The sequence below is a fragment of the Falco cherrug genome, chromosome 13 (genome assembly GCF_023634085.1).
Source record: "Falco cherrug isolate bFalChe1 chromosome 13, bFalChe1.pri, whole genome shotgun sequence".
NCBI lineage: Eukaryota > Metazoa > Chordata > Aves > Falconiformes > Falconidae > Falco > Falco cherrug.
The window spans coordinates 34,318,965-34,379,912 of NC_073709.1; the positions used below are offsets into that span (position 1 = coordinate 34,318,965).

General features: G+C 47.1%; 2 protein-coding genes across 5 annotated transcripts; both read right to left on the reverse strand.

Annotated features, from left to right (window-relative positions):
- Positions 1-8,538: 8,538 nt before the first annotated feature.
- DTD1 (D-aminoacyl-tRNA deacylase 1) lies at positions 8,539-37,657 on the reverse strand. The gene is made up of 6 exons (XM_055725865.1): positions 37,501-37,657; positions 34,346-34,436; positions 31,958-32,193; positions 22,949-23,046; positions 10,917-11,093; positions 8,539-9,153 (listed from the first exon to the last, which is right to left on the reverse strand). The coding sequence occupies exons 1-5, from the start codon at positions 37,541-37,543 to the stop codon at positions 10,938-10,940; spliced, it is 624 nt and encodes a 207-aa protein (XP_055581840.1). The 5' UTR covers positions 37,544-37,657; the 3' UTR covers positions 8,539-9,153; positions 10,917-10,937.
- A 1,313-nt stretch (positions 37,658-38,970) lies between these two features.
- Positions 38,971-60,718, reverse strand: SEC23B (SEC23 homolog B, COPII coat complex component). Of its 4 annotated transcripts, none has more exons than XM_055725708.1 (21): positions 60,577-60,718; positions 57,955-58,190; positions 56,838-56,895; positions 56,118-56,204; positions 55,674-55,910; positions 55,208-55,293; positions 53,643-53,787; positions 52,927-53,085; positions 51,972-52,087; positions 50,664-50,787; positions 50,070-50,150; positions 49,658-49,747; positions 48,755-48,861; positions 48,425-48,578; positions 46,940-47,017; positions 46,489-46,650; positions 45,559-45,645; positions 43,819-43,974; positions 42,922-42,987; positions 40,623-41,761; positions 38,971-39,657 (listed from the first exon to the last, which is right to left on the reverse strand). In XM_055725708.1, the coding sequence occupies exons 2-20, from the start codon at positions 58,173-58,175 to the stop codon at positions 41,672-41,674; spliced, it is 2,304 nt and encodes a 767-aa protein (XP_055581683.1). In that variant the 5' UTR covers positions 58,176-58,190; positions 60,577-60,718; the 3' UTR covers positions 38,971-39,657; positions 40,623-41,671. The 4 variants fall into 4 exon arrangements, with proteins under 4 accessions (XP_055581683.1, XP_055581682.1, XP_055581685.1 ...); XM_055725707.1 differs by having other exon boundaries at positions 57,955-58,246; positions 60,577-60,710; XM_055725710.1 differs by having other exon boundaries at positions 40,581-41,761; positions 57,955-58,246; positions 60,577-60,710.
- Positions 60,719-60,948: the final 230 nt, after the last annotated feature.

Here is a 60,948-nt window from a genome sequence, read left to right on the forward strand (position 1 = left end):
CACCACGCAAGCGCATTTGGGAGGGACTTAGGAAATGACTTCTTGGAACTAATTTTAATATCAAGCGGGGATAGATCATGAAATAGGCGTATTTGGAAACCTTATGTACATGCAACATTTGATTGTATAAATTGAGGCAAGTTGTTGCCCCAGGCGCGTGTGGCTTTGATGGGACTACCCCGGTGCTGCCCACCTACTTTACAATCTGATAGATTGTGGAGTCTTATTCTGCATGTCAATCCTGAAATTACAACTTTTAAAATGTGAATGTATTTTCAGATTAACACAAATGCATTTGCCCTTTATATTTCCATCTTTTATCCTCCTAACCCAAGCAAAGCAAAAAAAAAACACCACCACACAAAAAAAACTTAAGAGAAAACTTCTTCGCAGCTGTCACAAGCCTTTATATCTCTGTACATATACAAATAAAAATCCGTTGCATAGCCAATGGTGTCTGGCTTCTGAATAGTGAGGGCATCTCAAAGGCACAAAGTCTCCAGCCGTAACGAAAGATATGCTCGTAGCCCCATTTAAGCTGGTGTATCTGTGCAAGCAGAGGGAAAACAAAACACCCAAAGACCACCCAGAGCCAGGGCAACCTCCTCCCCTGAACGAGGACTTGGACACATGTATTGGAGCACAGTCTTACTTTGCTCTTGCTCAAAAGGCACGCTCCTGTTCTCACAGGCAGGTGACTTGTCCGTCATGAGGAGCGTTACAGGATTTGTGAGCACTGAACTTATCTCAGGAAAAAGCACCCCTGCCTTTGAGCCCCTGCCATACCCGTTGGCGCTGCCCGAGTCACCGCCATCTACCTTGACCAACGCCACAAGCCAAAGGCTGCCCGAGCCCAAGGCTTCCACCAGGGCAGTGAGAGCACAGCGGCGCCCACACCGCGGCGTACAACGCGCAGCACTGGACACCTCTCCTGCCACCGCTGCTCCTGCCACCGCTGCTCCTGCCACTGCTGCTCCTGCCACCGCTGCTCCTGCCACTGCTGCTCCTGCCACCGCTGCTCCTGCCACCGCAGCTTCTCCACCAGGCCAAGGGGTTGCCCAAACACAACGCTCATCATCGCACGGATATGCAAAAAATTATTATATCCCACAGTTTTTGAACAGAGCGGCTAGGTGGAGGCGGATAGAGATCCCACCTCCCGGCAAGTGCACGCTCTCTACAGAAAACAGCTCTCGGTTCTCACCAGAACAATCGTCTTCCCCGCGGGAAGGAGACGAGGAAGACGCTCAAGGCGCCGCGGCGGCTCGTGCCTGAGGCTCTGCTGACCCCTGGTGGCGCCGGGCAGAGGGGCCGGCACGCACCGAGCAGCCGCCTGCGCCTGCGCCTGCGCCTGCGCCTGCTCCCGCCCCCGCTCCTGCTCCCGCTTCTTCTCCTGCTCCTGCTCCAGCTACCCCCCCTGCTCCCGCTTCTTCTCCCGCTCCTGCTCCGGCTCCGGCTACCCCCCCTGCTCCCGCTCCTGCTTCTTCTCCCGCTCCAGCTCCTGCTCCTGCTCCGGCTACCCCCCCTGCTCCCGCTCCTGCTCCGGCTACCCCCCCTGCTCCCGCTCCTGCTTCTTCTCCCGCTCCTGCTCCGGCTACCCCCCCTGCTCCCGCTCCTGCTTCTTCTCCCGCTCCCGCTCCTGCTCCGGCTACCCCCCCTGCTCCCGCTCCCGCTTCTTCTCCAGCTCCTGCTCCGGCTACCACCCCTGCTCCCGCTCCCGCTCCTGCTTCTTCAGCTCCTGCTCCCGCTCCTGCTCCTGCTCCGGCTCCCACCCCTGCGCCCACGCCGGTGCCTGTTCCTGCTCCCGCTCCCGCGCCTGCTCCTGCTCCTGCTCCCGCTCCCGCTCCTGCTTCTTCTCCAGCTCCTGCTCCTTCTCCTGCTCCGGCTCCCACCCCTGCTCCTGCTCCTGCTCCTGCTCCCGCCACCCCACACCCCAACCCCTCCGAACATGCCTGTCTACTACCGCAAGGCCACGTACTCCAGGTTTTAGGAGAGCTGCCATGGAAGGCTTCTACAAGTTCAGCCTTTATAGTAACATCTACCACATGAACTCTTCGCCCCCAAGAACCTGGGGTTTTGCGTACACTTGCGTTAGTGCAGGAGGATTCATAAAAAGATCTGTATCTGCTCCATAGAGCCATAAGTTTTTCAACCACCTGTGTGAAATGAATCCCAGTTCTTAATAAGACAAAAAAAAGTTTGCTGTCATACCTCAGCTGGCACCAGTTAACATCCCCCAGATACCCTAAACACAAGAGGGAAAAAAACCTAAATAAGCACGGATACCAAAGTACTATATTACGCAAAGAGTAAATCTGTCCTAACACCAAGACTGAGCCACGTTCCCTGTACACCGGCGTTACAGAATGTTCATTGTATCAGTCGGAATATTTTGTTGTTAATGCAATAAACGGAGCAACTCTAAAACATTGCGGGAGTGACATTAGACACACAAAGAACAAAAAGATATTGAGATACTTCAATACTTGCAGTCAGCAGTATTCACTAAGTCAGAGGAGCTCTTTAAAACAAATTAGCATGGAAAAATCAAATATTTGAATATTTTGAGAAAATACTTTACTTGGTACACAAGTGCTTTCAGTAACACTGCAGCGCATCTAGTCAATACATATTTTATAAGTGTATTTGCAGTGTTTTTCTGTGTGGTTCTCAACAATGCATCCCAGACCACAAAACAGATCCGCTCAATTCAGCCACCTCCCTGCGCCTTCAGCGCTCGTGACTCACAAGGCTCGTTCCAAGCACCAATCTCAAATCTACTTGTTCATGTGCACGCTAATTTTTCCACTACTGCATTTCTTGACAGGGCCTCCTGGAACATCCTGATGCATCCTCAGGGGTTTGCTACAAGCAAATGCACTAAGAAACATCTGTGGCGTGGAGGCGAGCGCTGTGCCCACCCACCCACACTGCCCAGACCCCAGCACCCCCCTCGCCCAGACCCCGGCTCCCAGCGCTGGGTGCCCAGCACAGAGATGTGCCACAGCCCGGAAAACCCAACCACGCCCTTTTCCCTTTTTTAATATCTCTTGGCAACCCCAGGACCATTCCCTGGTCCAGCCTGGCCTCTGTAAGCTCTTGGTGTTAATTACCATCACCAAGCATTCCCTTAACGAAGATTAGTAGGTTAACAATAGTGCACATGGAGAGCACACAAATCAGAGCTCAAAAGGCTTCCAAGGATTGTGAAGAACCAGTGTGAGATCGCCCTGGCGGAGGCATCCCGCTCTCCCGATGCCTGCCTCTGCAAGCCCAGCGCAGGGATGGGGGGCATGGAGCGGGCACCGCTGGCACCCCCCATCACCCGAGAGCAGCTCCACTCTGCCCCCCACTCAGAGCCCCGCGGTTGCACTGATGCGCCCTCGCTCCACATCCCGAGGGTCTCCCATCCTACCCCTGCTGAAACGCTGCGAGCGGCTGGTTCGAACAGCGCGTGATAAAACCTGGAAGATTCCGAGGAAGAGTAGGGGCCTGGCAAAAAGGCGCTGGGTACCACAGGCATCCAGCACTGAGAGGAACACAAGCCAGTGGGGGCACAGGCAGGAGTGACACCGAGCTGCTGAACCCCCTCTCAAATTCAGGCATTTGGCAGCACACCCCGCCTCGGGGGGCTGCAGGGAGCTACCAGCCGGCACAGGAGGACTGTAACACGGATGGAGATGTCCTGCCCTCACCCTCCACCCCAGCTGGTGCAAGCAGAGATGCTCAGACCCCACCAAGCCCCTGTCTCCAGCCGCCGGTATCTCTTATTCACCGAGGCTGTGCTGCTCTGGTCTGTCCCATGTACCTCTGTGGCTTCCTAAAACATCCCGTGCCAATATGAATTGCATGAGTAGGAAAAATAGGGAGGTTTTTGGCTGGGTTTATACCTGCTCCATCATCCCTTCCATGCTGGGTGTGGGAACCCAAGGCCAGCCACAGCTCAGCACTGCCATGATCCATTCTGGGGACCGTTGTCGTCAGCCCCTCAAGCTTCAGCCTGACCCCTCATCCCCTTAAGGGATGAGCTATTTATGGTGAAGAGGCCAGTTTTCATAGGAATGACCGGGAAATGGTTAATTCAGCCTAGCAAACCACGGACTGGGGAGGAGACAGGGTGCTCCCCTCTAACGGCATTGGGAATAGCATCACTTGAGATAAAACTGAGATTGACACCAAAATGAATGGGTACTCCAGAATACGGACAGGCGGGCAGCCTCAGGATTTCTGACAACTAGCTTGTATTTTCACACCACCTGCTCCCCTGCCAGGGCTGTTCTGTCCCCTGCCAGGGCCCTGCCACCTCACTTTCACTGCGAATGAGACACAGGCAAAAAGTTTAGGGGGCTCTTTCTAAACTGCCACCAAACCTTTGTTGTCTGCAGAGCCCATAGTTACACGTGAGGTTGAAGCGCAGTCTGCAACGGGCTGAAATTCCCCTGGTCCTGAGGAGGAGCCGCAGGAAGGTGTATTTTATCAAAGCCCAGTAAGTGGTTTTGAGACTGAAGCCTGTCCCCACACAGCCACCAGAGAGGAGCAGAGAGGGAGGTACTGCCAACACCTTGCAACAAGGATTCTCCAGGAATTAGCATCTCTGAATCAGACCGGTTTCAACTCATTGTCCACAGGAGCTTCTACAATTGGAAACTGTGAGCTTATCCGTTAAGTATTTATATCTTTATATATGACTATATATCAATAGTCAGAAGTCACTTTGCCTTTGATTCATTTGTATTTACACACTGAATGAATCCACTCACTTTTCTAAACAGCTTTGTAGGAGCATCACTTACTCTGTTCTGTTCTTAATGTTCCTACTTTCCAAAGCAACGCAGCCCGTAGATCCAGTGTCTGAAGGGAGATGTTTGCAAAACACCTACAAAACAGGTTTTTACTATTACAGTTCTTTTTTTTTTTTTTTTCTGGTTATAGCACTCAATGAAAATTAGCAGTAAATTTTCACAGGAGTCCTAGCATATTTTCTGCTTCCCAGACAGATTTCCTTGGGGAGCCTTCTGTTGAGGAAATAAGGTTGGAACAAAAGCAGGACCTGCAGTGGAGTGCCTGAGCGTGTCTCGATACGGAATGATTCGCAGACACTCCCTTGTTAGCCAGTACTTTCAACAGAAGTTATGGAAAGTATCTGTACTCAGATTTAGCTTGTCTCCCAGATACCTGCTGGGAATTTCAAATGGGAAAACCCAACGTGACTTTCTTGCAGAACTCATATACAAACACGGGGTGTTTGCAGAAATCCTACCAAGAATATTTTCTGTAATTTCATGCGTATGTTTGTTGTAAAGGCAGAACTGTTTGCTGACCGCACCATAGCTGCATAGATGGCAAAACACATGCTGAATTGTGAACAACTGAAGCCACACTGAAACCCAGACTAATGCGGTTTCTTTGCTTGAGGACTGTAATACTGACCCTCACTTGTCACCTTAATTATTTTCATGGCACTCAGATTCCCCAGGCATTTCATTGAGGAGGAGGATTTTTGCTGGAGTTTGAGGCAGCGCGAGACAAAGACACCAGCACAGAAGGATGCAGAAAGGAATGTGACGGACTCAACCAGCATCCTTGAAGCATCATCACAAAGGATAATGGCCACGGGACATTTGACCTTGCGGCGCCCCCCGAAACGCCCACCCTGTAAGTGCTGCCTGCAGGACCTTCAGCCGAGGGCGGGCAGCGTGCAGCAGGACATCGACGTGGCGGGGACTTTGAATCAGGAGCTGCTTTGTTATAGCCAGCAAACATTGTCCACAGCCTGCTTAGGTGGTCGTCTTCTGACTCCGGCCCACAAATCATAAAAGCAAACTCTGGCAAAACACTCCGTGAGCTGGGGCGGGGAAATGGAGAAAAGCCTGTAAGTCTAAATCTGTAGAAAAGGGAATCATGTGCAGCAACTCACCGTTCTTTAATATTGTCCCTGAATATTTTATAGACATATGAAACAAACAGGCTTTTTTGTTAAATAAGGTAATTTTCAGCATTTAGGAAAAAATAAGTAACATTCCATCTAACCAAAAATCTTTTCTGTTTCACAAATAGACCACAAAAGCTCGCTGAGGTGCTAGAAGCTAACCAAGCCTAAGAAATGCCAGACAGAAGAACAGAGATGGGAATTCAAGTCTCCTGGGTTTGACTTAGAAGCAGGAAAAGCCACAGGACAGATACGGAGGTTCTAAGCCACGTAACTGCACTTGGAAAAGCCTTTCCCAAGTTTTGCTGCCAGTAGAACAGGGCAATAACTTTTGTTAGTAAACTGCATTTTTAGCGAAGTGGGTTTGGCTCGTTGGCTTTTTCTTGAGTCCCGAAACAAATCACGGCGCATGAAAACACTCTGGGCACAGGACACCAGGAAGCATCTCTCCGAGCCACACAGCTTTCCTGGGCATTCCCAGCACTGCAGACCACCACCACATCCCAGTTTCTGGTGAGCTCATCCTCACATCTCCCACGTAAGGCAGGAGAATGATATCGATGAGAGGAGACTTGGAAAGACCACATAGTCCGGTCACTCAGCGAAAGCCTGGCTGAGCAGGGAGCCAAGCACAGGGAGCCCCATCGTTGGCCAACAGCCACCACTTTGCCATTTCTCTGCTTAAACACAGCTGGAATATTGCCTCATGCCTCCCCCGAAACGTGTGTATGATACTTCTTTTCAATTTTTACGATTCTTTGTAGTTTAGCTTGTACAGACTTACCTTTCAGGTGGAAAGAGGCCGCGGGACTTTCTTCACGCCCTTATCCCAGCAGGGTGGGGGTGGGCAGTGTCCCCCGGAGCCCCCAGCCCAGCCCTGCTGCAGCAGCTCTCCCAGAGCGGGCTGCACAGAGCCGCCTCCAGGCGCGTTGGGATGGCTCCAGAGAAGGAGACCCCACAGCCCCGCGGGGCAGCCTGTCCCACGGCTCCAGCACCCTCACGGCAGAGAAGTTCTTCCCCGTCTTCAGGCGGAGGTTCCCGTGCTGCAGCCTGAGCCTCATGTGCAGATGCGGCCTCCCCAGGGCAGAGCAGAGGGGGAGATAACCCCCACCCTCCTCCCAGCGCACCCCAGGGTACCGCTGGCCCCTTGGCCACCAGGGCACGCCGCTGGCCCATGGGCAACTGGCTGCCCACCAGAGCTCCCAGGCCCTTCCCCGCAGAGCCGCCCCCCAGCAGGTCAGCCCCAGCCTGTGCTGGTGCGGGGGGGTGTCCCTCCCCCGGGGCAGGACCCTGCACTTGCCCTTATGGCCCTTCATGGGGTCCCTCTGCGCCCAGCGCTGCCCCTGCCCAGGTCTCGCTGCAGGGCAGCGCAGCCCCGGGGGTACCAGCCACCGGTCCCAGCTCCGCACCATCAGCAAAGCTGCTGAGGGCACACCCAGCCCCTTCTTAAGAGCAAGCTGCAAAGCAGAAGACGAGATGTTAAAGGTATTGACGAAAGCAGGACACTTAAGCTACATGAGATAGGCCTGAGGGTTGGCTGATCAACAACAGCCCCATCAACACCGGAGAGGTAGGCACTCACTGTCTTCCCGACTGAATTAGCCCTCTGCAGCCAATTAAGCACCAATCTGACAACAGCCTATCAGGATGTAGTCCCAGGTGAGACAGACTCAGAAAGGACAAGACACAACACGTGTTCCTGGGGGTGACAGAGCAACGCCTGTACAAAGGCTGCCACTTCAAGCAAACTAAATTGCATCTAACAGCCAGATGAAAAAATTATGTCATTATTAAAGGCGAGACTAACTGTAACACTTGAACTTACCCAGACTACGCACCATTCTTGTTTAAATGCTGTGTGTGTAGCTTGCCAAATCTCCATTTAAGCTTCATGCATTTTAAAAAGCTGTATCAGAGTGCAGTTCTGAAACTCCCCTGACTTGGTTTGACCGATACTTTACTAAGCAAGCAGCCTACAAAGAAAAAACCAGAGTGGTTGCACAGTCCGCAGCACTGTAAATATGATACGTTTGGATATCACACCATACCATCACCAAGCTAGCCCTGAACCCAGTTACACAGAGCTGGGCAGCAAGCATCCCAGCTCCGATGGTGGCCACGGCAGATGGCTAGTGAGGACCACAGGGCAAGGCAGGCCTGGAGAACATCCAGTATGAATGGTACCATCACCACCTCTGAAAGAAGTCAAAGGCGTAACTATCTGCAGTCTGCCATTTCCCCCAAAACTTCCTTGGCTTCAGCACCCACAGGACAGCAGTTCTGCAGCTGCTTCTCAGCTCTCATTGTTTGCCAGCACCTTCCAAAGGCTGTTCTGCCTCTGACAAATCTGACAGAACGTCAGCAGGCACGAGACACACTGTGTGGGGCAGCTGCTGTGGCATTTTGATGGCCACCATAAAGTAACAACAGGACTTTAATGTGTTGAAAAGAGCAAAGATTCCAGGCCAGCAACCTGACTTCCAAACGAGAGGTGGGTGAGTTAACATTAGTAGGCGTTCCTTGGCATGTAGCTTTTGCTCCGTGTCACCCACATTGTTACACACGTGGCTGTACCTCAGGGAATGCAATACACAAACACCAACAGGCACTCAGCTAGCATCATTTGTTTAATAAAGTCTTTTCTGTTTTTAAAAAAGTTTACAAGACAGATGTGTTCCACACGATAAATGACTAGCGGCTGATCTTTCCTTTTAATAACTTAACCCATGCAGAAAGATGGACTGCCTAACTCGGTGTTACGTAGCAGCTGAACAATATACCAAAATATACACAGATCTACACGCTGCCATGGAAACAGGTAGCACATGACACCACAGAGTGAGAATCAATATACAAGCCTGCCTGGACAATTTTCAGAATTCAAGTGTAAGTTTAAGGAAAAACCCTGATTTATTTTTGAAATGGAGTCCATGTACTGAGAGTGGATGTTCTGCTACAACCTGCCTACAGTCACCCTTTATTCAGCAGTCATGTGAAAACACATACACAAAAATGTTACAAGTCCTTTTTACTACTGGTACTACACATTAACAACTGAATCTGATAACATTGCTTTGGTTGTTTCAATACAGAATGATATAAGGTTTCTAATGTCTTAGTTCCATTTTCCCATTTTCCATTCTTTTCCAAAGCTGTTGAAGAGTGGTGCGGAGGTGAATGTTGGGTCTCTCTTCAAGAATCCAGTGTAGCTTTTGCATGAGAAACTGTGGAAGGGTAACAAATAGGAAATTACTACAGGTAGAGCAGAAATACAGAATTCCTTCAAATCCCATAGAGAAAAGTATCTTTACTTATTTTCACAGCATGAAAAATCAATGCTAGGTTATCAGTATATCACATTTTAGAAATGTTCCCTAGAATTTCAAATGCTATTAGAAAGGTCACATTGACCAAAGCACTCTAGAAGGCCTGCAAACTCCTGCCCCCTAAAATGTTCTTATTTCAACACACAGCCCAGAAACAGCAGGGGGAACCTTGTATCCCCATAGCATAGCAGCAAAGCCAACAGTTGCTGAGACACAGTACATCCTCACTTTATTTTCTAAGAGCATGCTCTTCCCAATGCACCTGCTCATCTCCAGAATTAAGATCAGGATGATGCACCAAACATAATGCCAAAGAGAGCAGAACTCATGTGATTCCAGCTGCTGTATGATATGACAATCCACTTTTGACTGCAACTCAGTTAATGAGCGGAACCACAGTCTTGAAGCTGCTCTTCATGAGGCCAGGGGAAAAAAGCCTCTGAACTTGAAAGTTTCTTTGATACCTTTTCCAGGTCAATTAAAAAAAAACCCAGCACATTTCCAGAAATCTATTTGATGCCTTATACAAATTCGTTTATATAATGCAAACTTCTATAAAACAGAAATCATCCCCCAGTGTCTGACCACCAGGGAAATCCATCAACTTATTAAAAAAAAAAAGAGAACACCTAATTTTCTGAGCAATGCATGATATTGAATTGTATAAATCACAAGCCAGACTGAATTTTAGGGATGGGAAAATAAAGGTTAGACCTTAACTTTGCAAAGCTGTTAATAATTGAACTACATAGCCAGCTCAGGGCTTCGGTGTGCAGATGAGGGAAATAATACTTTCCTGAGAGCCTGACATGTTTGAAAGTTCAAAATCAGCAATGTAGCTTTTTGGGGCAGGGTGGGCAATGAAAGCTCTGTTCTGAAGACTTAAAACTGATGGGAAGAGTATGATAAATACATATCTACATACGTAGATATGACAAAGGATTAAGGTCTATGTTCAGTCTAATGCCATTCACCCGCGTCCAGGCATATCCTGCAAGTCAAATGCCTGAAGGGAGAGAAAATCCCAGTTCTCATACGGAATTCAAGCAGCAAGTCTGGCTCTCAGTGCCTGGCCTAACGTTCTCATCAGGTGGTGAAGGTACATAAAATGTTATCAAGCCATCCTGGGGCAGAACCAACTGAGGAGGGAGGGGGCAGGAACCACGACAGGAAGTCCCCAAGTTCCGAAATGTTTTCCACTTCCACCGCTGGGGCCTGTGTGTTATTGGGTATCACAGATGGTGGGGGCTGCTCCGAGTGACCTGCCTGCTAGGTAACAACAGAGAGGGAAAGACAACCACGTAGCTCTGCTCTGAAGAACGCAAAGCAGGACTCCGAGTTAAGTCACTGCTGTGCTGTGCTACCAGACCAAATTTTTAGATTTCCTGAGTTAGCCTGCAAACATCGGTGGCTGGGCCAGGCTGACAGACGCACCCCGCCAGCCAAGCACACCGCTGGGATGAGGTTTTCACCCACTTCTGCGTTCTGATGTGCCGCCTGCAGACAGGAGCAGACGTCACCCACCACCAACATTATCAGAATTTCACCTTTCGGCACTTCTAATGCAACCCTCTGCATGTGCTGCTCCAGCAAAGCACCCGGGGTTAGAGGCTGCCAAGCAGGGGGACACACAGCTGTACAGAGGAGTGGAGAAGCCAAACCTGAAGCCTGCTTTGGATGAGCTACGGCTCTCTTTCCGAAGACACATCTCCTTCGGCTCCACTGCTTGCGCTGGGGTCATCCTTGTTACGGGGGGCATTTCTTTCTCTACTTGACTCAGAGGGCACCTTGGTTCTGGTCTTCTCTTTTCTTTGTTGCTGTTTTTCCAGTTTTGTCAGCTATTCACAAAGTAAGAAATACTTCAAGAGCGAGAGAACACTTCATGGAATGAAGTTATTTTAGAACACTATTTCTTAAAAAACAAATGTGAGTATTTGTACAAAAATTGCAACTCAGATTCACAACGTCAATACACATATCAAGAAAACAGAAAAGAAAAAAGAAAGCCCAAGGCTTAGATTTTCAGAAATTTGGAGAAGACAGTGAATTATCATCATATGTAAATACAATCACCCCAAGTATAAAAGCACACTTGTTCAAAGGACTACCCTCAGCTTTCCAGGGTTCCTTCTCCACCCAGTGTGACCTGCAAATGTGGAAAAGAATAAAACACAAGGACCAAAAGGGGGAGCTGGATTCCACCAAACTCCTGTTTTGGGTCTTAAGTGACAGTTTTGTAGTTTCGAAGGTGCTGACAACAGGTGTATCCCCAGTTCAGCCATACAGCACACAACAATAAATTTATTTCATTCTTTATCCAGAGAAATATATATATATATATATATATATATATATATATATATATATATATATATATATAAGCCTTAGCACCACTGAGGAGACAGAATAATCATTTCAAGTCAGCTTGGAAAAACCCCTCAGCTAACACTGCCTTGCCACCTCTCAGCAGAAATGCTTTCAATGCTACCAGGAGTCAGATGGAGTTGCACACAGCTGTCACTTCTACATCTCTTTCCCATTTTTCAGAGAAGCAGGTTGCAGTTAGTTTTGGGGACATTACATATTGATAGCTACTTAAATCACTACACTCTGTGCGGTTTATCCATTTGGATAATCTACTGATTTTCTCTACTGCTTCCACAATTTCCAGGAGATAAAGCATACTAGTCATAAATCATAATTTCATGGCCAGAAGATCTCTTCTGAGGTGAAATCTTCATAGAATAAAATAAGCTAGATTACGTGTGTTGATTATGAATTAGATAGGCTCACGGAAGATGTATACAAAGATGTAAACCTGAGCTCCACGTCAAGAAAAGCTGGGAGTGCAGACTGCAGAGCCTTGGGAGGATGCACAGCATCCCCTTGTACCTTATCCCACATACACCCACCCTCTTTGAACACCTGCACACACGGACTTCTAGCCCAACACAGAACATTCCTAGCTGGCTATTTAAAAAAAAAAAAAAAGTGAAATGTGTGAAATGACAGAGGATGACATGTCTAGCGTGATCCAGTCCTCAAGCCACACACACACAGATGCAACAAACATGTTGGGAATGATACAGGCAGTATTTTAACTCATGTATCTGCTATCATGCACACTCCTCTTCTGCCAACAAGTCTGTACACACAGAATGTTAAAGGTGATCAAGAAAGTGAGTGCATCTGCAGGAAGGGAAACAAAAGTTTGTAAGCCCTCAGTATTAAAGGTACTCAGCCTTCGTTAATGGTACTCCCATGGTCTATATCTAGTTGGGTTTTATTTTTGCAAATGGCATTGGGATCATCCAGCCACCGAAAGCAGAACTGGGGCTTCAATGATCTTCACGGTCCAAAACTGTACCAAAGAGGGAAGGCACACCGCATTAGCTGCGGGCTGCAGAGACCTGCAGTTCAAAGTTTCAAGATACAGATTTGTACACACCTCAATAACCATGTGAGCAGGTAGCACGTACTCATCATTCCTCACCAGCCCTCAACCCAGCAGTCAGTAACTGCAAAGTAACCCCCAGCCAAGCACCCGCAACACCAAGCTGAAGTCACATGTTCCAGCCCATACCCCTCGCTTTGCCGCAGCACCGCAGCTCCTAGCAGCGACCCTTTTCGACAATAACGATGCCAAAAAAAAGTCTCCGTTACCCCATAATTCTGTAACTTTTAATACCATGAAACTTCATTGTTTCTGTAAATAATGTGATTACTGAGCGACACGATACCCTCTCTTCTCTCACTAGTGTTTCTTACTACTTGAAAGAAGAAAAAGCCCAAGACACATAACACCAACGGTTTAAATGGAGTTACCTTTGCCTTTGAGAAGGCTGTAAGCTAACCAAATAAAGCTAACTCTGGGTTTTCAAAACATGAAAAACAGTAGTGTAGTCCTGCTGTGAACCTTGTGTTATGCAGTACAGAATCCACATCCATAATGTATATTTGTTCATACGTAATTTACATATAGAGGCAGAAATGGCTCAATACATAATAGCACGTCACATCACCATTTCAAACATGCCTACACTGGCCCTTCTCCAACATGGGTCTTGGGGGCAAACAGCATTCTCACTAAGACTTCTGAAGTATATATATTTATGTACACAGTTTTATAAATATATCTATAAATGTACATATAGTCTGATGTACAAGGGGCCATATTCTCTATGAAATAGGAGTAGCATTCATATCCTAGAATAAACAGCATGCAACTGATGGTCTCCAAAGTTATAACATATATACTTATCACAAAGGACCTCATAAGTAACCTAATTCTGCAACTAATTAGTTTGCGAACACCACAGTACAGAGGGCAAACAAAACAGCAGATACACAGAGGTAAATGCAAATCCATCATCACACCTAGCTCTGTAGCAGACCCAAAGCTCTACTCATGACTACTCAACTACGTCTCTTCCTCAGAGGCTGACACCTCTAACAGATGGAGAAAAAACAGGAGCAGGAATAACCTTGGAATATTTAGACCAACTCCCTGGTTGGCACGATCTGACAGCAGCATTCACCCAGCTCAAAAATGGCACAAGTTCATTTAGATGAGGTGAGTAGGTAATTTCATAAACTGTGTTAATCCATATCTCATAATTTAAAAAGAAAGTAAATCCTGTTCATATAACAAATAAAAGGTAATGTTCATTTATGAACTGTTTCATCCACCTAAAACTCAAACAATACTGAAACAGATAAGTCTGTGTGTGTACCTGTGGACATAAACACAGACATACACGCTCTCCAATCTGTTCATACACCATGATCAGCCTATAAACCAAAGGTCAGATACAAAGATTAAAATATATTTCTTTGTACTCAGAATATACAGCTCATGGTTATCACTCAGGCAACAAAAGAATTACACATCTCTGAATTTTTCCATTTCTGTGCTTCTAAGGTGTTGAGTAATACAAATGGACGCGTTACAGGTATACGCTCCACCACAAAAGACCTGCCAGTGAGTTGAAAAAGTAACAACAGTTAACTTTATGGTATTACAGTGATTAGAACTTCAGACACCCAAGTCTGGTTCAATGAAACATACCTCTAATGCTTTCCATACAAGCACAGAGTGTGTTCCATAGTCACTGTCTCACCTGCACAAATGCCATGAGCTGTTTGTGACTGCTGCCTTAAGGCGTTTGCTGGCTAGCTGTGGAGATGGTGCACCTGTGTGGAAGATGCCTGACTCAGCTTCATATCCATAAACCAAAATTCCTGCTTTTCTGAGACACCTTGGATGGCTCCTAAGGATTCACAGTGCGGGCACCTTACAGCAGAAGCAGCAGTGTCTCACAGCAGACATGCAGTGTACGCCTAAGATGTAACGCTGGGCTGGTAAGCAGCATGGAGCTGTTACAGCTGCGCAAGCACCGAAATAATCACATTAATTAACACAAGACCAGGCATCCTACGTGTTAAGCTACGACATGCTGCGCCTAGGCAAAAATCTGTGCACGGGACTCGAATCAGTGCCCACCAAATCATTAAGACACTATTAACTATAGACACAACAGGAGTAACTGAGGCTGAAAACTCACATGGAAAATAACAAACCTGTACATGCCAACCCTTTTATCTCAAACCACAGCACCCTGGAATCACTTTGTGTTACAACTTTGGCTAAGACCAAAGCCCACAGACTGATCGGCTATTCAGAAGTCATCCTTTATGGTCCCTTGCCAGCCGTCAAAACCAGCACTTTGAGGATCAATACCAGGTCTGACCCGACTGCTGAATTCCTGAAGCATGAAATAAGCCAGAAAAGTCTTGAAACATCTCAAGTGTTTAAGGCCATCTCCCTTGTGACCACGCACAAACAGGCAAGAGTCCTCACTCCACAGAAGGTAACAATTCTTTTCTCCTACTGTAATGCAGATATTTTACATTGCTGAGACACTACCGATAAATTAATAATCTCCAACGACATGGACACTGCTTCATCCCCAACAGACTGACCAACACAGTCAGAGTTTTGAAAAAGGTCAACATTTACATTTGGTTTGACAACTTCTCTGACAAATTCTAGCCTGGTGCAATTTCATAGTGTACCACAGACGTGAAATTCTAAAATCTGAATAACTACAGTGGCAAGCTAGGCTGCACTGTGAAAAGCTTTCACCAAAGCAGAAATGTCTGCTGTCACATCAGCTGTGATACTACAACACAACACTTTTGCAATCAATTTGCTGTAGCAAAAATATGCAAACCAACTGGCACACCAAGCCCTTCACTTGAAAACGTTTATAATTCTGCAGGTCATTTGTTTTGCTGGAGTTAATTTCCCACATCCAGAAATGCCTTAGTGTCAGCCTTCCTTGAAGTTCTTCCTTCTTGAATAACAGAAACATAGCGAGTGTTTTCCTCCTTCCCTGTGATCAATGTGTACACAGAGGTTGTTTGCTCCTCTAGAGACAGCTTTTCCTTTTAGAATAGCCATGAATAACACCAGCAAGAAGCAAATGACACCAGCAAAAGAATTATTTTGTTTGCAGTCTGCTGCAAAATCAGCAGCAGTGTTCATGTTTCTGGAACCTCAAATAATGACAAGGTCTGCAGATGTATCTTTTAAATTTCACTAGTGGGTTTGGCAAGCTACTACGACTTCAAATCTAAGAGAAAAAAAGAAAAAAATCACAGCACCTTTAAGGCCAGGTTACATTTCAGGAAGGGACCAATCCTTCGAATTGCCATAGGGTGTCACAAATACAGCAGCTAAGCTAATGACAGCACTGAGCTAAAATGATTATCAGAGGTTTACTGCAAAAATAAATCAATGGCAAGGTCGTGACAGAAGCATAGTCTTCACAACCCGTTAAGGAGATGGCAGATCATCTGACTTTTTCCTTTTCCTTTCCACATATCCATACCTTAGAGTTACGATCGCAGTGTTATCAGGAGCTTTTTTCTCTTTGAGAAGAGGGCACAATCCTTTTTGGCCAACAGGCAGCTCATGCAGGGAATTACATACTTTATTCTGTCCTAGAAGATATGTCAGCAGCACACAATGAAGTTACACTACATGGGCCCAAAGCCTGAGGCAAGAGAAGTGCTACCAGCCTTCCACCAGTTAGCCTTGCCTAACTGGCCGCCCAGGGTCTTGGAAGAATTCCCTAGCTGAGCAGTATCAGCTGCATGGCTTCCCTCCTCATCTTCCCCAAGGACTCTTCATCACCAGTGATGCAGATAACCAGCTGAGCCCCCTTTGGTTTATTTTCCTCCCCAAAACTTTCAGTATAAGAAAAGAAACTCACAGGTTATGGATTTGTTTCTTCAAAGCACAAAACCAGTGCAACTGGAAGGAGAGAAACATCAAAGCTGGCAACACAGCACCTAGAAAAAATGTCAGGTAATGGTGTCGAGGAGCGCAGTTTATTTCTCACAGCAGTGCATACATTTGCATGGGAAGGAAGAAAAACCGGGTGACAAAAAAAAAAAAATTCAAAGACAATGGGGAAAAAAACCACTCTGCAGATGGGGGCCCTTCACCGTACTGTCATTTACCATAGATTAAAATAAAATATTTATCACCAGCCATGTCAAGACTGTGCTACTGATCACCTAATTCCAAGATAGTGCCCATCCCTCCCTAAAATGAAAATGCAAGCTGAAGCAACACTGTACTTGAGGAACTGAAAATGCCTTCAGCTACATTATATTATAATGTTCTAACTGAAAAATGATAGAAAAGTTAAAATACTAGATTGCAGGGTTCTCTGCACTCAGCAGAGAAATCACTTTTGGCTACACTTATGAGAAATACTTTAAGGCATAAATAATAGAATATTTAGGTGGAATTCATTTAATGGATTTTCTATGAAGATCCTCCTGCCACTTAAAAATGTATGTTACTTAAATGTTATGAGATGTCTCTGTCATTTAAAACTGACATTTCCAAGGGGCACCACATTACTATTTATTCCTCGTCTCAACCAAGCGCGCACATGCTGCTTTACTGTACTGCTACAGGCAGGGTCAGTAACAAAGAGCTACTTCAACGCTTTCACTCCTCTTATTCCTTCCACTACAATATCCAGTTCCAAAATACGGTTTAAAATACAATGTAGTTTATTTCCTTCTGAACAGTAATGGAACAAACTGGTCCACAGAGATCAGTCCAGCACCTGATTAGAACATGTGAATTAAACAGTGAAACAGCTATGCCCCTGCCCTAGCAGAAGACATAAAAATGCAGAGTGTTTCCAATCTGAATTCCACAATTATTCATAATGTTTTCAAAGTTCAGTGGACTCTTTTTGAGTTGTCACCATGTCACCTCCTCAGGCACACTCTAAAACCTCTTCCTGCTCCATTTCCATCTGGCTGCTTCTTCCAGCTACAAATTCCTATAAAAAAATACAAAGTACCTCTCCCTAGTCTTCCCCAGGCAGACATACAAAGCATTCTGGGCATAGCTAACCTAATCTCCGCGATGATTACAACAAACTTCATCAAAACAGCACAGAAATTTGCTACACTCTTATCAATGGCCTCTGTACTTCCAAAGAGATGCATGTAAGTTCAAAGGAAATACCCAAAATCACCTCACCAGTTAAGGCTGGAAACTACAATGCTTGTGTTTTGTACTAGAACATTAGGAAAAATCCTTTTGTTTTTTGCATCATAGCCAAGAGCGAAGAGAAATCCCCTGATCAACCCCCACTCTCAAAGACTATTTAGGAAGCATAGTTAATATCAATACTATAATATTATTGAACTCAGATCAGAATCACTGCATGCGTATATTGATCTTCTCCCATTTTATGCCTCTTTTTTTTTTTTTTTTTTTCACATTTCTTACCAGGTTTCTAAATCTGTGGCTTTATTTTGCCTTTCAAGCAAAATTTCTTGTACATCAGATTTACCAAAAAGGTGCTTCAAGAGCTCAATTAAATGCCAAAATGCCAACTATTTTTAATGTTTCTATTATTCCACTCACATGCCTAAAATTCAAAAAAACATCTCATCTTCAGAAAAGGCCCAGCAATCACTAAATATTGCTGGTGAAAGAATCTTCTGATTTACTTCATACTTTCAAATCACTTGCTTATTACTTAATCAGACCACAATGGAACCGAACAGTTCACAACAAACTGAACTGTAGGAGCTTCCCCTGTTTAATAGGGTTTCACAAACAGCTGCAATATTCTCTTAAGATATACATATATACACCCATACATGGTTTTTATATATACACACACACACGTATCTGTTGTATGAGGAAGACAGTTTTTAAATTTTTTAATTAATTCTGTAATTGATTCATTTATACCTTTCCAGCAGAAGGGATATAAAAATACATTTGGATTAATGTATTTTTACTCACTACATTGCTAAGGAATTATAAAGATCAGATTACCAATTACAACCACAGACAACCACTTTAAAAAAAAAAAAAAAGAGATACTTCACTGTCACATCCAACGATACAGAACAACTATTCATCAGCAATTATTTGTCTAATCTCTTTCTGATAACAACACACTAAACACTGCAGGATGTTTTACATATCTCTTCTTGCTGAAGCAGAAACACAACCTTAGTTTCCAAGCTACGAGCAAATCGACAGACTGTATGACAGCAAGAAAAAAAAATGCAACGGGCAGGGAAGAGGAAAGAGAATGACAAATTTAAATTGGTTCTTCCCCACCACGTCTTGTATGATGGGTCAGAGATGACAGCACACATGTCAAACAGTATCAGGAAAGGATGCTTAACAGCGTCAGAAACAGCCAGTGCCTCTGACTGTGTGTGTTAAGGTCTCAATGTGAGCTAGAAAAGCTATCCAGTAACAGTTTAAAAAGTGCTAGTTTTCAAGTAAATGGGGTTCTTTGAAATATGGCATAGATTAAATTCTTTGTGCATCCAAAGCGCAATGGCTGGATTGCTTTATCAGTGTCTGTGTCACTCTAAGAGCTCATCCATTTCTGTGACAAACAAGAATCTGCCACAACAGGACTTGCAATGAGCTGGAACTCTGGGTGGCTCAGGAAATGTGTGTGAACAACACATCGCAGCAGGGAGGCAAGTAAACCTAACATTACTCTTATTCTTATACACAGACTGTCTGGTGCCCACTCAGATAGCCCATGCAAGGACTCTGTCCTTTTCCTAGGGTCCAGGCACCAACCCAGTGAGAAGATTCTTGGTGTAACCTTACCTTAGGATAAATGACAGTGCTCTAAGCACATCCTGCATGAGAAGCCTCATCTTTGCCGATGGTTTAAGGAGGAAAGGAAGGCAATTAGCAGGCCAGACTAAAGCAGAATGAGACATTCACATTAAACAAAGATCTCATGCCAGAGAAAGTTTAAAAACCAGCATCCTTCCCAGTCTTCAGCCCATGTTGTGGCCCCTAGGAAGGCACAGTCAGATGGGAAAAGTAGGCAGCCTCGAACTGTAAGGACAAAATCCTTAAACAAGCCAACATTCCCCAGGAAAGAGACAGAACCTTGCAGAATCCTGCATGCCCCGGTGATTCCTCTCGGGTTATTTTACACCTACATACAGGACAGCACAGGTAAAAGCTCTCTCAGTGCTCTCAATTCCAGTCAGAATCTGGCCCATGCCATCCTTCAGTGAATCACCAACCCCTTGCTCCCACTGCCTGCTTGAACAAAAAAGACTGATCACCAGTTTTGCCCAAGACATTGTCACAGGCAACAAGCCACAGAGCTGCCCTCCACCTTGCCAGTAACGCCCTCAACTGTGGGCTACAACAAACGCTGCTACACAAAGGATCTGGCCACCCGCACCCGAGACAGCCATGTGAGAGCACGGAGAATCTGTGCAGCAAACACTGCTTGGTGGCACGGAGGGAACATCTCCTCTCCTATTCCACAAAGAGCTGGAGTGGCAAAAGCAGAGGGTCAGTATGGCCACAAGTACCACAGCTAAACCTCAGGCTTAACAAGTCTATACCATAAACACGGCACCTGAAAACAGCGGGCCATAACCCTCCTGAGGGCTGGTGAACAGCTCAAAGGGGACATCAGAGCCCTTGTCCCTCTGCCACCCAGCAGACTATTCTGCAGGCTGATCAGGCAGCAGCTCAATTCCTCCAAGCCGGGATGTCAGTGCTCACATCTGCAAACAGCTCTCACTTGAAAGACAGAGCTGCTGCTGCTAATTATGCATGGTTTGGGCTGAGAAACCTTTGTGCTAAAGCTGTGAGGGTACAGAAAGACAGACCAGGACCAGGTGTAGTTCTTTCAGGGGCTAAAACATCACAAAAAGGATACAGAACAGAATTTGGAGGTAAAACGAGAACAACTCCAAACCAAGATACTTTAACTATTTAAGGCAACAAGAGCTGCTTCTTTAGGCTTTCCCAAGCTCCTTTCCCAGTAGGCTCCAGTACACCTTTAGTATGGTTATTTTGAGATACACAGAACTCCCAGGAGACGCATAACTCCCACCAATTACAGCCACCAGTTGCACCACAGTTATCACAGAACTGACAATCAGGCATTAAAAAAGCAGGTATACACGGGTGGCTGAAAAACCCAAATGACTGATATTTAATCCAGAAGAGTGATGGTCAGACGGCAACTCAAGGACAGACCCTACCAGCAAAGTCACTCTATCTTGCTGGTCAACTGGTCACGTAATTTGGTAGCACCACTGCACATGGGACAAACCGCAGCTAGGAATACTGAAAAGAATAGAATAGTGCAGTTCCAGTTGGAAGGGACCTACAACAATCATCTAATCCAACTGCCTGACCACTTCAGGGCTCACCAAGAGTTACAGCGCGTTATCAAGGGTATTGTCCAAATGCCTCTTAAATACTGACAGGCTTGGGGCGCTGACCACCCCTCCTGGAAGCCTGACCCCCCTGCTCAGTACAGAAATGTTTCCTTATGCCAAGCCTGCATCTCTCCTGACGCAGCTTTGAACCATCGCCATGTGCCCTCTCGCTGGATCCCAGCAGAAGAGCTCAGCACCTCCCTCTCCACCTCCCCTCCTCAGGAAGCTGTAGAGGGTAACGAGGGTGCTCCTCAGCCGCCTCCTCTGCAACAAAGCCAGACTTCTTAACCGCTCCTCAGAGGACATTCCTTCCAGCCCTTTCACTGGCTTTGTTCTCTGGACACATTCAAGTACCTTAACATCCTCCTTAAGTTGCGGGCAAGAATTGCACTCAGTACTTGAGGTGAGGCTGCACCACACTAACTAAAGCGGGAAGTCACCTCTTCCGACCAGCTGGTTACACCGTATGTGATGCACCCCAGGATGCAGTTTGCCTTCTCGGCTGCCAGGGCACACTGCTGGCTCGTATCGATCCTGCTGTCAACCAGCACCCGCAGATCCCTTTCCACAGGGCTGCTCTCCAGCTACTCCTCTCCCAGTCTATACTTGTGTCCAGCACGGCTCTGTCCCAGGTGCAGAATCTGGCATTTGGTCTAGTTAAATTTCATGCCACTGATGATTGTCCAACACTCCAATCTATCTACACCCCCCTGCAAGGCCACTTGTCCTTCAAGGAGTCAACAGCACCTCCCAGTTTGATATCACCAGCAAACTTAATAACAGTACACTTAACTCCTGCATCCAGATCACTGATAAAAATACTGAACAGAACTGGCCCCAGAATTAAGCCCTGAGGAACACTGCTGTGACCAGCCTCCAGCCAGATGTAGCCCCATTCACCACAACCCTTTGAGCACTGCCATTCAGCCAGTTCTTCACCCAGTGCACCATGCACCTGCTCATCTCACAGCTGGAGGACTTGTCAAGAAGGATGCTGTGAGGGACAGTATCAAAAGCCTTACTAAAATCCACAAAAACTAAATCCACCACCTTCCTTTCATCCACTAGGCACATGACCTTATTGTAGAAGGGCATCAAATTAGAAAGGACTTTCCCTTTGTGAACCCACCCTGACTGCCTGATGACTGCGTTGTCCTTTAAATGCTTTTCAATAGCACCCAGTATAATCTCCTCTGTACTTTTTCCAGGTACCGAGGTTACATTAACAGGTTTGCAGTCTCTTGGTTCTTCCCTCATGCCCTTCTTACAAACTGCAATCATTTTAACAAGGTTAAGTGGTTATATAAATAGGGTAGCTTGGCCTTGCTGAAGCACAGCTGGTAGTAACAATCCCTCTCCCTTCTCCTTCAGCCTGGAAAAGTTGGTCACTTGTGTTCAGAGGATGAGAAAACCTCATCGCTACATTTGATTTTCAGCATAGCTCATGCTGTGCCTCAGCAGAACTAGCTCTCCTCTCCACTCCAGACTTAAATTCAGGACTTAAATTTGTATTCTCATTTCTGACAAAGGCAGCTCTCCAGTTCCATCCAGCCACCCACACACAAAACCTCCTAAATGTCAAGAAACTTCACCAGAAAAAAGGGGGTGTCCAGACACATTAAAAACATAGTTAATGAGTCATAACTAAACAGCAGCTTTAATGATGAGCAAGAATAAACTGTAAAAAGCTGGTCTGCATTACACACACATGACCTTTACCAGGACAGCAAGCAGCTACCAACAGGTCAGGGAACTGAAGAAAACACCACAGTTATTTAACATTCCCAAGGCCGCACAGGAAGCACAAGGTCGTCATACCTAAGGAAAGCTATTCTGCTTCCTAACGGGAATGCTACAAATCCACCGAGAAAGCACAGCCTATACATCAACCCTTTCCGGACAGCCCTTCTCGGTCACTTACCTGTTTAGGGTCAACAGTGGCAGCTGGGGACTCCAATTCTATTGTTACAGGACCGTCATTCTGGATGTGTACCTGCATGTAGGCACCAAACTTGCCATCTGAAAAGGGAAGAGACAAGAAGTGCTGAGGGCTCTTGGAAAGATAACACATACCAAAATCTTTACCAAATGTGCTACTAAAAAAGAAAAAAAAAAAACAAACAGATAAAACGACAGCCAACGAACAAACTGCAGAAAGCTACTAAGAAAAAAACAATGTACGTGCACGCAGCTACGTGGTCTGACATTCAGAGACGATAAACACTTGGCCAAGTACAGAAACATCCACAAAACAAACCAAGGCTACAGATAACCAAGGTGCTCACAGTTCTGGGTAAGCGGGATAGTTCTCACAGGCAGGAGACTAAACTTTAAAGGATGTAACAGCTAAGGCTAGGGATCCAGTCCAGCTAACCAGTTGCCATTTTGAAGAAATCTTATATATAGCAAAAGATAAAAAGACCCGAAGCCTGCTCAGAATCATTTGACATTGGATACTCTAGAGCTGGGGACACTGGTGTACAGCTCAGTCCCAATCTGCCACGGCAATTTCTACATCCCTGTTTGCAACCTAGACCATTCTTTGACAGTCTGGCAAAAAGGGCAGAAAAAAAAGACTGTCTACTCCCTCGATCCTGCCTACTTCACAGGAATACACTCCTGAAATCAGAAATGTCTATGTCATTTGTCATCAGTGGCATTTATTAGCACACCAGCTGAGGCACAGACCACATTTTTGGTAAGCATTTGAGAAGCTTCCACCACAACAGACCCATGACACTTTTATCCTGTCTAGTCTACAGCAGCCACCCCTTTGCATGCTGTCTTCTCCTCACATCTCACTTTACTTTCTGCAGACTTCCTTGCTCCATTTTTTCTAGTCCAGCTTTCTACCCTTCAAACTCACCCCACCGCTGGCTGCACCTACGTGACTGCTCACTACCACCTTCTCTCTTCTCCTTGTCCTGCACACCTGAGCAGCCTTTCTAGACCTTCCTGTAGGGACAGCAACAAGACCAGACACTACTACATCAATACAAATGCACGGAACAGAAAAAGGTGTACTGCAGCAAGCAGCCAGCAGTTATCCAGAGACTGGAAGAGTCTCGTTGGGAAGGCAACGCAACCAGAACCACTTCCAACCAGCAAGAACATGCTGAAAGAAGTAGGCTCAAGCTTCAGTGGAGCAACCACCCACTGGGAATATTTACATGAGACTCTGTATAGCTACACAGCAGCTTTCCATGGCAACGTATGATGTCCCCGAGTGACCAGAGGTCACACCACACTGTCCTGATTTTTCACAAAGGTGTTACTGGGACAAAGAGCTCTCCAAGAGTTTTCAGTCTTTCCCCATCTCATCCTGTAAGTCAGACAGAAGCCTGATATTGCTTAAAAGAAAAAGTAAGAAAAAGCATATTCAGGCCTGTCCAACACGTCTGGGCCATATCACAACAGATTTAGTGCCCAACTGCGTTCTCAAAGGCTGTATGCCACAAGCCACCCCAGGAGCTAGAGATACAAGCTCCAGCAAAGCCAAAAGCTACAGCACTGCACAACACTCTGCTGCCAGTGGCCCAGCAGCCAAGGAAAAGCTTCCTGGACCCATCACTGAAGAGTTAGAGCAACACAAATGCCAATGGGAGGGGGCAAGAACACGATTCAGGGAAGTAATTCTATGAAAAGGAATGGGATTTACTGAATAAAAAGCTGCACAGTTTCACCAGCTGCACTCCTCAGACATTTTCTGCCCCACACGTGAGGTGGCAGAAGAGAAAACGTGCCAGTGTCCCCGTGTCCCAGCTCACTGCCTCTACACAGGCTCCTTTGATCAAATCGACCTTCAGTGTTTCATGTGGGCTGGGAAACGTTATGGGTGTTGAATCTAGAAGCATGACAAAGACATGGCTGCCACCACTGCACACCCCCAGGTGCAAACAGTAGCGAGGTTCAGCATGTACTCCCAGTAGGCAGACACAGGCACACACGTGTGTCACACACACATACAGCCGGCTGCACAGGTATCAACACAGACACACAAGCACTCAAATGAGCACAAACAGCACCGACAGCCTCACCTTGAGCCCCTCGCTGGCTGATCAGGTTGAAGGTCCTTTAGTGGGAAATATGTATGTATATACAATGCAGACCCCTCCAGCAGCCGGGCTTAGAAACTCAGTCTGCCCACAGATCTTGGCCTCCCTAGGTGCTGGCACGTGGGGTACAAGTCCCTGAGGCCCCCAGCCCTGCTCCAGCTGCTGGCACAGATCCCCCACCCAGCTCTCTGGCAGTTTGCTGCCTCCCCCTTCATCTTACCCTTAAGACACACACGTGTACGCACACAGGTCTCATCCACAGACACCCCCAAATCTCTCCAGCAACTGGCCAGGACTCCTCTAGTCCCTCCAGGAGCCAATTCCTCCTGTGGTCTCCCCGTCAAAGATGCCCACCCAGGCTCAGCTGTGGCCACGCAGCCCCTCGCCAGCCCATCCTGCTTGTGTTTGCTCACCCACCCTCACTGGCAGACGCACACCTCCGACCCACGGCCCCGCTGCAGCGCTGCGCTCAGCCCCCCACTCACACGCATGCACACAAAACAGTGGGTCCCTCAAAACAGTCTGTAATGGACTTTAATAAGAAAACGAGGCAGACTGTGCTGATCAGGTGAAGGGCACGGCCACAAGTGTACTGACCAGCCACTGCTTCTACGGGGCTGGGCCTTTTTATACCCATATCCCTTAATTTTCCCACTCTTGTTCCTCCTGGAATTACCTAGATCTACCCCCTTCCCTGCCTTTGCTTCCTCACTTAAACGTCTTGTAAGTCTTAAGCCACCCTAAAATGCTCTCCTCCTGCACGTGTCCTGTACCTCTAGACAGTGACCCCCCCCAGCCTGAAAGGTGCCCCAGAGAGCCATTCCTGCTGACACCCCAGGGTGGGCATCACGCCGGGACCACGGGACTGAGGATCCCCCAGGAGACCCCTGGGAGGGGCCTGGACAGGGTTTGCAACCCTCTGAGTCCAGAATTTGGGTTCCCCTGCCTGCCCCTGTGCTCCTTTGTGTGTGTGCCAACTGGTTTTGCATCACATAACCTAAGAAGAACTGCTACAACAGGAGTAAAAGTGTCATTCCATTTGACAGCTCTGCTGTAGGGTCAGTACCCTCTGGAGGGAGAGGACAACTGAGGCTGTGGTGACATCAAAGTATGGCACATCAGAAGTTACTGGCACATCAACAGTTACTGTTTTAACAAGGTGCAGCTGACTCGATTGAGTAAATCAGGTAAGCAGAGATACCATGAAGCTGTCCATATTTCAGGAAAGGATCAGTGTGTTCTGAATGCTAGCTAACGGTGCAAAAGAAAAAAAAAAAGAGAGGTACTACATAATTACAGAAAATAAAAGAAAATTTAGGAGACAAAAGTATTACAAAACAAGTAAAAAAAATAAAAAAAAGAGCTGTTCTCATTTTATAAATTTGCAAAAGCCTGGAACATGTAAAGAGTCCCACTGAGAAGAGATGTCAGAGCAATCAAAAAAACAGCGATTATAAATTTCCCGCACGGTTTTCAAACCCTTTGCCACCCATGATAAATGAGAACCTGCAGAGAAAACCCAGGTAGTTCTTCCCTAAACCTGTAGCTTACAGTTTCACTGGTGAATCATGCAGACACACATTTTCAGAGATGCCTATAAATGACCCTCAGCTGAGAAATAAGAGCTTGAAGAATGCTTGCTTGTGGTTAGCTGTACTTAACTCACAGAAAAGGACTGCCTTTTGCATTTCTCATACGTGTATGGAACTAGGGGGAAAAAAAAAAGTAAACGTCACAGGCTCCTTTTTTCAAAGGCTGATAAAGCGGTCAAATAAAGCCCCCACCCTCCACCAGAACACTCAAAGCACTCCCATGTCACCAGCACTTTCTATCTTGTTTTGGCATCAGAACTACTGTCCAGGAACAGCTTTCCGTAACAGCTCCCTCCCATTCTCCTCATACTTACGCTTCCACTCTTTGACCCCAGGTCACTCCAGGTCAAGGTGAATCACAGTTTAGAAAGTTTAAGATTCAGAGCTAATGGAAACAGCATTTAAAAGAGAAACATCTGTTAGTGCTGCCCTTCTCTATAGCCTCTCTCTTCCAGATCTTCCTCTCAAAGATGGGAAGGTCTCAGCACCTTGCAACCACCACAGCACGAAAGGCAGTGTGGCTTCCAGGCTCAGCAACCTCATTAGCCTCTCTAAAGATTTTAAAAGTCAGCTGAGGGACAATTTCTTCACACATTCCAGAATCCCTTTATTGGTCTTAATCCACAACATCTTGTGGACTGCCACACACGCTTATCTTCAAGCTTTCAAAAATACTGCAAAGGTTATGCTGTTGTCAAAAGCATCTGCCACCCTCCCTTACCACAAATTGACGTGCCCTGGAGTTTCAGGGACCATGGTCCCTGCACAGTATGTGCTTTCCTCATGGGATGCTTCTGGATTTTTGTGCTGGCAGCAACCTTATACAACAAAACCAAAGGATTCCAGTGGCCCGTTGGTCCCCACAGCTCTTTTCAAGCAGTGGCCTCATAACACAGCTTTTTTCTCTGCAGCTTCAAGGGCTGGTCTTGCCTGAAGGAAGAAAGGAAACCTAAAACCTCCTTTCACAATCTCTTCTTAAATCACTGCCTAACCCCTCCTTAGGAAGAGATACTTCTTCAGCAGAATCTCCCCCAGTGTTGGCTGCATGCCTCAAAAACATGCTCCTGCCTTCTTCCCCTTGTCCCAGTGTCTACCAGTGTCAGTATACGGCTATTAATACAACCTTTCAAAGGTGGCATTTTTCATTTGTGTTACAGTTTCCTGAAGTAGTAAGTTGAGAGGCAAGCCTGACTCCCCTAAAGCAGACTGATGTCTGTGGAGCCACTGCATTCCGCATTCACCTAAGAGCACGCCAGTGGAACGCATCACCTCTGCGGCGCTCAGGCAGCCGGGCTGCGGAGGAGCTGATTGTTCCACCCTTGAATGCGACTTCTGAACCTCTGATACAGACAAATCCCGCTTCTGCACAGCACTGCAAAGGAACTGGGGCCATCACCTCTTCCATCTCTCTGTCTCAAGATTCTGTCCGCATTGACCCATTTCTCAGTCAGAAGAAAAGGAGGAGCAAGAAACCACCCTCCTTGGACACTGCTTGTTACCTCAGCGGCTTGGGGTAAATTTACCACATGATCCTGTACTGCCCATGGGAGACACCAGCAACTTATCCTTAAATATTATTTCTTTCCCTGTGTTTTATACCACAATGCTTTTCAATGTAATAAGTACCTTTCCACACTTTAAGACTGATCAGGTAACCTCGTTGGAACATTCTCTGCAATAAACTAGAATCCTACAAGTATAATTAAAGTGACAAGTTTATTCTGCTGGACCACTCATCTCTTTGAATTCTTTTTCCCTTAGAATCTGGCATGCATGCCTTCCTCAAAGGCAAAGATCTTTATCTGAGGTGAGGCAAGAGAAGCCACACCTGAGATGTAAAGACTTGAAAATGACATATGATTTACTTTCAGAATATGTTTTGGACATATCTCAAGCCTCATGACCTAAAAACTTCACACTGGTTTTATTCAGAAGTTACTTCTAAGCTTGTCTACTTGAAAAGTTATTCCTAATTAACCCCATGGCGGGTACTCTTGTGCTAGATAAGTGACATTATTGCAAAGTGACAACACTCACAAAGGGAATTAATCAAGAGAGAAGAATCTTGCTTTCAACTTGCACCAAACCTTAATGAGAATTAAATTCCTCCTTGTGGAACAGTCCTCTCTTATTTACTCAGATATTGCTATCAGGGGAGTGAAGTACTTCACACTCTTTGCCACGCTAATCCTTACTGCCTCAGAAGACTAAATCCACATTCAAGACAGAGAGCAAAGGCCGTGATGCACAAGGAGAACCCTTGGTAGCCCTAGTTCTTGGGTCCCAGCTTGCATAACAGAGCACTCAGACCCGCATTCCAGCTCTGCTCCTCCGATGGGAGAGGAGTGTTCAAGACTTAATTTCACGACAAGAAAGCACTGAAGCAAGACAAGCAAGGACTTCTGATGCTGCCTTGGCTTTCCTAGACTTGGGTGCCCACTTGCAGTCTTAAGACACTAGTGTTAAGCTAGAAGCCACGGCTCTGAGCCTTCTCCAAAATTTTGTTTGTCAAACGTCCCTCTGCTCTGGGTGTGAAAGAATGGTTTGCACTTCTCTTTGGGGAACACTGACCATCCTGAGCTCCTAGGGCAAGTTCCAGCCAGACCAGATACCAGACCGAGGAGCTGCCTGCCCAGCACCTACAACAGTGAGTGGCACATGCAGTAGCTCAGTAGTTCCAACAGACAAATTACTGAAAAAATACATATACTAGAAATCACAAGGCTTTTAGCCAATATGGCAAGACATTTACTGATTTGTCTTTGACAGCTATACCAATTCCACTTGAAATCATTAAGTTACTCAAATGCATTAAGCAATTTGTAAGACCAAAGGAAAGGGCACCTGCAGCAAACCAGAGTATCAAACTGACTTCCCAATAACTACAACTGTATGTGTGCATACCTGTAGAGGAAATACATGACTAAGGATTTTGAATACAGAAGGCAGAGCCTCATGCTGACACACAAAACTTATTTTTATAATCCAGCAGCTCCATCCCAGGGCCCTCCCATCCCCCTTTGTAACAGGTGAGCAAGCAGGACAGTCCCCAGCAAGTCAGGCTCCGATTTCCTCAGGACTTTTTCTGGGCAGAAACCTGTATGTTTGCATACCACGCTAAATCACAGCCCAGATATTACAATTTCACAAAGTTATACTTACGCTCCAGCTCACATACAGCCTGCCAGTCTACAAAGGCTCTGCACTCTAATACACCTCAGCTCAGGGAAACCGTAAACTCTGCTGAGGCAACCACAGGACTTAAATCTACTATGGATGAAACCACCAAGCTTCAGAAACTTCGTACACAAATAAAGATAAACTTCACACAAAAATAAAGATAAAAAAGCAAGCAAACAAAAAAATGTTGCAGCACAAGCAAGCTACCAGGCTGCAACAAGGGCTTACCATCGGTCAGATCCTACTGTCCATGCTGTTTCTCCTTCCTCCAGAGGCCAAACCACACTGCTCCTCCTCTGTACAGCCACCTCTCCCACAATCCTTTCAGCTGTTTAACCACTACAGCTGCACATCGTCCATGTCAATCAACCCACTGCCTTCGAGGCAAGGCCAGAGCTGCACATTATCAATGCTAATCAACCCCCTGCCTTCATTCCTCTACAAAAAAACACTGACAAAGCAATGGCACGACATAAACTTCAATCATAAGAGTCTAACAGACTAAAAAAAAGCAAAATTACAAGTCAACAGGTGGTTTCAGGGCTGCCAGTAGTTTCAAATGCATGTGTTACCTGACACAATAGCACAGGCAGTCACTTGTGGGCTTCTAAGTTTTCAGCATGAAAAAAAAAATGGAGAAGTGAAAGGCTTTTTTGCAAGAAGCACTGGCAAACACATGCCAAAATATGGGCACTTAACAACAGTGACTATTCATTTCAAGTGTGTAACTGCTATTCACTTAAAAGAGAAGTTCAAGAAGCTGCTGTCAAAATATAAACTGATTGAAAGTATTTCAGAACCAGAGCATTTTCCAAAGTCCAAGGATAAAGATGCAGGTATACAGAGATACATCATTTTTTCCACACCTCATTTAAGTGAAAGAAGAAAGTCCATACTTGCTTTTAGTTTACCAGGACATAAGGGTCCAACTCAATCATATCTTACCAGCGCAAATCTTTCTCCCGGTGACTTCCCGGAAAGTTCTCTTACCAGTTTCAGAGGCACTGGAATGGGTCCTAACTTAGTGATAACTCAACGAAGACAAAGATTCGAAAAGCACATACTCTGAATTCATTAGAACAGAAGTTTTCTATGTTATGGACTGAAAGGGATGCAGGGAAGGAGTATCAGAAATGCATTCCTTATCATCAACAAATGCTGATTGCAAGAAAATACCAAGCTACTAGAAAGCTGACACAAGATGGGTATTTTATGTGTGCATTTCACTGTGCCTCTTTGGAAAGCACCTGGGATAATTACCTTCATCTACAGTCAAGATGGAGATTAGCCTCTAAATCTTTCCCCGGCTATCAGCTTTCTGTCTTTCTCTCCTCTTTTTTTTCCTCATAAGGAAAGTAAGGCTGACCGTTGTCTACTAGTAGTCCCCATTTAAAAAAAAAAAGTATTTTCTAGACACTTGTCTTCTGGGGAAGTGTATCAGAAATTCAAGTCTGAATATGAAAATGGCCAGAAAGCAAACAGAAGGTATTAAGGGTGGGTAGAGCACAAACGCACAGGGAAGCCAGGCATCTTCTAACTAAGAGAAAACTGTTGCATCCATAGCAGAGTTGAGAAAAGATAGTCTAAATCAAATGCTGTTCTCGGGTAGCACATTACACCTCCCATTGTCATCACTACTACTTAACAGAATGTGAAACTAAAATGACAGCTGGAACTACACTGTCCATCCCGCACTGGCGATGCCTTCAGGCCTGACTAATCACATATGTCCCAGAAAAAATACTCCTCCTGGGTTAATCTAACTACACAGCACAAAACGTCCAGCCTTTGCGGGAGCCTGACCCCAGAGCCCACTCTCATGGCTGCAGGCTCTCTGGGTTACACTGTCAGTCATTGCTCACGTTGTACGGCCAGTAACAACACAAGAACAACTATGTGTCATACTATTCCAGAGGATTGCCTAGAGGAAAACTGGAGTGATCATCCTAACAGGCTGCTCCCCTCACCTACTGCCACGTAAACACAGCCCCTTTGCAACACAGACAGAAAATCGCAGAATAAAGAAAATAACAATCAGGGAAAAGCACATACAAACAGCGTCAACTGATCACATCAAGGACCTTACCAGCCTTTTGCCCTTACCTTTAATAAGCTCTGGTTTGTAGGCTTTTCTTAGCTGCTCTAGGAAGTTGTTATAAAAACACTCTGCCTGCTCTGTGGGCATTGCCATGTGGTAGTCAGGCTTGTTTCCTTTCAGGATGCACTGGAGAGTAAATTGGCTCACACACAACACTTCATACTGTTTATCCATCACGCTTTTGGACCAGTGCTTCCCACTTTCATCTTCAAATACTCGCAAGTTCAAGATCTTTCGAACCCTAGGAGGAGAAAAAGATAATTCCTAAATTGTCCCGTGCAGGATGACAGGTACAAGTTAAAGCCTACCACCCAGGATGAGACAAAAGGGAAGACAGATGCATATTCATTATGCTTCCACCGAAGATGATATCCCTTTGTCCCTTCCTTCCTAAACCATGGGAATCTCATCACATTAGGCAGAGCCATAACCAAGAATGCCCTTAGACACATACATAACATTGTCGGAACAATAATTAACATTATTTTATAGAGCATGAGATCAGGACAGAATAACTGCAAGTTACAGGGTGATATAAAGATGGCACAGGAAGTAAGTGAGCTTACTCTTTACTATCTGCTTTTATCTGTCACAACATCATTTAACATGTGAATAGCTTTTGGAATTTTAATCCTCCCACCACACTGGGAAATCACACTCAATATGAGACGAGATCATCCTAAACTATGGTTGTTTCCAAACACGACTCACATGAACTCCTCCAGCTTTGTCACCTCCTAGCACTCTTCCCAAACCAGGCTCTACAAGGCAGACAAGGACAGCACTTTCTTATCAGGGTATGAGGAGGAAAGCAGGGAACAGTGCGAAACTGCAGGTGGCAGCAAACTGACCACTGGGGCTTGTATGGATTTGTACTAGGGCACATTTTTGGAGGCAGGGGACAGAACTGACTCGCTTGAATACTCAGAGAACAAGGGGACTTTCACAAATGGATCTGAAAAGCAGCTGGCAGACTTGCAATACAATCTATCGTTGGACTTGGATTGATAACAAGACTGCATGCATGCCACTCCCATCTTTGGTTTCTTTCAGCTTCTCCACATCTGCAGCATCTATAAACAAGGGAGCGTTATCAAGTGCAAAGCATTTCAACGGCAGTCATCAGCCAGACATTTTACGCTGCACCAGAGGTGAGGCAGTTAGCATAAAATAAAGCTGAGACCTCCTTATGGTCTAGCTTCAGGGCTTTGCCGTCACTAAGGCACAGTCACAAAAACAATCCTTGCCAATTTGTGTGTGTTAACAACAAATGGAATTAACTCCTGAACGAAGTGGATGATTAAAAGCCTTGGAAGGCCCCAGTGCACGAGCTTAAATCATTGTCACTGCTGCGTTTTCATGATAAAGATGATTGTTGTTTCATTTACAGGATTATAAAGTTTCCTTTAATAGGACATGAAGAGCCTGGTTAAGCTGATTTCTTTCATTCCTTTTTTTCAGGTGCTGGCTTCCTGCCTTTCCTGTCAGTCATCCAAACAACCTGGTGTTGAGAGCACCGTCACTACAGATCACCCACTTGCAATATTCAGACGCATCTTTCACATTCACCCAGGCAGGAACCAGAAACAAGAATAGAACAAATGTTACACACCGAGGCAGCAGAAAGTAAGGCAAGCCAGCAGAGCATGTCACAACAGAAACACTTTCAGCTTTGCTGCAATTCTCTACACCTTTCACATGTTTATGTCAGATCTTCAGTGACCTTTAGTTCACATCCCCCCTCTCTGCTTTCTCTTCCACATTTGCTAAGGGTTGTTTTCACGCTCGCTCACATTCTTCTCTCTTCAATGCTTGAGCCTTTCCTCTTCTTGACATCAGTTAGCTCTATTACCTGTTTTTTCTTTGCCTTCTTAAGAACTGAGGACAGCCATAGAACAATGTACCATCTGAAGAAGACAGAAGCCGCCCCTGGGAGAACTCTCTCTTGCATGTTTTTGCCAGCTGAATCACAATGTTTTGCGGGCACGGAGCAGATGGCCAGCGCCAGTCTCTTCCAGGCTGCCAAAACTGACTCACTTTTACAGAAAAGTAACCAATGAGACTATCCAGCCTTTTGAAAGAGCAAAACTTCTCATATGCAAATAAGAGCTTGAGGTTTCTGATACATCCCACCCCTGAAGGATGGACTCCATCTGGGTAAATCCATATAGTAAAAAGAACAGACATTTTAAAAAGGGAGATCAGAAAAACCCAACATGTTGATTCTCATAAAAGGAAAACTCTAACTTAACAAGGTTTCAAGGTAAAATCTGAAGAGGAACTAACAGGCAAGCCTGAGTTTCCCAACAGGAGCACCACATTTGTTTAGTTACTGGACAGGTATCAGTGTCAGAAACACACAAATACAAGGTAAAAGGAAATGTGCGACTTACATGTGCTCCAGCTCTCTTTGCGTATCTTCCAAAGAAATGCCCAGCAGCACACAGAGGCCTCGTCCTATTGAACTTATTTGTTCACCACCCACTGGGAAAGGGGGGGGAAAAGAAAAGTGAGGCTAAATGCACTGTCTCGCTTTATGACACAGGTAAGTACTGATTTCAGCTGGCAACCGTACAAACCACCGAAGAAAACAACATTCTAAACCCTTCTTCTCTGCCTTAAGTTTATTAGAGAGCAAAGATCTTGCAGAAGCCCTCTTTCAAAAGCCTTCCCAATGTTGTGACATATTTGTGAGGGACTAAATCAAGATGCTTACTCCAGCATTTAAAGGCACTGTATGAAGATTTTTTACTACACTTGGATCAGCAGTGCTAACAAAAGAGGTGGCAGAACTCTCTGCAATCCTTGCAAAAATGATCCACCTGGTTGATATCAATAACTGCACTCAATTTCTCCACGCCACCACTCCCTACATACTTTGCATTAGTTGTGAAAATGTGATCTCCACTCAATACAGTGCTCATGGATTTTTTTGAAACAAGACTTGTAACAACCTGCAAATTCTACCCTACTAGTTGGGAACACAACCTCTAATGAATTCACAATAAAACACAAGCCATCACAGATCCAATGTGTTTCTTTAATAAATGTTTTAAATTATCTTAATTTAAATTATCTTAATATGGTTGGGCCTGAGATGGCTGTAGTAAGATTTAAATGAGGTCTTAAAACTGAGATAAGCACCAGCAACCTAGCTGTTAAAACTATATCCAGGCTCCTACAACTGAGAAAAAAAAGCCCCAAAGCAGCTGTAAAATGCAAGGGGAGTTGCTGAATGCTTGTGTCTGTGCACCAGTGGCCAGATCTGGACCATTCCCAACGGGCAGAAGCAAACTGGGGGGAAAACTCCTCCCAAAAGCTCCTCCTTACCATCCGATCTGGGTATGAGCCCTCCAGAAATCTATCCTCCTGCTCAGCACAGTACGCTCTCCCTCACGGAGGGACATCTCAAACTCTTTGACAGGCAGAAACAACAGTTTAAATTCTATCCAGAAAGGGGGCAACATCAGCCACAACGCTGACGGGGTCTGACCACCACTGTACCCACAGCTGTGCACAGGAGTTGTGCTCCTTATTCATTCACAGGCATGCTCTTCCACATGCTGCCCGACCGCCCCCGCGAAGCAGAAGCTACTAACGCAGAGGCTGTCCTGCCACCCAGCACCCTGCCCGGCCACCCAGCACCCTGCCCGGCCCTGCAGCAGGCACACCTACTGCCTCACGGGCAAACTCCTTGCGGCCTTCAGCACCTCGAACTCAGAAGGTCCAACCGACGGAACAGCAGGGACACACCATCGGGACACACCATTCCTACCAGCACCTAAGCAAGCACCAGGGCTGTCACCGGCTTTGCTGATCCACACAAGCAACGCAAAAAGGGGAGTCAGGCTGCACTGCCAACGCACATGCAATGCAAGGAGGCAGCTGCGGCCGTAGTGCTGATGCATGCAAGCCACAGGAGAAGGCAACTGGGACGGCACTGCCACCACACACAAGCAACACATGGAGCCACCTCTGATTATCGTGCTGACACAGGCAAGCCACGGGAGAAGGTGATCACAACTCAATACGCACAAGCAATGCAAAGAGGCAACTGTGACCACAGTGCCAGTACGTGCCAGCCATGCAAGGCGGCAGCTGGGATGGCTCCGTTGACACACGCGAGCAATGTACAACAGTAATCAGGACAGCTCTGTCAACACAAGCAAGTAATACAAGGGGATTACGTGATTATAGTGCACACGCATGCAGGCCGTGCAAGAAGGCAACTCTCCTTTTGTAGAGACCACACATGCAAACCATGGGCAAAGGCGGCTGGGACGGCACTGCCACCACACATAAGCAACACGAGATGACTGCAACTGTAGTGCCAACACATGCAAGCAATGCAAGGAGGCGACTGCAACTGCACTGTCAACACACAAGAGCAACTCAAGGAAGCAACTGTGATTATAGTGCCAACAGACACAAACCATATCCATATCCCTGGCAACTGGGATGGCACCGCTGACACAGAGAAGAAATGCAAGAAGGCAGCTCTCATTATAGTGCCCAACGCATGCAAGACATAGGAGAAGGTGATTGCAACTGCATTGCCAACACATGCAAGCAATGCAGCAGTGATCAGGGCACATGCAACCAATGCAAGCAGTGATCAGGGCACATGCATCCAACGCAGCAGTGATCAGGGCACATGCAACCAACGCAGCAGTGATCAGGGCACATGCAACCAACGCAGCAGTGATGAGAGCGCATGCAACGCAGCAGTGATCAGGGCACATGCAACCAACGCAGCAGTGATCAGAGCACATGCAACACGGCAGTGATCAGGGCACATGCAACCAACGCAGCAGTGATCAGAGCACATGCAACACGGCAGTGATCAGGGCGCATGCAACCAACGCAGCAGTGATCAGAGCACATGCAACACGGCAGTGATCAGGGCGCATGCAACCAACGCAGCAGTGATCAGAGCACATGCAACACGGCAGTGATCAGGGCATATGCAACCAACGCAGCAGTGATCAGAGCGCATGCAACACGGCAGTGATCAGGGCGCATGCAACCAATGCAGCAGTGATCAGAGCACATGCAACCAATGCAGCAGTGATCACAGCAGATGCAACGCAGCAGTAATCAGGGCACACGCAACCAGCGCGGCAGCGGCAGGACCAGCCCCGCCAGCTGCCCGGAGCGCACAGCCGCCACCCGCGCGGCCCGCCACCCGCGCAGCCCGCCACCCGCGCAGCGCACAGCCGCCACCCGCGCAGGCCCTGCGCAAGGCCGCCGCAGAGCGGGGGGCGGGCAGGGGCAGCGGTGCCCCCACAGGCCGGCAGCGAGAGGCGCGGAGCCGGCCCAGCCAAAGCCCCGCAGGGGTCGGGGGGGGTGCGGGGTGACACGGGGACCGCCCGCGCGTGCCAGCCGCGAGGGAAGCGCGGGGGCGGCGCTGCCCACACACACACACACACGGGCAACGCGCTGCGGGGCCGGCGCCGAGGGGCCGCCGGAGGCCGCGGCCGGGCGAGGCGAGGCGAGGCGGGGAGGGGAGGCCCGGCGGCGGTGGCCCTGCCGGCGGCGGCACACTGACCTGTGACACTGGCCTGGGCCACCCGCTGGACGATGGCCTTCATGGTGGCGCGGCCGCGCAGCGCAGGCCCGCCGCGGGTGCCGGGGGAAGGCGGTGGCGCTAGGCAACGGCGGCAGCTTCCCGCCGGGCGCCGCCGCTCGCAGCGCCCCCTGGCGGCCCGGAGGTGCCGCAGCCTCCCCGCCCGAGCCGCGACAGCGCCCGCGGGGGCGTATAGCGCAGTATGGGCGCGTGCCTGTGCCCGCCTGGGCCACCCCTACGGAAGCCTCTATAGAAAGCGGAGGTGTGCGTGGAGGCAGGTGAGGTGTCCGCAAATGTTTTGCGTGCGGAGGGGCTGCCTCCCGCTGAGGGGAGTTGGCGCCTGTAGGCTCTTAGGGGTGCGGTGCCCCAGAATGCACATAAGGGCAGCAGCGTCCTCTATAGGAATGGCTATAGGGCCGGGGGGGGGGGGGGTGTGCCTGCTGCGATGGAGAGACGGGACACAGCTTGATGCAAGCAAACGTCAATTTATTGTACAGAAGCACGAGTTTATATATACTTTCAGAAGCTGCGCGTTTTAAACAGATTGGATCTTGAAGCTAAGCCTTGCATACCAGGCAATCCCCGACTGGTGGTTAACTACCAGCAATTAACAGCAAGGTGTTACCTCTCCTTGGCCCGTCCCCCCCACTCCCCTATGCTCTCTCAGCATGACTCATCATGTTGATTGTTGTGTCTGTTCACGCTCCTTGTCCTCCCAGGGTTAGTGACCTACAAGCTCCAGCACATTCCGCTCAGCTAACTGGTTGCCACGCATGGTCCTAATTTCCAGCCCGCTCCTGCAGGTGCCCAATGACATTAAAGTCTGGGAGAAGCCTTCTGGAAAGGGAGGCTGTAAGAATCAGAGGAGCCTATATAGAAAGGTGAGTCTATAGGTGCACAGGCTGGAGCTCACAGCGTACAAGCTCCCATCAAAGCGGGTGTGTGGGCAGAGGGGCTGGCGCAGCTGTGTGCCCAGCAAGGTGGTGGCTGCACAGAAACAGGGGCCAGAGCAGAGCAGGGCATGTCCTAGAAAAGGTTATAGGGAAGCCCCTACAGAAAGGAAGGTCTGCTTGTACACAATCCCCGGTCAGCTTCCCCATGCCTATAGGGACTGGGGGAAGTCCCCACTAGAAATTAGGGGCTGGGGGCTGCCTTCTAGAAGTGGAAGTGGTGGCTGCAGGGAGCCCCTACAGCAATGAGGGTCAGCAGTGAGAGAAGCTGGGGGAAACACCTATAGAAAACAGTGGCCAGCAGCTTGCTGTGAAAGGAGGACCATAAGAACTAGGGAAAACCCTACAGAATGGAAGTTAGTTACAGCCACAGCAGCTGGGGAGCAGTACCCTACAAGTGGAGGTAGCATGTTTAAGGACTGGGGAAACCCCTATAGAAACGAGGGCCTGGAGCAAAAACCTTGGCAAGTTTTAGCTTATAGTAGTATTTCTGCACTTGTGATTCATGTCTTGTAAGCTTTTATTTGAAGGACAATGAACAACTCTGAAACCCAAAAGATCAAACTACGTTCCCTCCCATTTACTAATCCTTCTTAAAGTATCCATTTCAGAGCTGATCAGTTGAGGAGCCATCCCAGATACATCCTGGATCACCTAGGCACATCCTGCACATCAGCTGCAAAATCAACTTCACAAAAAAGCCACAACAGCCACCTGGTCAGACCGTTGCACACAGGACACCAGGCAGGGTGCAGATCATTAACATCTCACAACACACCTAGTTGTATCCAGTTCGTGTTTAGTAATTTGAATACACACGCAAAGAACAGCAGCGATCCAAGCAGAACAAGAGGGTTTGCAACTTCTGCCAAGTTGTGTCAGAGATGGAGCTGTCCTTTCAGCAATGCAAGAGAAGATTTTCCACTGGCAGCCTGGTGCCACGCGCCGGGATGACCGTCTCGGAGAGGCCAGCTCCTGCACAAAGTTCTGAGTTTCTGGACCGCTCAATTTTCAGAAGGAGGGCTGTCATCAGGATCAAAGAACGATTTCACACGCCTGAGCAGTCGAGTAATAGGCGGCTGAACATCCCTGTACGTTATTACAGTTGTCACTTGAAATCCAAAAGGTGTTTCTTTAGTGAACACCTCCTTCCTGGGTCCTTGGTTTGCCTGAGGGTCTTGTTCATTCTCTAAAGAATTAGAAAAAAAGAGCATAGCAGTAAAAATATTTTGATCACTAAAGAGCAGCCACATAGGCATTCAGTCGTCATTTTGCTGCTTCTCAAATTCTGAGAATAGATAGCAAAGATCTGGTGACTGTGTAGACAGAAAAAGGGATCTACTAGGATAAGTTAGGTTGCTGGGCTAGTATCAATACTACAGCAGCAATTAACAACCTTAGTAAGCAGCAGGGGGCTGAGGATGAGCAGGAGGACAGGGAGAGCCTGTGGAACAGAACAGACCGTTCCAGTTGGAAGGGACCTACAACAACCATCCAGACCAACTGCCTGAGCACTTCAAAGCGGGTCAAGAGTTACAGCGCATTATCAAGGGCATTGCCCGAATGCCTCTTAAATACTGACAGGCTTGGGGCGCTGACCACCCCTCCTGGAAGCCTGTGCCAGCGCCCGACTCAGTACAGAAGTGCATCCTAACACCCAGTCTGCACCTCCCCGGCGCAGCTCTGAACCATTCCCACTATGCAAATGAAAGCAATGAACTGGAAAGGGTCCAGGTGCTGTTCCTGTCACCAGAGATGAAGCACAGGCTTCTCCTATCAACACGGCATCTTCCCTCCTCAGGGTGAGCCCCCCCGGGATGGCAGAAGCCCCCCCCGGTGCCCTGCCAGCTCACCTGTCCCAGGCGGCGCCCTCGCACCCGGCACCCACACAGCTCCCGGAGCCCCGAGGGGCGGCCGGGCTGCCCGGGCACTTCAGCGGGGGCGGGACCCGGCGCTGCCGCCCTCGGCGAGGGGACAGCCGGGCCGGACGGCGCCCTAGCCCCGCCCCTCCCAGCCGAGCCCCGCCCCTCCCAGCCAAGTTCCTTCCCTCCGCCAAGCCCCGCCCCCGGGCCAGGCCCTCCCTTCGGCCGCGCCACACCCCCCCGAGGTGACCTCAAGCGCCATCCTCGGCCTCAGGGCCGCGCCAGCCCGTACCGGACGCGCCGCCGGTCTCTGCGCCGCTGTTGCGGCTGTAGTGGATCATGGCGCCCACCATGGTCCAGCCGCCCACCGAGTACAGCAGCGCCGCCCGCGCGTTCCACAGGGCCGCCCGCATCGCTCCCCAGCAAGGGCCGCGCTCACTGCCCGGGCCCTGCCGCCAACAGGACGGCACGGGAAGAGCGCCCTGCGCGCATGCGCGCCGCCGCCGCGCCGGGAGCGCCGGGAAGATGGCGGCGGGTGATGCCGGGAAGCTGTGCTCCTGGAAACCAAGGCGCCCGCCCGCGGCCGAGAACCGAGCTTGGGCAGGCGCGCTTGGCGGCTGAGGCGGTGTGAGGCGAGCCAGCTGGGCCATGGGCGCTCACCGCGACAGCGGCTTACCGGGCCGCAGCTGCATCGCCGCGCTGCCTGCCTGTTCCCAGGCCTGTTGGTGCTGTGCTAGGAGAGCTGCGAGGGGCTGATGTTCAGGCCCTGCAGTGACCCAGAGGCAGCGCTTCAGCATGCCACGGCCATTCTCAAAGCACTGGTGGTACCGGTCACCCCTTCCCTGTATCTGTGCAGAATGTTTTGACCATCTCCCTTACTTGTTCTGCACCACCTTAAAATTATTTTCAAAAGCATGTGCATACTCCAGCATTATGTTTTCAAAAATTGGAAGGAGGTGGGCCAAGTTCATCACACATACCACTAAATAGTAGTGCTCTTGCCCAGTTTTATTCATTACACAATCTCCTGTTGCTAAAAGACACCTTTTAAGAACACACAACATTAAAAATTAAGCTAAAACCCGTTAAAATCTTGTATTGGCTAAAGCATCCTTTAGCTCTAATTACAATGTATGAAAAATACAGAATACAGACAAAAAGGAATACAAATAAATTAATATCTAGAAGGGCCAAGTAAAAATCTCTCCCTGAATATTTATTTCATTTAATACTTAAAAGCCTTGGTCTTAAAGAGAGAGAAGGAAATGTAAATAATTGCTCTGCTTCTGTCACAAACATGATCAATGTAACTTCCATACTTGCTTCTCAGTTTGATCAAAGTCATGATGCACTTGAAACCGCCAGCTTTTTCAGATGGTCCATGAACACCTGGAGACTAACATCATCTGTCAAGATTGGAGCTCCTGATTCCTGCAGGAAAATAAAAAAAAATGAGCCTAAAATAGTGTTGTTGACACTGGAGACTAACTGAAAGCAAATCAGATGTCGGCACTCTGAACTAATTGCCTGCTAAATCAACCACGTTTTTTCCTGCAAAGGAGGGATACCTAGCAGAAAGATGCTACTCTGGGAACAGCACTGACGCTATCTTCTAGTGCAATCTGAACTAAGTTTCTTCTTTCTAAAGCATTAGAAATTCTGCTTCCCAAAGCTCTACACAAATTAGGTAAAGAACAAGGATATAAAACTCTAGTATTCTCAGATAAATTAGATCTATATGTAACCCTATGCTAGTTACTTTTTCCAGAATACTAAATACACTGTCACCTAAGAGTTTTAAATCGTATTTGTAGGGAAGGGTGAAGATACTATTTCTACATCAGTTCATCTGAAACTTGTAAGAACATATTCTACACCAAATTAACTGCTTCCCTCAATAGCAGCCACCACAGAAAAATTCTCCTGGTCTGCCTGTACGCCACATGTAGCTGGGGTACATGAAGGGAGATCAAAGGGGAAACATGCTCCCTGTGAGGACCACTCATCTCCTGCCACCAGACTGCTGAGGTACTGAGCTATTGTGGCAGCACCCCTATCTGGACAGCCATTCCTTGGATTCATTGAGAAAGAGCCCCAAAGTCAACTGGATGTTGCTGAAAACTTGAGAGGATTCAGTACAAGAACAGGAATATGAGTTTAGACATCCATGCTTGCAAACTATTCTGATCATCTTGTCATCTAGTACTCCTCACCGGTACTGTTTATCTTATCAACAACCACAGACTTGGGTAAGCAGGTTGAATAAAAATCTAACCTGCCTAAGCTTTAGAAACAAATCAGATTTATTAATCAGTCGTGTCTTTTAAAATGCTGCAATAATGCTGTAGCCTCAGCTGGTAATTCCATTATCAGATCCATTGGCACACAGAAATAACCTTGCTTCTTTGCACAGCAAAGCACTGTAAGGTTTTCAAGTCCTGTCACATACGTCTGCAAAAAGCTCTTAGGTAAGAAACAGAGGACAAACGTACCCTGCTCACCGTTTGTGGCCATGTGGCTGCTGCATAGACAAATATGTAAATGTACATTTTACAGCACTCCCAAACATGAGCAGCTCTTCCACTGCTTACCTGTCCCCATGCATAGAGGTTGTTGTGGGTCTGAGAAGGGTTCACTTTAGACAAGAGGAACCGGGCCTATTAAGACAAAACATCAGAGAACCAGTTTTGTAAAATGAGAGACCTGTTGGCTCCCCCAGGACCTCATACCACCTTAGATACATGACTAGCAATGTTACTCTGCTTTTGCAAGCAAGGTACCAATTTAACTTAAACAAGTTTCAAGTCCAGAACAGCCCTGCTGCACAGACAACATGTCTCCAAGAGGCACAGAGCGCTCTGCTACAGCAAGCGGCTCTCGCCTGGCAGGGCAGCTCTGGTTCCATGTGACACAGGCACGTCACCAGCACTGTCCCTCCCATGCCCCCACCCACTCTAGCAGACGACCAGCATAACACGGTCACATAAAAAATTAACACCCAATATTTGTTTTGGAGCATTAATTCCTGCCTCTTCACTGCTACAAAGAAGGCCAGGCACAGACAAGCACAGCACAACTGCAATTACAGGAAGAGCAAAAAATAGGAACTATTTTACATCCTCATTCAGCATTACAGAATAAAGGAACAGATGGTCAATCATTCAGTGTAATCGACTGTCCTAGCAAGCTAATTGCACTCCCTGTCCTGGGTAAGTGTAGATACAAAGCCAAATCATTTCTTTCCCACCTCTCTGGGAAATAAGATATTTAAGTTGGCTTTTTCTGTTTTTTCCCCATCTTCTGATTTCAAAAGCATATCCAGCAAGTGATTGGCTTATTAAAAGACAAAAGTTGTAGTAAACAGTCATGGAAAGATATGCAAGCTCTGTACTTTGGAGAGTTAAATTACCACTGTATTTAACTTACAGAACCATCCCTTAGCAAGGCAGAAAGACAGCTATTTGCTCTGTTCAGCAACAGCCCCTTACCTGACTGCCACCATGTTCAGTGTGGATGTAACGCGGCATAGGGAATCTAGTCTGCAAGATCTCCTGGGCATCATCCAGTGGGGCTTGCAGTAGGTGCTTGAAGTTTTCATATTCAGGCATGTCTTGGTAACCAGCTTTCTGCCACTGCGCAATAGTCTATTGACAGGACAGGGAGGAAGTGAAAAAATAATTAAAATGTCTGCAAGCCGCCCCTTTTCAACCTACATGTCTTTAGGCAGCAGAACGTTACACGTACTTCTGCTTACAGAGCACAGGGCAAACACACGCTTTCACTACTCTGGCAATAACATTACTTACTTTCTGTCCCTGATTTTAAGAACAGGCCACTCAACACAAAAGCTGGCAGCAGTTTGTGCAGTGCAAGAGCAATTCATTGAAAGTGATCTTCAAGCCTTTATCTTTCAGCCCATGCCAACACAGAAACACAAAGCATTTATAAGTCACTGACATTCTGAATCTGATTTGGACTTAAATTAAGCAGCCATTGCCTTCCAGTATTTTCAAGGTACTGAACCATATGTACCTAGCAACTGTTCCATACAGTGCAGGTCACACGCTTAGCTCTTCCTTTGTCTGAATTTTACCCAGTTACTCAGCGTCTTGCCCTCCAACAGTAGGCAGAAACTGTTTAGAAGATTTACTGTCATTGTTGATATAAGTGTCCAACTCCTGTTCATGTCAATCGGCTGTCCCTGCTCACTTCTCAAAGGGATCAAATCCGATACGGAGTGAAGCTGGGGGCTAATAATGGAGCTGCCCTGAACCATAATGCCAAACTTCAAGCATTCTAATAACAGTCATTAAGTATCTTTTGACTAAGTAGCTTAGTCAAAAAAAAAAGGAAGAGTTAAAATGCCTCCCAAAAAGTTTTCACCAATAGGAATGTTTAGCCATAAGCCAAGATGGGTTTATTTAAACTACTGCAATCTGATGCCATGTTTATATAGAAGAAACTGGATGAAGGCCACTCCCCAAGCAGGACTATAAAGGATGTGAGGGGGAAAAATGGCACCAAAGAACAAGGAGATCTCCAAAGAAGCGGAAAGCAAGCTTCCTCTTCATCCCTTACCCCATAACTAGTCTAGGATGTGAGACATCCCTATTATCCAGCTACAGTAGCATACCGCCCTTACAAAACCTGACAGGACTGAAACACAGCTCTACAGCTCTGCATACTGAAGAGGCACTGGAAAGCCAAGGCTTTGGATATTGGTATAAATTGAATGTTTAGAAAAGGTCAGCACCTAAGCACTTAACTCAGTCACAATGGAAAGAATATAGGAGCAGCTGTCAAAAACATCCAGTATTTAAAAGCAAAAACTGGAAAAATTCATAACTGGTTTCTTTAAGAGCAGCAGTATTTAAGTATCAAAACCCAGCAACCAAGTATATCACATACCTGAAAATCAAACCGCATCTCTCTGCCCTGCTTAGTTTCAAGTTTCACTGGCCTTTTCCAGGTGTGGTAAGGGACCACCTTCATTACCAAGCTAACGTGACAGCTGTTATTCAGTGCAGAATATCCTCAGTGACTCCAGTAAGATTTTTTTGTTAACTCAGACAGTGGGGAAATTGTCTTAAAACCAGCAGCACATATACAATGTCATTATGCTAGCATGGGCTTTGCAAGCAGCTTATTTTATATCAACAGTGACACTGTCTGCCTGCGTGCAGGAGGGAGGGAGTGCAAATGGAGAAAGTGAAAGTATTTTACTGTACCTCACCAAGGTAGATAACTATCTGGAAGAAAGTATCCATCAGTAGGATTCTGTCGGGCAGAATACTGCTGCTGTCCAAAAGCACTGGCTGGGGAAAATAAAGAAGAAAGTCAAGTGCCACTAAGCCCTCAGAACTGTATTAACCTTCATGGCTGGCCGAAGTGCTTGCCCAGCCCTGCTCACATGTCTGCTCAGCCCACGCGAACGCCTTGCAGAGCACGCTTAGCCTCCCGCAGCACCCCTGAGTGGAGCAGCAGGTTATCAGCTATTGTATGAAGCGCAGAATGCCAGAGAGCAATTTCTATGGTTATCCAAGTCTAATTTGATATTATCTTTAAAAGTACCTCAAGAAAAACAAGGAATCACATGTGAACTCCAGCAAATGCTGCCAAGAAGGTTTCAGTGTTACTCCAGCAGCTCCTGCGTTTCTTTCCTGCCAGACGCACACTCCTTTTAAGGAGGCTGTCAGGATAAGGATATCCCTGTCTGTTCACTGAATACTTGTACCTAGTTAAACACTGCTGCAGAAACAACTGAAAACAGGCAGCTAGTGGGAGATTATGATCTGGAAGGGCTGAGGCTTGCTGACTTACACAGCAGAGATGGCAGCCTCTGGCAGAGAAGCAAAAGCGATACTGACAGCTGCAGGATCCACCATGCGTTGCAGGACAGGGGTTGTGGCTTGGATGGGGGGAGGTTGTTTTTGTTGGGGGGGGGGGGGGTGTTGGTCGTTTGGGGTTTTTTTAATCAAAGCTGTAAGCTTATTGAAAACACAATTCGTATGTTACACTGCCCCATCGCATCCTTTAATAATTACCTTGACTCAAAAAAATACATAAAGAGGCCTTGTTACTGAAAGAAGTTTGTTACTTTGACTGACTACTCATTATTTTGGATTGATCCACTTCTTCCTGTTAAAACAGGGGCTCACCTCAGGAGGTCCATGGAAAGAATAGGCATAAAGGATGGGCTGGATCATAATGAGAGACTGGGTCAGATCTTGCCTAGCAAAATGGTGACGGTAATAGGAAGATTCATCTGGACTGTTATTGAAGACCTGCAGGAATGGGGAGCGCCTCAGATGGAACATGAACTGCACCAGAAAGAAGCAAAAACAGAAATGTCAGCAAGTTGCCAAAACTTCTGCACCCCAGTCCAATCTTCCTGAACAATAAATTCTTTGGAAAAAAGTCTACCTCTTATTAACTCCTCAGGGTTTTTTCCTTAGCAGTCATTTGCAGCACTGAACTACAGGACCAGGCCCCCACGTTAAAAAAGCACCTGATCCTCCCACCTTGAATCTGACAAATGGCACAAGATACTTTATCGTCACTCTCACCCTTGCACACTCTTCCCATAGCTGTGAGAAGTGAAGTTCTTACCTGGGGATACAAAGAAAATGATTCTGACAATCTGAAGGAGTTGGGATCATCTTTGTTGTATTGTCCGAATTTCTGACACTGTTGGAAGCAAAATGGTTACTTTGGTTACCCGTCTCAACTCTCTCTCTCTCTTTTTTTTTTTCTTTTTTTTTTTTTCTTTTTTTTTTTTTTTTTAAGATTAACACCTGTTTGGGGTTTTTTTTTGAAGGTTGTTCTTTTGGTTGTTTTCAAACAGCAACCAAGGTATAAGCATGACAATAACAAGTAATATAAAATGCACAGGCTATTTCCCTTTAAGTCAGTGGTTTCTGTATCTTACTGGAATGAGAATGAGGATTCAATCTACTTACCTTTTTTTCGTGTATGTTAAATCTAGATTTGAAATTATCTAAGAATGAAAAGAATAGTGCTTCTAGTAGTACTCAATTTTTAAATCAGGGATACTACATTATACCTAAGCTGCGTTGTATGCTATGAAGCGCTTCTACAGCAACTCTACTTCCTTCTAGAGCAGCAGCAGACTGGCATTTCACCAACGGCCTCACTGAAAATACGAAGCATCAATGGTTTTAGCAATTTAACTATACATGACTGCACAATCACTTCAGCATGCAACATGCCTGTGTGTCTGTGCCAAAATCTTTATTTGATACTGGCCCTGTTTTTTCAGGGTCTGATGTGCCATATCTGTTGGTATCAACTGCACATGGGTGTTTGGACAAGACCAGAACCAATTTAGGCAATTCAGGCTTGTGAAATTCAAAGCAAGAGACATTATGAAGCTGCAGAAGCAATTACTACCCTGAACTTGGCACCGGTGAGCCCGCATCTGAATGCTGTGTCCAGTTTTGGGCTCCCCAGCACAAGACAGACACAGATATACTGGTGTGAGTTTAGCAGAGGCCACCAAAAACAAGGCTGCAACACCTCATGTAGAGAGGCTGAAGAAGCTGTTTTTATTCAGCTTGGTGAAGAGCGGGATCAAGGAGTCATACTGCTGTCTATAGCTACCTCACAGGTAGCTGAAGAATTGAAAATTCTGATGAGGGGAGGGAAGGGGAGGGGAGATGATCAAACATTGGAACAGGTTGTCAAGAGAAGCAAGACAAACTCCATCTTTAGAGATCTTCAAAATCAGCCGATCAAGACCTGGAGCAACCTGCTCTAACTTCAAAGCTGGCCCTACTTGGAGCAGAGGGGTTGAACCAGAGACCTCTAAAGGTCCCTTCCCATCTGCATTATTCTGTGTTCCCCTATCACTTTTTTAATCTCATGTTTAACACTTTCAGCATGATGGGATGCCTACCTACCCCATCACAAATTCAATGATCACACTGCTTTCTGAGCTATCACGTACTACAACTATGTGACCACGGTCAGAGCACAAATGAAGCAAGTCAGTCTGGAAAAAGATGCCGTTTTCATTTCCAGAGACCATTTTTACTAAAGTCAAGAATGCAGCCAACTGCATTCTACTGGCCTTACCAGTCTGATCAGCTGTCTGTCCAGCCATCGTAGAACATCAGGTCCCTCCTCAGATTCGGCTCTGTACACTCCCAGTCGGGCCATCAGCACAGCAGCTGCTTCCTGGTCAAATGCAGCTTCTATATGCTGAAGCTGACTCTGTGCATCTGCCCAACTATAGGGTTAGTAAAGGGTTAGTGCTACATGCATTCACCTTCAGCAAAACCCAAACAAGGTTCATCCTCCCTGTGCCAAATGCTCTGCAGCCAACACATGCACCAAAAAGCGAGTAAAATTCCAGCACAGGCTGTGGCTTAAGTTTCTGCAAAAGAACTGGCAACAGATACTCACTTTCTGGCTATGGTGGTGACACGAATGCGTTTCTGCGTACTGGAGCTTTGATACTGAGTGACGAACTGCACTGCCCCTCTGCCTCCCTGCGGTATTGGTGCATTGTGCTGCAAATGAAACAAGGTGAGACTTCAAACAGGCTGGCTTTTCCGTAGCTCTGTCCACTACAGAGAACTCCAGGGCATCATTTCAGCAATCATCGAATAGTACAAATACAAGTGAGAGAAGGGCCAGAGAAAAAAGACACATCTGTTAGTGTTGTGCTTCCCAGCAGCCTTCAGAGTCAAGTGATGATGGGCCCATTTAATATTGGGCGTGACATTTCCTCAGCTTGTCCCTTAAAGGGTGGCAGCAACTTATCTCCACAGCAACTAATGTAAGAATGGCAGTACAAGATCTGAGCAAAGGTCCCACGAGTCCACCATCCTATTCCCAACAGTAACAAGCCCACACAGCAGAGAAGACAGAGGGTCACAAGTGGAATAGAATTCCTTTGGGGTAGCTTTCCCAGCGTCTAGCTGCCACATGCTTAGAAACTTCCCCAGCCAAAAATTGCTTGTGAGCCATCAAGCTGTTACAGTTTGGGGGACCATTTCTCCAAGAATGTGAAGGTATTTATATTTTCATTCACCACAGCACATACTGGCAAAAAGACAATTTCTTCTTTGTTAAATAAATACTATAGGAAGATGACAAGGAAAGAATGCAGGTTCTGTACAGAAATATTGGGCAATTTATGTATACAAAAAAAAAAAAACCCCGACACTATTTCTTTGGCACAAAACACTTGGCTGCTTTGCAACCATCCATTTGCAACACAGGGGATGTCACTACATTTTCTGGCCCTGTAATAAATAGTTTGGTGCGTAACAAAGATGACCAAAAAGAGAAGCCAGGACTGACCTGATTTACCACTTCAAAGTAAATGGCCAGAGTTGTGCTGGGATCCAGACTACAAATTTTCCATTGAGATGTTCCTCCAATTCCAAGCTCCTGCACAGAATCAAAAAGAAAGCAACATTTTTATCCCCAGCAGCAGGTATGGCAAGCTTATGTTAAATTCTGATCAGAGGTACAAGTAATAGCAGACCTTCTAGATTGCTTGTCTTTTGGGTATGAATGAAGTTACTGAAGGCCATACTGTTAACAGAAAACCTGATGGGGTAAGAATGTAAAGATTGTCTTTTCCTAAGGATGTTTCCAAATTGTACTTCTCCTTAAAAACTGACATTCCAGCTGAGCTGTAGGTCTAGGCAGAAACTTTGCACTGTTTATTTAATTCTTCATTAAAGACTTTTCTATGCCAGAAACTTACATTTTCAGAGACACATGGCCCTTTAGCATTCAGGGATATGCATGGTCCAATAGCTCCTGCAATTTTCAGCTCCCTGGAGGTCTAGAACAAGGTGGAAAAAAGTAAGTTTGGGTTTTTGGTTTTTAATCAGCTCAAATAGAATACACACAGACTAAATCAGTTTTCCTCAGCTTTGATCAGATAATGCGTACATGTGGCTGTGGGAAAGCAACTCTGAGCACTTTTCCAGATCACCTACTGCTACAATTAGTGAACGTAAGAGAATCTACACAGCCACATCTTAATAATGAAGACATACTTACAGTGACCAGGAGAGAGTATGAAACGCTCCTTGCTGAGTGAGGAGAGGCTGAGCTCAGCTGCCTATATTTATTTTTTTTTACAATAATTAAAAGGAAAAAGGAAAACCACAAAACCCACAAACTTAATAAGCTTCCAAACAAAAACACCTCCACTCACTCCAGTATGGTACTTCTTCCAAAACAGGCACTATGGCTGACCTCAAACATGTAGAATTTTCTACTTAAATTGACCTCTGAATGAAGAGCATTTGTATTTCCCAGTTAATGTCATCCAGTGAAACTAATCTCTCACCTTCACATCCAAATTTGCACCAAAAGCCATCCGAAATTCCCCATTGAACCCTTTGTTAAACACCCGCTGGAAGGTCTGCTTGAAGAGAGAAGTGTTGAAGGAGTCTCCCATCACCATGTGTCCTCTGGGAAAGAGGAAACGATACACAAGGGAACTGAAGTAACTGGGAACTAGAAGTAAAGCACAAAGGATACATCCCTCCAACACTCATGCATGCAAACACATGCAGGAACTGTTTTAAAGCATGTCTTTGCATAGGCAGAATTCACATCAGGGAATGCAGATATACGGATGCCTCCTCCAAAGCCAGGCATGTTAATGCTCCATCTTTGCCAGCTTGCTTTCTCAACTGTATTTTTTGCCATCCCTTTAGCTGCCTTAAAAATGCTCATGTTGCACCAGTTAGAAATAACTCAGGAAAGAGCTTTGCTCAGCCTGCCTTCTCTGCACAGGGCTGGAACCTGCCATGCTGCAGGCTATGGGTGCAAGGGTTTGTACTGTGCCTCCCCTAAGTGCCTTGGTAAACCCAGGCCTGGTCAGATGGAGCTCAGTAACGCAACTAACGGGGTTAAACTATCTCTCTTCTGCTTACTGAGCATTACGTGATTATTTACAAATACCTCATCTTTGCTCAAACCTTCCTTTCACTCCCTAGACACAGCAGACATCAAATGGCCAACAAGACAAGCCAAGTCCCCAAAAGGCTGGGCTTAGCAGACAGCATTCCTCACCAAGACCATAATGTTTTCAGCAATACGGAACACAGGCATTTAACCCTCAGAGATGTCACTTAAAACTAGACCCTCGGAAGTCAAGAAACCCTGGAGAAAGCACAAGTGAGCTGTTAAGCAGAGAAAATCTGGCCCACACAAGGAAAGCTTCTACCCACCATGCCTGACAGCCTGCTCTTCTGATGGCACTTCAGCCATGCACACACCACAAAGCACAGCATCTCTATCCTGTAAACTCCGGGAATACTTCCTATCTCCCAAGGAGGCAGAAGGCATTTGCAAAAGACATGTAGTACCGTGCTTTAGAATACCTTTCTCAAAGCAGGACTGCGAGTTTTCTACCAGCAGTGCTAATTCACATGCCGGTTTGAGACTTCAGAAATGTGGACTGGGATCAGGTGAAGTTTGCCATGTAATTCCTGGCAAATTCAAACCACAGTTTAGAACAGAACGATAACTATCTCACCCTTTTGCCCTGACAGCAAACTTACCTGCTTTCTGAACTATCGTCCCCATCAAAAACACCCCCAAACAAACAAACGTGTACCAACTTTGTGCTCTCTTGCTGTGAACATACCCTGTGAGGTTTGTACAACACTTCATCTCTAGCAGTCCAGTCTGATCCAGGGCGCAGGCATAGATGTCGATGCAATGCCCGTTGGCTGCAGCACGATTAGCCAGAGTCTCGTAGTGCTGGAGAAAACAAACATACACGCTGTTCAGGATGTCACAATGGGCAATTTTTCTCCTGCTCTCCAGCTGAGGCCAACACATGAAACACAAGGTACAAATCAAGCAACTACTAGTGCTGTGGTAACTAAAGAGCTGTTTGCTCTTACTGCTCTGCTAGAGCATGCTTCTCCCCGCTAGGATGTTTGCACTTGGATGAGTTTGAGCTGCATGTCACAAACACAGAGAGCACGAACTGCATGGGATCTTTGCCTGGGACAACTCAGCAGAAACCCAAAGGTTTCCTGGTGGCAGTTAAGAGAACAGGTGTCATATCGCTTTCGCCTAGCTGACAGAAGCATTTCACATCTGAAATTTTTACTATTTTAACTGTTGCTTCATATATCAAGAAGACAACAGAGGCTTTCTGAAAGCGACCAATTCTTAGAAGACAGGTTTTTCTCCTCACCAGAAGCAGATACAATGATGTTGATGAACAAACTGCATCCACTGTCAGCTAAGAAACAACAGTGAAATACTCCTTTTCCTGAGAAGGCACAAAGCCATGCCGGAGAAGTAACTAGGAGGAAGTCTTTTTTACTCTTCCCTTGACCATTCTCACAATTTAGCATACACAAAAGACTCAGGCACTTCAAGGAAAACCATGCAAATAACTGGACATACTGTTCCCACATCAAGAGAACACGAGTACGTTTAGTACGTTTGTTCCCTGGGGAAGGACCTTGGACAGCTGTCAACACAGCAGTGTACGTACATTTGTGTTACGTCCTTTCCCCGCATTTAGTGTTCTGACACTATTCAGTTTTTGGGTTTAAACACACCCGGTAGGCACTAGCACCTACTTTGGTGGCCTTCTTCATGAACCTTGCGTTGTCCTTCTCTATGTCATGCCAAGAACGTATGGGTGTTTTCAGTTCATCTCCTACCACCATGCCTGGTCCTTGTGTTGGTGGCCCACCTGTGAACAGCATTATTCTGGCCCCTGTGTTTGGAAATGTGCCCTAAAATAAAAATAAGAGACACATATCAGAGAGGGCAGAGGTGGCAGATAAGGAGAGAAAAAAGGGAGAGAAACTGATTAAATGGCAACAATGCTTCCTTTAGAGAAGCATCTGCACATGTTTCTGCAATGTCCTTAGGGACCTGTCTCTGCTAGAGACCACCCTGATAAACAGCAACGCGTTTCCTGACAGTCACAGCACTCTCAAGTTTAGACTCAACAACATCAAGCTTCACGTCTTCGTAACAAGAAGCAGGCTGTTTCTGTTCTTTTTACTTACAACTTGGATGACCCTCAGATAAACCCTGTGCATTGCATCACCTCCATGTGGCGACACAGAATCAGAGACCTTTAAACACCTGTGTATTTCACATGAGATGTAAACGCCCATCCCACTCTACACCAGCTGGTGCTAACACGAGTCAAATGCAAACTGCACCTCGGCAGCCCAATGTACCTGGGCCACAGACCAAGCTGGACTGACACCTGCATGTTTCAGCAAAGACCACCAGGTGCTTACTTTGACCAGCCCATTTCAACCAGCAGCACTAACCGTACCTCCAATAAGCCAACAGCAATCGAAAGAGCTACTCCAGTGGAACGTAAAGGTCTCTTTCCCTGGGTCACTGGCCACGGGTCCCTTTGCAGTTCTCCAAGCAGATCTGTTAAATTCATGTCAATCTTATGTACTGGCTGCAGAAACCTGCAAAAATTCAAATAAGATGTTTTCCTGCTTATAAGTTTAAAGAAGAAAGTGCCTCTTGGTTCCTGGCACGCATAAATTGCACTGAGACAGTTATCAGGAACAAAAAGTCACATGGCGTGTTTCCTTCTTACATCCAAACTTTCCAAGATAACAGGCCTGTGCAAAACAAAAAAGTTGATTAAAGCAAGATGTCAGGAACTGACAAGAAGATAAAGTCACATAAAACAGAGAAAAGAACTTCAATGTTGATTTAGTCTACCAACACATTGTCCTGGTTTCAGCTGAAAGTTAATTTTCTTCTTAGCAGCTGGTGCAGCACTGTGTTTCGGATTTGGTGTGAGAACAACGTCGACAGCGCACTGGTGTTTTCAGTTGTAGCTGCGTAGCGTTTATACTAAGCCAAGGACTTTTCAGTTTCTCAGGCCTTGCCAGTGAGAGGGCTGGAGGGGCACAAGAAATTGGGAGGGGACACAGCCAGGACAGCTGACCCAAACTATCCAGAGCGATATTCCATACCACGGGACGTCACTCTAAACTAGGGGGTTGCTGAGGCCTGCAAATCGCTGCTGGGGGACTGGCTGGGCATTGGTCAGCAGATGCTGAGCAACTGCATTGCACACCACTTTGTTTCCTTTCTCTTTTCCCTTTGAATTTCATTCCTCTCTCCTTTTCTTTCCTTTTCATTATAACTGTTGTTATTATTACTGGATTTATTTTATCTTATTTCAATTATTAAGTTGTTCTTATCTCAACCCTCGAGTTTAACATTCTTTCCCATTCTCCTCCCCATCCCCCAGGCAGGGGGGAGTGAGCAAGCAGCTGCGTGGTGCTTAGTTACTGGCTGGGGTTAAACCACAACACACACACAAGAGCTGCCACTGAAAAAAGAGAAAACTGTATTCTACAGAGGTAAATACCACTTTACTGTGCGGGGGTAACTGCTGGCCTGTCAATTGGGTTTTGGACTTGCTGGGACAGGGGTAGTAGGTGGTATGTAGGATTGTTATGCATAGACCAGGACCCTGTTGGCTGGTCAATCAAAAAAAACAGGCCCTTGCTCCAAATGACTCCTGAGCAACAGGCTTCCCAAAGACAGCTACTCTATGTTTTTCACGTAGAAATCCAGCCTGAATGGCAATCATGTTCTTGCAGCTGCAAAACCAAGACACTATAGAAGCCTAATACATTGCCTGCAGCACTAGTAAATCCTGTCCATACAGAGTCGCAGAATGGCTGAGGTTGGAAAGGACCTCTCGAGCATCCGGCCCAACCTCTTGCTCAAGCAGGGAACTTAAGTTAGGGGGTTTTCTCATCCTGTTATAATTTACCACTAGAATAGAAACGGAGGTTGAGAAGCGTGACCCCAAAGGGGCATAAAACCCCTGTCCTGCTCTCCGGCTGTACTGGGGCAGCTTACCTGCTTGAAGTAACAGGTTGCTCTGGAGTTTGAAGAGGTCTTCCCTGTTGAATGGGGACAGCCGGCCTTGAAAGCCCAAGCATATCCTAGAGAACAGTAAAGAGAAGGCAGAGGAGATGTGCTATTCAAACACTAAACGTTATTTGCTGTCAAGCAGTATACCCTGAGGCCTGCAATACTGTAGCATTAAATATATTAAAATCTGTGAAATTACTAATCTTTGCAGTCCCATTAGAAATGGATCAATGGGTCCATTACGTAAGATACACAAACTCTATCCTGGACAATGTTCCAAGGAATTTACAAGGGAAAAAAAGACAGAGCAGACACTGGGAGGGAAGCAGACTAACGGTTAAGAGCACTGAACCCTTCTTCCTCCCCAAGAGCCCAGCGCTCAAAAGACCCGTAGTGGTGTCAACAGAGCTAAGAGAAACAAGCCACTGGCCTAAGAGATGGCAGAACATACCTGTATTTGCTTAGCCGTCAGGTCCTTTGTGCCCCTGAACACATAGCTCTTGGAAATCCCTTCACAGCTCAGCTCGTGAACCTGGACCATTCTGCCAAAAGTGACAAGCCCCACCAGAGCATCGGCAGGCAGCAGACTTAGGGACATCTGGAGGGACTCCTTCAGCGCCTGCAAGTCCTCCTCTTCCAGACACATGTCAACAACATAGAGGAAGATCAATGGTGTCTGCGGACCTCGCTGATGTGGAAAGAGATTCATTTACTAGGTGTGTGCATATGCCGGGTGACACTTTATAACTCCAGCCAAGGAATAAAATGACCCCTACCTCAAGCACCTTGCAGAGATGTTACTTATTTGCATTATCTTATGTAAATCTAATACATACATAATCTGTCACAAACAAGACAATTCTGGAGGCTTCAAACTTGCCTATGATTCATTTACCTGCACTATATATTCAATTGTTGAAAAGTGAGGCATAAGCTCTGCTGGTTGATTGACCTCAGATATGCCTGCATATGCGGGAGGGAACTGAAAAAGAGAACAAAAAATTAGGACAAGGAAGTCGCAGGACAGAAATATAGGGCCCTCCTCTGCAGTACAGATGCCACCCTGCTCGTGATGTGGTTATTCAACTCTTCATTTACTGCCACTGCACCAACCTGATTAATTCATGATGAGAGACTCATACTCTATTTTCCCAAGCACAGACAAGTGGTCAGCAGTATGGACAGCTGCTCAATTCAGTTTAAATAAAAGGTAGGACTAAAGCAGCAACTATGCATTAGCTGAAATTCATTTAGCCACATGACTGTTTCTGATAGCAAAAGGCTACTCAAATCTAATTAATTTCATATTTGGCAAGAACAGTAAACATCCAGTGCAAAAACCACACTGGAAACACACAGGACAAAATAGCATTTTTATCGCCTTCCCATGCCCTGCATGCTGGTAAAATCACCGGCAAAACTGAACAGAACATAGATGAGATGTCAGGTAAAACAGACACATTAACAAGTGCTCTGGCCTGGGTTCAGCAAGAGAAAAAGACCAAGGGAAGGAATCTCAAAAAGTGGAATTCATGCTTGACATCCTTTGTCAGCAGAGGCCATCAATAAAATGTTCACTGAAAAGATAGAAGGGCTGATACTTTTTCCAACTTACCTGATTTCTCTGAAAACAGAAGTTACAAGCCCAGAGCTTGGCCCGATAGTCAACTTGGCTGCGAGGGAAAGATGAGGCATTAGTATTAACTACAGGAACAGTTTTACAGCACAGGTTCATAATTATCCATGCTGGTTCACAGCACTGAGGAAGAAACAAGAGTAACAGACACTCCAAGTAGAACGACAAGAGTTTTAGGGATTCAGACTCTTGTTCTATTGCCAGAAAGTCCATTAGCTCATTCAGCCCTGCCACTTCCAGGCTTGTTGGCATGACAGACCACTGACAGCTCTCTGGAGCTTAGCCTTTGGCAGACAAAGACTTGGGTCTAATAATTTTTTCAGTACACTTGGGCTTATCTTGGTCATTTTATTGTTTGTACAGCTGTAGCACACAAGTACTCCAGTTACAGAGCAGCAGGAGCCACTCACCCAGATCCTGCACAAACACTGAACAAACAGGCTGTTCCCTGCCCCAGAGGGTTTACCCTCCTCAGCCCATTACAACATCCTGTAACTGCTGGTGCAGTAAAGCCTGGCCATATTCTTATTTCATGGGCTCGATCTCATTTTACTTCTTTACTGTCCTTCCCTGCTTTTTCTCAGCCCAGTGCTACACTCCAAATATGTATGATCACTACATAATTTTGGGACTGAGATTATTCCTCTTAAATTCTCAGCAAAACTTCAAAGAAAACCTTGAACTCATACTGGAACTGCCCTAGAAGCAGCAGGACGTGTAGGAAGCAGAAAACCCAGTGAACATCACAGCCCACAGGACAGTTATGAGTGGCACCTTTGTTTATTTTTTTTTCATCATTCACCACAAAATTCTCTGGAATGGTAACAGGATTGGTGGCCATTTCCATACCGTCTCTGCATTAATAGCCTCCCAAAGGCACTCCTCTCTCCTCTGGTTCCAGCAGCTCTAGTAACAGACTGGCATTCAACGTATCGCATTAGGCACCCAAGGATTTTAACAAAAAAACACTACATCTAAATTAAAGAGGCTGCCAGGCACTGGGCAGAGAAAAAGGGGAATAAGGGAGCAGTGAAGTTAAAATAAAAACTAGGTACTATCCAGCCTCTCTTAATATGCCCAGCCAAGAAATTCTTACCAGAGTGGGTTGAGCACTGCTTTACAAGTCGGCCTGCTACAAAGCACCGGTTCATACTGCACGGGCGGCAAGTCCAGACGCTCCTTCAGTGGGGTCAGAAGACAGGCCAGGGGGACAACCATCCTTGTGGCCTCCAGCCTGCTGGAGGGCCACACATTCCAGCTGAAACGCACTCCATCACGCTCCTCATTTTGCTGGATGAACTCCAGATACGTCGCCATGGGATCGCAGAAGCTCTGAAAGGATGCAAGCAACACGTTTCAGGCAACAGTCACCTGTTTGGACAGCAGTCCTGCAAAGGAGGTCAGTAGATCAACTACATGTAGGCACAAGACATTGCAGGACAAAGCTAACATGTTACAATGAGTTAATCCAATTATCAAATGAACCATGTGACTACATTAATCTCTTCTGTCCAGGGCTCTCATCAGCATTCCAGACAATTAAAACACCACTAAATCCAATGAAGAAACAAGGAAATCCGACACTCAAAACCAGAATGCAAGCTTTTTTTCCCTTGCAATCCACATTTAACATCCAATACCCACTCAGCCTCATGCTGGTCTCAAGGCAATCCTGCCTGACTCAGGTCTGTAAAGGAAAACAGGTCAAATTTGCAACATATCCTGAAGCCCTCGGCTAAAACCTTGGGGGGAGAAAAGGAGGCCAAGTCTCAAACCAAAAGACTTGTCACGAATGTCACCCAGCTGCCAGTCTGACCTGCTCACAGATGAGAAGAAGCACATGACAAAAAGGTCAAAAAAAGGTCTGTGCAGGGCACCATATCCCACTCCCAGTAAGGGAGGAATTGAAAGTCCAGCAGACTTCAGAGAAGACACACTATTCAAGGAGCGACATCCCCAACACACCAGAGAGGTCACTCTGCATGGCCTTACTGAACTCTTCAGAGTCAGATGTGAAGAAGAGCACCACGATTGTCATTACCTTTGATCTCTCTGACAAAAGAAAGGACAAGCCTACTGAAATCTCTTGTCAAATTCAGCCCACAAAACCCACACAGCACTGGCAGCAACTCACAGAGCCAAGAGCAGCAGCACCACGAGCTGCTCAAGCCAAGGAAACAAGAGGTTCACCTGCAGCTGGAGATGCTCCAGGTTTACCTTACTTCTGGTGCTCACTGCAGCAGGAGATTCAGGAGGGCCATAGCTATGAGAAATCAGAAGCATCACCTCCCCCAGAGGAAGAGAAGTTGTGAGGTAACACTTTCCTACAGACCTCCAAACTCACTGATGTTTTCTTCATCCTTGCTATTAAGGATGTAAATCAAGCTCACAGGGAACTGCTGTGTATTTCCACCCCCACCTCTGGATGGACAAGCAGGAGGATTTAGCAACACACCCCCACCACCACACATGGCTCTGTCACGGTAGAAGTCAGAGCTGAGCCTCCCTGTAAAAGATCCCACCCATCAGAACAGCCAGACAAACACCTGACATCTCAGGTATGCAGCACAACCCACCGCAGTGTAATTTACTCCGTGTCCCTCCAGCTGCAGCTCAGCACCACTCCCAGGCCCTGGGCCGAGCCCCCATTGCCTGGCTGGGTTTGGCACGGGCTGTGGCCCTGCTCTGGGGTCAGGATGGCAGGAGGGGAGGCATGCCCCCCTCAGCGAGGGCTGCGCAGGGCCAGTTTAGGTGCCTGCGCCATCCGCCAGCCACCAGCACAGGGCTCTCCAGCCCCAGTTCCGCAGCGACCTACGTCCAGGGCCTGTCCCAGCAGTGGGGAGGCCCAAATCCCCCATCCAGGAGAGCAGGGACCTTCCAAAGCCTCACACGGGAGGGGCGGCAGTGTTCCCGTCTCTGTATGGGATCTGCTGTAGGGCACAGTGCTGAGCCCCACTCCTTCCAGCAAAGCGACACTGCTGCTGCTTCCCAGCAGTGCTGCGGGGAACGCCACAGACCACCCAGCCACCGTCCTGGGCACAGCTCCCAGGGGACACGGCAGGTCCCCAGCCCTTCGCCAGGCAGCGCACAGAGGACGCCGCAGATCCCCAGCAAAGCCATAGGGGCCACCCCAGACCCCAACGCTGCTGACCCCCAGCCCGGCCACGGGGTACAGCACAACGCCCCGCACTGCCGCAGGCGGAGCGCGGACCCTCGGCGCGCAGGGGACGCGGCTGAGCCCAGCCCTGCCCCGAGGGCCCCCGCCGCACAGCCCCGGGGACACTGCCGACGCCTGGCCCCACAGGGGACACGGCGGAAGCCCCGTGCTGCGTTACCGCCACGCAGGCACAGCCGCAGGGGTCACCGAAACCCTCCCCAGCACCCCTCAGGGGACACCACTGCCCCCCCAGCCCCTCCCATGGAGAACACCACTGTCCCCCCGGCCCCTCCTGTAGGTGACACCACTGACACTCGCTCCCTGTAAAGGACACCACTGCGCCCCCCAGCCCCTCCCGTAGGGGACACCACAGCCCCCCGAGGCCCCCCTCACAAGGGACACCACTGACTTCCACTACAGGGGACACCACCGTCACCCACCCGCCGCCACGGGAGACATCACTAACCACCCCCCAGCCTCCCCTCTGCGGGGACACCACCACCGCAGTCCCCAGGACAGCCACAGGGGACGGGAACCCCCGGGCCCCCCCGCCGCTCCCACCTGCCCGCGCCGCGCCGCTCCCCGCCGCCGCTCTCCCGGCAGCCCCCGCGCGGGCAGCACGGCCAGCTCAGCCTTACGGCGTGCCCGCAGGCAAGATGGCGGCGCCAGCACGCCCCACCCGCTCCCGGCGCGGCTCCGCCGGCACCTTAGCTCAGGGCACGCCCACGCTCCGTGCTGAAGGCGAGGAAGCGGCGTGACCCTACCAAGCATGGCGGGGCGGCGGCGTCATGGGGGCCATCTTGGCTAAGGGTGCCAGGTGCAGCGTTGGGACGGAGACCAGCGCGGTGCCCCTACTAAATATGGCGGGGCGGCGTCGCCTTCCGCACTGGTACAGGGCGGGCAGCTGCGGGGCGGGGAAGGCGGCATCCCTCA

What these genes read in the sequence shown, in the direction of transcription:
- DTD1 (XM_055725865.1), bottom strand. Translation starts at nt 37,543, where the DNA reads ATGAAGGCCATCGTCCAGCGGGTGGCCCAGGCCAGTGTCACAG. An exon ending in GGCCCAGGCCAGTGTCACAG is followed by an intron (nt 34,437 to 37,500) that starts GTCAGTGTGCCG and finishes CCCCTTTCCCAG; the next exon opens with TGGGTGGTGAACAAATAAGT. An exon ending in CAAACCAGAGCTTATTAAAG is followed by an intron (nt 23,047 to 31,957) that starts GTAAGGGCAAAA and finishes TTCCCTTTTCAG; the next exon opens with ATGGCAAGTTTGGTGCCTAC.
- SEC23B (XM_055725708.1), bottom strand. Translation starts at nt 58,175, where the DNA reads ATGGCGACGTATCTGGAGTTCATCCAGCAAAATGAGGAGCGTGATGGA. An exon ending in TGTTGTACAAACCTCACAGG is followed by an intron (nt 50,788 to 51,971) that starts GTATGTTCACAG and finishes CCTCTTTCCCAG; the next exon opens with AGGACACATGGTGATGGGAG. An exon ending in CTTTCCATGGACCTCCTGAG is followed by an intron (nt 45,646 to 46,488) that starts GTGAGCCCCTGT and finishes TATTTTCCCCAG; the next exon opens with CCAGTGCTTTTGGACAGCAG.